The 69,438-nt window shown below is 34.8% G+C and overlaps 4 protein-coding genes and 1 pseudogene across 7 annotated transcripts; 3 read left to right on the top strand and 2 right to left on the bottom strand.

The window, feature by feature from the left end:
- The first annotated feature begins 11,806 nt into the window (after positions 1–11,806).
- Positions 11,807–43,791, top strand: Peritrophin-A (Peritrophin A). Of its 3 annotated transcripts, none has more exons than XM_075298488.1 (5): positions 11,807–11,964; positions 12,039–12,122; positions 41,094–41,309; positions 41,387–41,581; positions 43,167–43,791. In XM_075298488.1, exons 2-5 carry the CDS (start codon positions 12,074–12,076, stop codon positions 43,388–43,390), a joined length of 684 nt encoding a protein of 227 aa, XP_075154603.1. In that variant the 5' UTR covers positions 11,807–11,964; positions 12,039–12,073; the 3' UTR covers positions 43,391–43,791. The 3 variants fall into 3 exon arrangements, with proteins under 3 accessions (XP_075154603.1, XP_075154601.1, XP_075154602.1); XM_075298486.1 differs by having other exon boundaries at positions 12,028–12,122; XM_075298487.1 differs by having other exon boundaries at positions 11,808–11,964; positions 12,014–12,122.
- Positions 43,792–44,749: 958 nt separating this feature from the next.
- Positions 44,750–48,619, bottom strand: LOC142228147 (uncharacterized). Its single transcript, XM_075298485.1, has 3 exons — positions 48,010–48,619; positions 46,890–47,955; positions 44,750–45,681 (listed from the first exon to the last, which is right to left on the bottom strand). Exons 1-3 carry the CDS (start codon positions 48,466–48,468, stop codon positions 45,287–45,289), a joined length of 1,920 nt encoding a protein of 639 aa, XP_075154600.1. The 5' UTR covers positions 48,469–48,619; the 3' UTR covers positions 44,750–45,286.
- Positions 48,620–52,702: 4,083 nt separating this feature from the next.
- On the top strand, positions 52,703–53,437 carry LOC142228838 (cytochrome b5-like; annotated as a pseudogene).
- A 6,344-nt stretch (positions 53,438–59,781) lies between these two features.
- On the top strand, positions 59,782–60,479 carry HINT1 (histidine triad nucleotide binding protein 1). The gene is made up of 2 exons (XM_075299430.1): positions 59,782–59,911; positions 59,969–60,479. The coding sequence occupies exons 1-2, from the start codon at positions 59,859–59,861 to the stop codon at positions 60,375–60,377; spliced, it is 462 nt and encodes a 153-aa protein (XP_075155545.1). The 5' UTR covers positions 59,782–59,858; the 3' UTR covers positions 60,378–60,479.
- A 4-nt stretch (positions 60,480–60,483) lies between these two features.
- On the bottom strand, positions 60,484–63,337 carry LOC142228899 (rab-like protein 3). Of its 2 annotated transcripts, none has more exons than XM_075299428.1 (3): positions 63,188–63,337; positions 62,649–63,125; positions 60,484–60,810 (listed from the first exon to the last, which is right to left on the bottom strand). In XM_075299428.1, the coding sequence occupies exons 1-3, from the start codon at positions 63,234–63,236 to the stop codon at positions 60,506–60,508; spliced, it is 831 nt and encodes a 276-aa protein (XP_075155543.1). In that variant the 5' UTR covers positions 63,237–63,337; the 3' UTR covers positions 60,484–60,505. The 2 variants fall into 2 exon arrangements, with proteins under 2 accessions (XP_075155543.1, XP_075155544.1); XM_075299429.1 differs by having other exon boundaries at positions 62,655–63,125.
- Between the last annotated feature and the right edge of the window lie 6,101 nt (positions 63,338–69,438).

The following is a 69,438-nucleotide window of genomic DNA, read 5'->3' as shown; positions in this document are numbered from 1 at the left end:
ATGCTCTTGGAACCTGTTTGTGGTGATCACAAAAATACCTTCCCAGCATGTAGCACTATGTTAACTGGCGAATAAGTTTGTGGTGAAAATGTTACATGATCGTCATAAAAAAATCACATTATTTAGCCCAATATGATCGTGACAAGCATGTTTCTTCTCTGCGTGCATGAGCTTAACTCTTAAATGCACAAGATCACCGATTCCTCCGAAAAATATATAATATGCAAAATGGTAGAAAAAATAATATTTTTCAAAAAATTATGTGTTTTTTTTAGAGAATAGAGATAATTTTACACTACACAGTTTTTTACTAACATTACATTCAAATCTGCTAAATATTATTTAACTTTAAAATTATAGTTTTTTGAATGTTTGGGCAAAATTTGATTTTCAATTTTGCTTGCAGATTACTCAGAAATATTAAAAACTTTTCTGAAAACATATTTTTAACAAGTATATACAGCAGTAAGTTCGGCCTGGCCGAATCTTAAATACCCACCACCATGAACATAATAGTTTACTTTGAAAACTCTTCATCGTAGCGGGTTACTTGCTGTATATTAGCATTTTGGGGGTTTGATGGCAAATTTTTTCCCAAGCAAATCAGTTCAACCAGTACGCTTCCCGAAGAAAAAATTCAAGATTCTACCTATGAAGACCAGATCAGATTCTGGATTTATGAGAACCAATTTTGTTTGAGTTTTAGAGAAATCATAGACATATCGTGTACATGATGAAATAACGCCTTAATTTGAAATCTTAAATCTGTAGATTTTTTCCGCCATTATTTAAATGAATACGATGGGTAAAATCTGGATATTTTACTTTCAGTTTCAAGCAATTTTCATGATCAGTGCGACTGCTATATCCTGAAAGAAGTGTTTTCTTTTCTGAGGAACGAAATTTTAGACAAGCAAAGATTTCTTTTGACGCAAATTTTAGAGACTATCGTTGAATCGCTTATAAAAAATTCCAATTAGTTTGCCCTTAACGAAAATACTTTATACGAAAGGGGCATTTCGTTTGTCTAAAATTTCATTCCGGAGGAAAATATTTTTTTTTTTGGGTGTACCCTCAAGAAGTTAAATCGGTCTATATCGATGCCTTGCCAAATGGACCGGTAAAAATAAATGCGATACAGATTTTTGAGAGTTTAAAATTCCAGTATATTTACATTTTTTGCAAGTCGGATAAAAACTACGGTTTGTAGAAGCCCTAAGAGTTAAATCTGGAGATCAGTCAATGAGGAGGCTAGTTAGGTCTATAATGGGGCTATACCAAAACAGGGACCAATACTCACCACCTCTTAATGTTCCTCAAATACCTCTAGAATTCCACTTTCAGACGAATTGAGTGAAAACTACGAATTCCAGAAACCCACGAAGTAAAATCGGGAGATCAGTCTATATAGGGGTTATACCAAAACATGGACCGATACGGACCATTTTCGACACACCTCTTTATGGTCCTAAGATACGTCTATATTTCTAATTTCCGGCAAATTGGATAAAAGCTACGGATTCTGGAAGCCCAAGAAATACGGATTCTATAAGCCCAAGAAATAAAGAAACCAAAATATGGTCCAATGGGCACCATTTGCGACACACTTATTTGTGATCTTACAATACCTCTAGATTTTCAATTTCAAGCAAATCGGCTAGAAAATATAGTTTCTAGACGCCCAAGAAGTAAAATCGAGAGATCGGTCTATATGGGGGTTATACCAAAAAATGGACCGATACAACTGAATTTCGGCACGCATATTTGGGGTCCCAAAATACCTTCAGATTTCCAATTTCAGGCAAATCGAGTAATAGATACAGTTTATAGAAGCCCAAGAATAAAAATCGGGAGATCGGTCTATATGGCGACTATACCTAAACATGGACCGATACGGACTATTTTCGACACACCTCTTTATGGTCCTAAAATACCTCTAGGTTTTCAATTTCAAACAAATCGGATGGAAAATACAGTTTTTAGAAGCCCAAGAAGCAAAATCGGGAGATCGGTCTATATGGCGGCTATACCAAAGCTTGGACCGATGGGCACCATTTTCGGCACACCTTTTTATCGTCCTCAAGTACCTCTCGAGTTTTAATTTCAGGCAAATTGGATAAAAACTACGGTTTTTTGTAAGCCCAAGGCCCCAAATCGGGAAATCTGTTTATATGGGGACTATATCAAAACTTGGACCGATATAGCCCATCTTCGAACTTGACCTGCCTGCAAACAAAAAACGAATCTGTGCCAAATTTCAGGACGATAGCGCCATTATTGAAGGCTGTAGCGTGATTACAACAGACAGACAGACGGACATGCTTATATCGTCTTAGAATTTCTCCCTGATCAAGAATATATACTTTATATAGTCGGAAATCGATATTTCACACGGAATGACAAACTTATTATACCCCCATCACCATTCTATGGTGATGGATATAAAAATAACGTTATAATGTTTTTAATGCAACAAACTTGATTTTATAGATTTCGGTCAAAATTTTAAGAATTAAGAATTTTTGTTCTGGTTGTATCTTAAAAGATACAGTGTGCATTAAAGGGTTAATTCTTTACAAGATTTCCTTAAGCATCATGCACGAGTATCCCAAATCATTTCTTTCTGATTGCTTCAAACTTCACTCACGCTCACATCCCTAATTGCGATTCGATTTATTTAAAAACAATCCCAAATCTTGTACTCCAAAGTAGTGTTTGGCTTCCAAGACTCTAGAAGATGACAAAAGCACAACACATTTGATCATCCAGTTTAACCAAATTAATCGAACTTGTATCTCTTTGGTTGTGGTTTGTTTACATGCATCTCCGAAACTAGGTCTAAAACAACAACACAAGGATTGTGTTTCTTTGAAATATTAGGCAATGAACTTTATCGGGGTCATTGCATATGGGCTGCAAACTTTTACAAGCCAGTGTAAGCTATACTGTAAGACTGGAAACAATAACAACAACAAAATCAAAGCTCTAGCTTTTAAAGCCAGTTTATATGAATATCCGAAATTATGTAACTCGAACATTCAACACAATGCTACACATGTCAGTCAATCAAGCATAAAACCATTGAGTAAATGAATCAATCAGCGGTCGAATGGACCGAAGAGAAGGTAGGACCAACATGGAAGCATAGCAAAACAAAGAAGTTTGTAAAACCCTATAATGAATTGCTGTTATGGTTGAAAATGATTTGAATTACTTCATTATTTACATACTACATGCATTGGCAAATACATTAATTGTGGTGTTGCCACTTCGTGGTAAATTTAAAATCGGGGATCGATCAAAGAAAACAAATATGTATATATTAATTGATTTTATGCTTGAATAAAATAAGAGGGATCATGTTAGTTCAGCAATTCACAATTTCACAAAGTCCAAATTTTTAACATCCCGTTATTATTATTTTTCATATCAAAATACAATTTATATCAAAATATACAGGATATGTAAACCAATATGCACTGCCAATTTTTGGGCAACACAAATGTGAGCTGTTAGAGGTGCTATTGGTAACTATTTTCATTTCTGAAAAATATATTGATCTGAAGTCTTATGCAGCCTAGATTTTGGCATATATAATTTACACAATATTAAGAAGAAATTTATTTAAAATAAAGAAATTTTTACAATATTTATTCGAGCTTATTGGACAGGAAGATTAAGGGAATTGACGTTATTAAGTTACTGAAAAGAAAATGCCAGATATCCATCTTGCAAGCCTGACTATACATATATGTTTCAGTGTTGGCCACTAAACTTGACGTATTTCTTTCAATTTTGCATTTAAAAAAAAAACACCCCTCATGTGTGTGTGTATAATGTTGCTCCTATTTTGATTTTGGAATTCACTCTTCAGTTGTCAAAATGCCGTCCAAGCAAGAAGAGCAGCGTATCAAAATTTTGCTCGCGCATCGCGAAAATCCGAGCTACTTGCACGCAAAGCTGGCAAAATCGCTAAAAGTTGCCAAATCAACCGTTACAAATGTAATTAAAGTGTTTGGGGAACGTTTGTCGACAGCCAGGAAATCTGGATCGGGGGGAAATCGAAAACCGGAAGCCGCTGAGACGCCGGTAGTTTCACGCGAAACCCTAACCACTCTCTCCGAGATGCCGCAAATAAGCTGGGTGTATCGTCTACAACCGTGCATCGAGCCAAAAAACGAGCCGGACTATCGACTTACAAGAAGGTAGTGACTCCAAATCGCGATGATAAACAAAATACGACGGCCAAAGCGCGATCCCGGAGGCTGTACACGACGATGCTGACGAAGTTTGACTGCGTGGTAATGGACGACGTCAAAGCCGACTACAAGCAGCTTCCGGGACAGGAGTTTTATACGGCAAAAGGAAGGGGACAGGTAGCAGATATTTTCAAGCACATAAAACTGTCAAAGTTCGCAAAGAAATATCTGGTTTGGCAAGCCATCTGTACCTGTGGCTTGAAAAGCAGCATTTTCATAGCTTCCGGGACTGTCAACTAAGAAATTTACGTGAAAGAGTGTTTGAATAAACGTCTGCTGCCTTTCCTGAAGAAACACGGTTGTTCCGTACTGTTTTGGCCGGATTTGGCATCTTGCCATTACGGTAAAAAGGCCATGGAGTGGTACGCCGCCAACAACGTGCAGGTGGTTCCCAAGGACAAGAACCCTCCCAACACGCCAGAGCTCCACCCAATTGACAAATACTGGGCTATTGTCAAGCGGAACCTAAAGAAGACCAAAAAAACTGCTAAGGACGAGCAGCAGTTCAAGGCAAACTGGCTTTCTGCGGTGAAGAAGGTGGACAAGGTGGCTGTACAAAATCTGATGGCAGGTGTCAAGCGTGAGGCCCGGCAATTCGGAAAAGCGAAAGCCTAACTGAATATTTTTCCTGAATTTTATACTAATTGAACTTGAAAAAGAAATTTAATTTGATTTTTTAAATAAACGATTTCACCGATTTACACGCGTTTTCCCTTGACCAAATTTTGACCATATCACCCTTTACACATTTCCATAGTCTTTAGCGAGATCTGGCCGGGTGAGATGATTCAATTTGGTTCTTTTTTGTTAATTTCTTATGAAATTTACATACGAGAATTATTCTTCCAAAATTTAATCATTTTTCACCCGCACTGTGCATCATCTTTTCGTATAACTTCGTATAACCACGTAGTGGTCTGGGTATAATAAGTTTGAACGGCCAAAAAATGTGCCTACCATAAAATATATACCGATCGACTCCGAATCACCTCCTGAGTCGATCTAGCGCTTGGTGTCCGTCCGTCTGTCCATGTATCTGTTGTTCACAGGATTCCGGTCGCAATTATTAATAGATTTGGTACAGGGTGTTTTTTGGGCACATTGAATTTGGAAGAAATTGGATCAAATTTAGACAAATGGAGTCACGTTGCGCTTTTTTACAAACCGATCGTCATCAAATTTTGTACATAGTAAACCTTTACATCACCCTTTAAGTCTGCCCGATTTTCCCAAATTTGGCCATAAAAACCTTATTTATTAAGCGATCTTACTCAAACTTGGCTTACTCTAATCTTTTATGGTACTGACAATATGTGCCATACTGTATGTGCCAAATTTCATCGAAATCGATTCAAATTTAGATATAGCTCCCATATATACCCAGCAAAAACTAGGTAACCACATCTCATTACAATTTGCATTACCAGTAGTAAAAGTGTCATTACACGTTGCATTACATTGCGGTGAGTTATAATGACTAACATATAATGACAATAATAAATACTTCCGGGTAATATTTGATAATTCTCAAAATGTAATGAAGTGTTAATAACTTAATAAAATATAAAATTTATATGAAAAAGAATATGTAATGTAACGGTAATTCTGAAGATTTTTCATTTTCACTCATAAATATTTCATAATAATTGTGTTTTAAATACATAACCTTACCATATTATATATTAAATATATACTTTATTAGGTATATTATAAAGTATTTCACGAATCCAACTCCCTTAAACAACCAATTTTTATTTCCATTTTAAGCGTGAATTTAGTTCGCGTTTAATTTTACTTAGATGAATATATTACCCCATGTTCTAATATTCGGAATCGCAAGTCGAAAGAAATTACCTTTCTTATAAGAAAATAACAAGATACCCTCCGTCTTTAATCCAATTTCATTTTAAACATCTCATTAAAGACAACTATATAATTTTTTTGATTTTCTATTTCTACAATATTCGTTCCTACTCAAGTATTGTTCATCTTACCGCATTACTCGGCGTATTTTGATCCAATGTAATCGGCGAGTGAAGTCATCATTTTCGAGATTTGGTTACCAGAGTCAATAAGCGGTTATTTTACAAACTTTTGTATATCTACAAGTAAGTGATTACATATTAGGTGAACATATGCTTTAAATGCACTACTTATTTCATGGCCGAAAGTATGCTTGTGGTGAAGTACTTTCCTCGTAGGACATGCGTATGTAATCCGAAGCGATTCCAATTTATATGTGGTTATTTCTTTTTGATTGGGATTACCTACAAGATTACCGGGTAATGAGAGTTTTTGCTGGGTATGTATCGCCCCATTTTGAAAAATGTGCCCTAATAACTTTATTTTTGACCATAGGGGCCTCATTTATTAACTGATCGTACCCAAATTTTACACAAAGTGACCTTCTGTGGTATCAATCATACCTGCAAAATATTATACAAATTGGTTCAGATTTAGATATAGGTCCCATATATATGCATCGATCGATTTTGTCATATTTGGCCATAATACTCTTATTTATTAACCTATGTTATTCAAATTTCAAATTTTGAGCTGATCGCATTTAGACTTACATGTAGCTATTACATAAATCTATTGCCCTATTTGCAGAAATTTGGATTTGGACCCACAACTAATTACTCAATATTAGTGGCATACTAACTCTTTTGGTGCAAAATAAACTATAGCTCCTAATATTAGACATTTCTGCTCAGTTTGTGACAAGACATCCATAAACATGTACCCCCCTTTATGTTCTCCAAAACATATACCAATGATTCTCCAAAACCTATACCAATGATACCCCACAAATGCTTATGTTTACTAATTCACTAGGGGTGGTTAGGGTATGATATAGTCGGCCCCGCCCGACTTTCTACTTTACTCACTTGTTTTTAGATTTGGATTTGTTACTACACTAATGTACCAACAAATCGAAATCTATTTGTAAAGAGATTGCTGAATTCACCTGATTGGCGAACGATCACACAATGTCTTGTTTTTTTATTAAAAGAAATTTCATAATCTTCGATTTGAAATTTTTTCCTTAAATTTAAGAAATAATTCTTTAACATTCACCTTAATGGAGAAAACATCATTATCCCTAAACCACATAGTGATCAGGGTATAATAACTTTGATCTGCCAAAAAATGTGCCTACCACAAATATTGATTTTAGACCCCATAAAACCCCATCGACTCAGAATCACCTCCTGTGTCGATCTAGCGCTTAGTGTCCGACCATCTGTCCATGTATTTGTTGTTCACAGGATTCCGGTCGCAATTATTAACCGATTTTGATGAAATTTGGTACAGGGTGTTTCTAGGGCCCAAGGACGAACGCTATTGAATTTGGAAGAAATCGGTTCAGATTTAGATATAGCGCCCATATATATGTATCGCCCGATTTTGCCAAATTTGGCTGTAAAACCCTTATTTATCAACCGATCGTACTCAGAGATGGTCAAATGTAATCTACTATAGCACTAACTGTATGTGCAAAATTTCATCGAAATCGGTTCAGATTTAGATATAGCTCCCATATATCTATCGCCCGATTTTGAAATTTGCCCCTAATAACCTTAATTTTTACCATAGAGGCCCCACTTATTAACTGATCGTACTCAAATTTTGGACAAGGTAACCTTCTGTAGTATCAATCATATATGCAAAATATTATACAAATTGGTTCAGATTTAGATATAGCTCCCATATACATATATGCATCGCTCGATTTTCCGAAATTTGGCCATAATACTCTTATTTAGGGCCTGTTCGAAAACGAAACTTTATCACTAGCATTGGTAAAAATTTGACGTAAATCGGGGTGAGTATAAATTCACTAGCCCGGGGGGGCTAGTAAGGAATTTGGCATTTGTTGAAAATTCTTGACATTTACGACATCACTAAGCTTGGCATGTTTTGATTATATCAAAACAAACAAAAAGTAGTTTTTGTTTAAGAAATGAGTACACCAAATTAGCAATTGGTTTTCACCATTAAAAATATAAATGATCCTGAGTATGATGCCTACTTGGGTCTTCTTACTCTCATTAGTAATACTACACAATATATTTTTATAATGCATATACTCGTAATAGCATAACGGACATCTTACTCTTTAGGGGTCTAGCGGTCATATGATGACTTTAACTCCCTGTGGCCATTAGCGTAGCTAGAAAATTTTCCCAGAGGAGGCAATAGCCCCCCTAGCAAAAAATTAATAGACTTAAGTTATAGGTTCAATTAATGTTTTATTATATAAAAATAAATAAAAATTCAGACTTCAACAAAACAAGACAATTAATTTATAAAAAAGCAACTAAAAGTGGTTCACACTTTTTCCCAAAAAAAAAAATTGGGTGTTGTTCTAATGGCCCAACTTTAAAAGCACTTCTAAAAATGTCCTCACAAAGAAGGTAATTATTTTAACTTCACAGGAAGTTGTTTTAATTAAAGCCGTGGTGAAATTCTGAGTCGATCTAACTAAGCATGTCCGTCCGTCCGTCTGTTGAAATCACGTTAACTTCCGAACGAAACAAGCTATCGACTTGAAACTTGGCACAAGTAGTTGTTATTGATGTAGGTCGGATGTTATAGCAAATGGGCCATATCGGACCACTTTTACGTATAGCCCCCATATCAACCGACCCCCAGATTTGGCTTGCGGAGCCTCTAAGAGAAGCAACTTTCATCCGATCCGGCTGAAATTTAGTATGTGGTGCAAGTATATGGTCTCTAACAACTATGCGAAAATTGGTCCATATCGGTTCATAATTATATAGCCCCCATGCAAAAATTGGTCGAAATCGGTACATAATTATATATAGCCCCCATAGAAACCGATCCCCAGATTTGACATCCGGAGCCCATTGGAAGATCAAAATTCATCCGATTCGGTTGAAATTTGGTACGTGATGTCAGTATATCTCTACCAACCATGCAGGAATTGGTCCATATCGGTTCATAATTATATATAGCCCCCATATAAACCGATCCCAAGATTTGACCTCCGGTGCCTTTTGGAGAAGCAAGATTCATCCGATCTGATTGAAATTTAATACGTGTTGTTAGTACATGGTTTCTAACAACCATGCGAAAAGTGGTCCATATCGGTCCATAATTATATATAGCCCCCCCCCCCCCCCCCATATAAACCGATCCCCAGATTTGACCTCCGGAGCCCATTGGAAGAGCAAAATTCATCCGATTCGGTTGAAATTTGGTACGTGATGTTAGTATATGGGAGCCACCGTGGTGCAATGGTTAGCATGCCTGCCTTGCATACACAAGGTCGTAGGTTCGATTCCTGCTTTGACCGAACAACAAAAAGTTTTTCAGCGGTGGAGTATCCCACCTCAGTAATGCTGGGACATTTCTAAGGGTTTCAAAGCTTCTCTAAGTGGTTTCACTGCAAAGTGGAACGCCGTTCGGACTCGTCTATAAGAAGGAGGTCCCTTGTCATTGAGCTTAACATGGAATCGGGCAGCACAGTGATAAGAGAGAAGTTCACCAATGTGGTATCACAATGGACTGAATAGTCTAAGTGAGCCTGATACATCGGGCTGCCACCTAACCTAACCTAACCTAGTATGTGGTCTCTAACAATCATGCGAAAAGTGGTCCATATCGATCCATAAACATATATAGTCCCCATATAAACCGATCCCGAGGTTTGGTGTTGGAGCCTCTTGGAGGACAAATTTCATCCAAATCAGTTGAAATTTGGTACATTGTGCTAGTATATGGCCATTAACGACCATGCCTAACTAGGTCCATATCTGTATATAGTTATATATAGCCCTCAGATAAATCGATCCCCAATCACACAAAAATTTGACCATATCAAGTTCATAATTGTATATAGCCCCCATATAAGCGACCCCCATATTTCAATTCTGGCTCTCTAAGTACCGTGCAAAAGTCCATATCGATTCGTAATTATTTGTAGACTTACCTATATGTAACTTTTTTTTAAATATATACCACGTATGGACTAACTTACAATTTAGAAGACGATGTTAAGAAGTTTTAAGATACCTTACCATCGCGATGGTAAGTATTACTACAACACAAGTAATTCGATTGTGGATGACAGTCTTTCGTAGAAGTTTCTACGCAATTCATGGTGGAGGGTACATAAGATTCGGCCTGACCGAACTTACGGCCGTATATACTTGTTTTTTTCCTTTTTTCAGTCAATGAGGTCCATGAATCAATTTGTATATCCTCTACCATAAGATCGGCTATACCAAGGATGTAAAAATTGGTACAATTGTATTTTGCACATCGTCATGTCGTAACTTCTGCTATATCATGAACAACTTTTGTGTGAATATTTGTTTTTTTTTCGTCAAAATTGCAAGTATTGCGATAGTTTAAGAATCGCTTGTGTTCAAATCCCCAGTATTATTATGTGTTTCACTGAATATTTTCATACGAAAATATGATAAAGGCTTTAACAACAAACACATCGGAAGGAAACTTATATATAATTTTTACGCGTTTTGTCCCAAAACTGAATTTACTCATTTCCTACGAATATCGAGGTACAGTGGGATTTTCTCTCATGTCAAGACATATTACAGCCAAGTGAGTTGTCAGTCAGTGTGAGGTACCCTGATTGTAAAGTCCTCCAACTCAAATATTCAAAAATATTGGAAGTAAGCAATAATAAGGATAATTCTACGACTCGTTTTCGGTACAAATGGCACCTTCGTTATTTTACAAGACGATAAATAAATTTTTTCCGTTACTATATTCCAATCCATTATTTTTGTTATTTGGTACAATTTGAACCCAAAAAGTACACTTTTTTATTTTCGTTGATACAATTTAAAAATTTGATTTTTCATCCCTTGGCTATACTAACTTTGTGATTCCGCTGGCAATGCATCGAAATATTGGTAAATACATAGAAATTCGTGCAGAGCAATCGCAGAAATTTTCAAATATAGCGGCAACACTTGAAATAACTGCATGTATATTTTGCAATAGGTGTGTTGTTGTTGTTGTTGATTTGTTTTAACGGAAATGCAAATAATTTAAAGTACTTTGTCTACTGTCTAGGCTACGCATGCGCAGAAACCATTGATTCAAACCTACATTGTGCAGATATCGTTTTCATTCCATATGCAACGCCAACATGCAAATCAAACCCACAAAAGCTTTTACTTTCAATCAAACACGTTGGGTGGAAGGTGTATGAGAGCTTTGGCAAATGCTTTTCGATGAGTGGATTCCAATAAAAATCTTTGAATTTTTAAAACCAATATAAAAAACAATAGCATACACACACATAGTCACTAACTTGAGGTTTTAGGTTTTGTGGTTATTTTGATTTTGTGTAGTTTTGAATGGAGCCAAAAAAACCAAGCACCAACAGCAAAAACAAAAACAAATATCGAGAGATTTATAGTTGAATATGTCTTATGGACGGTCAGCGGATCGTTTGGCGATTGGATAGATGGATAAGGTCCGCCGTAGCTAACGTTCGCCGCGTCGACGTTTGTTGTATAAGCTTTGCAAACTTTTGTTCACGAATACGTTTAGTTAAGTTTGGAACGTGTAACCGTTAAAACGTTGTTTTGCCTTTTTCGCACGGAAGTGAAACCGAAACTCACACACTAATACCGTCAACAAACCCTCACCCTAAAAAAAAATTTGCGAGAAACGGTCCAACGGCCATACCGAATTTAAAAACGTATGCAAATTGAATTTAAATTTTCGCCATTATATTTCAATATACCAAGTACTTTGATTTAAGGATTACTACAGCTTCAAGGACTAACAACACAATCGAGAGCAGCGTTATGAAACCATTTGGCATTATTCTTGGACTGACACTTTTGGTCGGCTATGGTAAGTGTCAATTTCGGATTGATTACGTTTTTGAAGTGGCGTGTGGTGTTATGGTCAAATGCCTAAAGGCAATTTTGGTACTCGGTGGCTTACTTTCAAATATTAACCACATCACATGTGTGCCTTCGACTACTCCAAGTTATGACTTAATTTTAGCCAATAATTGGAGTATAAGCTGCAGACATTGCAGCCACTCAGCCATTGTAGAGCCCGTTGTCCATGGCTGTTTTTTTTCTTTTGTGGTTCAACATTCAATTTTTTTTTAATCAATAATAGTATTGTTCAAGTTACCTACTTTCAATTATTGCTATTACCTAGCGAATATCGCGCTCGATTGGTAATCTGGCTTTACACAGTGACCAGCAGCAGTAACAGGTGTTTAGTGTAGATTTCAAAATCACATTGGAATCTATAAGGGGAGTGTATGTCTTGCGAAATTGACTAAACACCCACGATTTATGTGAGGAACATTTTCTATTGTGTACTGGGTGGTAACTGGATTCTTAGATAATTTAGATCTTATACTCGTATTGAAATAAATTTATGGGGTAGCTGCTCTATAAACTCGTATTTGGATATAAAATTGAAAATAAAAACTGGCAAAAATGGGATGATTTCGAGTAAAAGAGCATCATTTTTGTTGATGATTAGCTTTTCTAAAGTTTATCATAATCTTATTTGATGACAAGCCATAAATGTACAACGATCTCAATATGAAGAAAATCCGATTAAATTCGACTACATAATACCCAAGCAAAAAAAGTTGTTCGAATAACATTTCTTCTTAAGCGCATCCATGGATCCTTCTATCCATTTTTATCCACTTCCAATGAAGTTCTTTTTGACATCGATTAAATATCGCAAATACAAATACAAGTTAGTAAAGTCTAAGGTCGGGCGGGGCCGACTATATTATACCCTTCACCACTATATAGACAAAAAATTTTCAAACCATCTCAATTCCTTCAAATTTGTTGCTTTACATTCCCATATACAAATATTTACATCATAATCGATTTGGAGAAACAGTTTTAAACTTCTACAAAGTCTATAGACTTTAAATTTAAATTGAAACAAAACATAATTAAGTAAAAAACAAGTTAGTCGGCGGGTCCGACTATATTATACCCTTCACCACTTTGTAGACCAAAATTTGTGTTACCATCTCAACTCCTTCATGAAGGTTTATATTCCCATATACAAATAACCGGTTTGGAGACAATTCTTTGTACTTCTACAAAATCTCTAGAACTAAAATTTAAATCGGCTTATGCCCTGGGATGAAGCACAATGTTACTAAAAAATGTGGGAAACATTTAAATCTGAACCAATTTTGAGGCAACTTCGCAAAAGCGTATTTATCATTTATCGGTCGATAGATGTGTATTAGAGTAGGAAAATTTGAGTCATTTTTACAAGTTTTCGACTTAGCAATGGCGATTTTATAAGGAAAATGTGGGAATTTTGGTAATTTTGGCCTAAATCGGGAAAAAATATATGGAAGCTATATCGAAATCTGAACCGATTTCAATAAAATTTCACATGCATAGTTACTATGTTAATTCCACTCCCTCTGGAAAATTTCACGTAAATCAGAGTAATCCTTTTGCCTCTGTGGTCATATTAGTCCAAATCGGGCGAAAGATATATATGGGAGATATCTAAGTCTGAACCGATTTCAACTAAATTTGGCACAATTAACGATCCTATTAAACGTACTCCTTATGCAAAATTTGAACCAAATCAGGACAAAACTCTGGCTTTTGAGGCCATATAAGTTCAAATCGGACGAAAGATATATATGGGAGCTATATCTAACTCGGAACTGATTTTAATCAAATTTGGCACACTTAACTATACTATTAAACTCACTTCTTGTGCAAAATTTGAAGCAAATCAGGACAAAAGTCTGGCTTTTGTGGCCATATAAGTGCAAATCGGACGAAAGATATATATGGGAGCTATATCTAAATCTGAACCGATCAGGTTGATATTTTGCATATTTTACGAGAGTCGCAAACCATTTGGCTGTACGAAATTTTAAGAAAATAAGTTGATAAATACGTCAATTATGACCAGATCGGTGATAAATATATATGGCAGCTATATCTAAATCTGAACCGATTTTTTTTTCAAAATCAATAGCGATTGTCTGTGAGCCAAATTAAAACTCTGTGCAAAATTTTAGGACGATCGGACTTAAACTGCGACCTGTACTTTGCACATAGAATTACATATACAGACAGACAGACAGACAGATGGATAGGCAGATGGACATCGCTAAATCGATTCAGAATTTAATTCTAAGACGATCGGTATACTAAACGATGGATCTCAGACTTTTCCTTCTTGGCGTTACATACAAATGCACAAACTTATGATACCCTGTACCACAGTAGTGGTGAAGAGTATAAATATGGGAAATATAAAGTTAAAGCCATTTTATTTATTGCACAAAAGCCCATTTATGATTTATTCGGTGATACACATGTATTAGAGGTATATGACAATTTGAGGAATATTTATGTTTGTTCCTTAGCAATGGTGACTTCACAAGAATATTGACTAAATTTCACTAAGATAGGTGGTCAATAGTGGGGTTTGTGGCAATATCTGGCCACATCGAGCCAAATTTACACAGGCGGAACCTTATCTACATCTTCTGTGGAATGTATAGTGCCATTTTTGTCGGAAATCGGAAGAATATTTGGCGCTTTATCCGAATCTGAAACGATTTGGATAAAATCGACACAGTTAGATAGAATGCTAAATATTGTTTCTGTGTAAAATAAAATCAATTGCAGTAAAATTCCAATTCTATTGCAGTATAAAATATCAGATTTTCTACCATATTTCCCCAAATCAGTCGTATATGGGAGCTATATCCAAATCTATACCAATTTGAACTAAACTACTCTCAGGGAAAAATTATCAATCAATTAAATCGAAATGTCCAAATCTGAACCGATTTCAACGAAAATTAGCATTGACCATTCACTGTACTCTTTGTGCAAAATTTGAAGGAAATAAAGGTAAAATTCTGGCCTCTAAGGCCAATTAAAACAATATCGGGTGAAAGATACATATTGGATTTTAACCAAATTTGGCATGTATAGCTATCATATTAATTCTACTCCTTGTGCATAGCCTCACATAAATCGCACTAACAATTTGGCCTCTATGGTCACATGAGTCTAAATCGGGCGAATGATATATATGAGAGTTACATATATCTAAATCTGAACCGACTTCAACCAAATTTAGCAAGGATTAGTATATATAGAATATCACTTCTACTCTCTGTGCAAAATTTTACGTGAAACGGTGGTAAAATTTGGCCTCTACGTTCATATCTAAATCTGAACCGATTTCAACCAAATTTAACATTCATTGCTAGTATGTCAATTCTATTCACTGCGCAAAATTTCACGTAAATCGGTGTTAAACTTTGGCCTATGTAGTCATATGAGTCTAAGTCGGCCGAAAGATATATATAGGAGCTATATCTAAATCTGAACCGATTTCAACTAAATTTGTCACAATTGACGACATTTTCAATTGTACTCCTTGTACAAAATTGTAAACAAATCGGGGAAAAACTCTGGCTTCTGCACAGGAAGTTAATTTGAGTCAATTTCTTTATAACTCGCTTTTTTCATATTTTTAATGGGAAATTTATTTTTTGTGCTTCAAATAGGTTAAAAACAGATTAAGAATTAATACAATGGTAAAAAATAATTTAAATTTAGCAGAAAAAACGCCAAATCCTTTGTAGAAAAATTTCGAATTTTTGAAAATATTTGATCAAAAAATTCCAGACAAGCGTTATAATGCATTAAAAATCTTAAAAAATTTTAAAAATTATTTATTTGTCAAAATACCACAAAATTTCTTAATTCACATCTAAAACTTTGAATTCGCCTCACACCTTAAGAAGTGATGCAAATTCAGAGCGACGGCTTTTGAAATGGTGGACATCCATCCTATGACAAGCCCATGTTAAATTCATCGCTTCTGCGTCAATTTGGCACCACTTCCGGATCCAAAAAGAACATTTTCACTACTTTTTTGGCGACGCATTTTTTGCTGGAATACTCTCAACATTTTTACCATTCCTTTTATTTTAATTCCGAGTCAAACATACGGCTTCTTTATAATAAAGACATTTTTTTAAGAAAATATCTACCATTAAACTAGGCATTACAACTAAATATGATGAAGATCTCATTTGTTGAATTTTAATTATCCTTTCAGATATATTAATAAATGTTTTCACGTACAAAAAAGGTGTAAAATCCTCAGCATACACTCAAAAAACAATGAACTAACTAGGAAGGAAAATTTTTAGAAAGGTTAATTTTAGAAAATTTTAACTACAATATATTATAAACGCAGATGTCACGCAAATTTCACAAAAATAAGTAAATATTTGTCAACAAATGCATTAAAAATTATTAGACATATTTTTTTTCACTTCTAAAAGAAAACTTCGTAGTTTGAAGGAAATAATTGGAGTTAAAATTGCATAAATAACTTCAGTACCATACGAAACGCAAGATGGGCGCATTTTTGGTTAAATTTCTAGATTTAATGAAAAAAATTAAAACAAAAGTTGTAAACTTTTCTTTAAATAAAATTTATTTTCTTTTAAAGAAATTTCTCTTAATTATTGCGTATAGTTTGTGTTCCAGAAATTAGGTCGCATTATATTTCTTATTATGCCAATATTTTTTCAGTAAGAGAACAGCAAATCAGATTACAAACAAGCCTTCTACATCATCACAAATAAAATCCAGATTGATTTATATGCTACTTTTCAAAATGATAGATTAAATATCGAAGGTTATGACGTACATATTACGACAAAAATATTTTTAAATTAGTTGCTAATGAGAGATTACATTAGTCTATTAGTTTCTGTACTTCATAAATTTGACTATGAATTTGGATTAGTGTAATGAGTAGAATACATTATGTTTCATATAAGCGCATTATATTAAAATCGCAATTATACTTCAGTAACTTGTTTATGATCTTCAGGGCAAAGAATAAGGTGAATTTGTTTGTTAAACGGAGTATGTTTGAATCTCCACATCAATTTCATCCCCCCTGGATAGAATGCACTTATGCCAACGTCGTTTCCAATCCTCCATCAGTTCCGTCTTCGATTCAGCTCTTATCTTTTTAATGGACTCGAAAAGCACTCATCGGAGTGGTCTTTTGAGTTTTGGTTATAGCCAAAACATGCGAATACGGTGGCTGCGGAACGATATTGGTAGAATTTTTGGGGTACATTCTCATGAAGAACGAGTGCAGTATAGCGTCTCATAATACACTAGTTCTTCGTGATCGAATTCGCATTGGTCCATTCCTGGTCGTTTAAGTCGATTTGTTTTGTTTCTTTTCTTATTTCTAATCAAACTTAAATTCACACGCCATGGAGTGGGGGTATACAGTAGAGGTGTGCACGTGAGTAATAGTTTACTCACGCGCACGCACACCCACGACCGAAAAATATTACTCACGCACTATATTGTGTGGAAGAACTCATGCACACTCACTCACGAAAACGTTGTGACTCACGAAAAATGTCGTGACTCACGAATAATTTTATGAGTAATTTACCTTAGCGACGTGTCTACAAAACATGAGGATTATTAAAATCGAGAGCGTTATTAAACTCTTAACATCCCAGGTGTCACTAAAATTGTAAGTGAATTTAACTCTTAAGCATTTTATGTTGGTGAGCGGCATTATTTTCGAGAGCGTAATTTGTTACTCACACACACTCACGAAGATATTATTTTCATGGCTCACGCTCACGCACGACATTTTGGTTTGTTAATTACGCTCTCGAACACTCACGCGTGAGTCACGACAATTTCGTGTCACGTGCACACCTCTAGTATACAGTGAAACCTATACAACTTGGACACTCTGAAAACCGGACACCTTCCAAACGTGAACCGTTGTCTGGAGACGTTTGTTATATTAACACATTAAAATTAACCTCTTATACCTGTACACATCTCAAATATGGACAAAATTTAGGCGACTGTGGTTGTCTAACTTTCTGAGGTTTCATTGTAATATGTTTGTCATTCCGTTTCCGATTATAGAAAGTATATGAAATCTTGATCAGAACCAAATTATAAGTCGATATTCGTCTATATGTTGTAAACACGCTACAGCCTTCAATAATGAACCTGTCGTGCTGAAATTTTTGCACAGACTCGTCTTTTGTCGGCAGGTTCGAAGTTGGGCTATATCGGTCCACGTTTTGATATAGCCCCCATATAAACCAACCTCTCGATTTGGGGTTTTGAGCATCTAGACAAAGAAATTTTTATACCATTTACGAGTACATGAAATTCAAAATCTAAAGGTATTTTAGGTCCACAAATGCCGTGCCGAATATGGTGTGTATATGTCCAAGTTTTGGTATAGCCCCCATATAGACCAAACAACGGGCTTGACTACTTGAGCTTCTAGAAATCCCAATTTTTATCATAGCTGTCCTGCTCATTCGAGTAATACGAGTAAAAATCGATAGAATTCAGATTTAAAATCATATCAAGGGCGTTCTTTCATCGGATTTTCTTGTGCGCTTGGACGACAAATTTAAGATTCGGCTAAAGCTCAAACAAAAATGGTCCTTATAAATCCCAATGGGAGCCATCGTGCATAGGGTCGAGGGTTCAACCCCAGTTTCGATCGTCCTGTCCTGCTCATTCGAGTAATACGAGTAAAAATCGATAGAATTCAGATTTCAAATCATATCAAGGGCGTTTCTTCATCGGATTTTCTTGTGCGCTTGGACGACAAATTTAAGATTCGGCTAAAGCTCAAACAAAAATTGTTCTTATAAATCCCAATGGGAGCCATCGTGCATAGGGTTCAACCACAGTTTCGATAGAAAACCAAAAAGTTTTTCAGCGGATTATCTTCAGGTGGATTATCCCTTCTCAGTAATACTGGTGAAATTTTTGAGTGTTTCAAAGTTCGTTCGGACTCGGCTATAAAAAGTGGGTCCCTTTTCATTGAGCTAAACATAGAATTGGGCAGCACTCAGTGATAAGAGAGAAGTTCATCAATGAGGTGTCACAATGGATTGAATAGCCTAAGTGAGTCTGAAACATCGGGCTGCCACTATATCTAACCTAACCTATAAATCCCAAATCTGATGAAGCCTCCATATGTGGAAACTTTAAATTTCACTTCGAGAAGCGTATTAGCCGAACCGATCAGCTTGAAAGAGTATATATCTGTCATCAAACCCCTGGCATTCTATATATGTTATTTTCAAGTAACCCGCTACGACGAAGAGTTTTGAAAGGAAAGTATTATCTTTGATTCGTGGTGGTGGGTATTTAAAATTCGGTCCGGCCAAGCTTGAAGCCTTAAAACCTTGCTATTTTGACGCTAGAGGCATTATTCTAATAGTGCAAAACTTAAGTAGTTTATCGGAAAAAATGTCAAAGATAATCCGATGATGAAAGTCAGGGCTATATGATCGATGTATCAAAACCAAGCTCTTCCGTTTTTGCCAAGCCATCAACCATCCAAAAATTCGTCCATATCGGTCTATTATTATATATTGGGTAGCTAATATGTAATGCATCAAAGTAAAACGCTATTTTTTTAGTTTCATTGTCCAAAAAAAATATGTCGGAAATAATATCAAATTTTAGAATTAGTTTAGACGGTCAACAAAGCGGTTACTTTTTTTAGGGAAGTTCTTGATTTTAGGTTAGGTTATGTGGCAGCCCGATATCAGGCTCACTTAGACTATTCAGTCCATTGTGATACCACAGTGGTGAACTTCTCTCTTATCACTGAGTGCTGCCCGATTCCATGTTAAGCTCAATGTCAAGGTACCTCCTTTTTATAGCCGAGTCCGAACGGCGTTCCACATTCCAGTGAAACCACTTAGGGAAGCTTTGAAATCCTCAGAAATGTCACCAGCATTACTAAGATGGGATAATCCACCGCTGAAAAACTTTTTGGTGTTCGGTCGTAGCTGGAATCGAACCAACGCTCTTGTGTATGCAAGGCGGGCATGCTAGCCATTGCACCACGGTGGCTCCCTCTTTCTTGATTTTAGTCTTATACAGCCCAAGTAAAAAATATATGGTTTTTAAGCGTTTTAATTTTATAATATCGTTATAGTAGTCAATGAATCCTTATTACAGATCTTGTAATGGCAGCATAAAAGAAACCAAGACGCAAGATTTTGTTTAAAATTATGTAACAAGCATTGAAAATTCCCCATTATTGCCTCAAACTATTTATGTGAATCTTGTTCTTCAATAACACTCAAAGAAACGTAACGATTAGAATGAAAGGTGACAAGAATATTAAATTGTCAAAATAATAGCATGTCTTATGATCCGGCACCTTGCTGAGACACAAACTTTGCAAAATGACCTAAGTAAATAAATAAAAACAATAAACAATTTTTGTGGGAAACGACATCAACATTAACATTCCATGCAGCACCTCTACTACTCGTATAGACAAGGGATCATAAAAAATTGAAGAAAAAACAAACAAACACTAAACTAGACAGAACGAAGTAAAGCCACAAGAAGTATAAATACCATGACTTCACTTTCGGCATTTACAAAACAAAACAGAAATGCATTGACATGTATATTTCTGATATTTGACGTATTTGTTGGATACCATATGCCATAAAAGTCCCTATGCTGTGCTAGAGAATGACACTTGGACATTTAATATACTTTTCCGCTACTAACAGAAATTTCACAATTCACTCATATGCTCATAGGCGTAGTCATGGGGGGAAAATGTTATTTGTGGATGGGGAACATGTAACATGTTTGTCGCAACCATATTATTTTCTCGGAAAATATGAACCTAATTTCGACAAGCAAGTTTATGTTTGGTGAGAATACAACCATTTTGTGAGAAACATGTTCCACGTATTAATATAACATTTTGCTATTGAAACATGTTTTGCTATAGAAACATGTTTGATTATATTCATTCTCTGCGTGTATGTCGTTTTGGAGGTGGGCATCAATATTAATGCCCTCCTCCAAAGCCTTTCTTTTGCGTTTTATTTCCCTCCATCCTTCCATTTGTAACACATCGAAATATTAATCGTAGACCCCATAAAGTATATATATTCTAGGTCGAGTTGAAATTTTGAATCGATCTAGCTATATAGTCCGTCTGGCTGTCCGTCCGTCCGTCTCTTGAAATCATGACAACTTCCGAACGAAACAAGCTATCGATTTGAAACTTATCACAATTAGTTATTATTTATTTAGGTCGGATGGTATTTCAAACGGGCCATATCGGATCATTTTTAGGTATAGCCTCCTTACATCGTTATGTCATCGAACAACCATGCAAAAATGTGTCCTCACTGGTCCCATATAAGTCCCATATAAACTGATTCCCAGATTTGGCTTACGGAGATATTTAGGGGAGTATATTTCATCCGATGCGGTTGAAATTTGTTTGCTGATGTCAATATATGCCTTTTACCAACTAATCAAAAATTGATCCATATACACCCAGAAAAAAGTGACCCCTTCTTTAAGTTAAAATGAACTCATTGTGAAGAAAGTTGAACTTCGTATAGCGCCAAAGACATTTTTATTTGTTTGAACGATGTGATTTTCGTAGAAATTAGGAATAATGTATTCCATATATTAGTTAACATTTTCCTATATTTATGTACCACTATACTACAGAATGAAAAAATTTAACTAATTTGAATTCATATATGGAATGATTTTATTGAAATTTTTTCATTCATTTGGACAAATCTTACACATTTGTGGTAAAACTTTTACTTCATAATTAGAACAGCTTACCTTCGTTTTTATATACAATTTTATTTATTTCTATAAGCAACTTTATCTTCAATAAAAGACATGTTTTATTAATATATTGAATATATTTATTAAGAATCAACAGCATCGAATCTCTTTGAAATATTAGTTTATTATTCCACTATTTCCAATTTCCGTGTGATATTATCAACTGTAAAACGCACTTTTTCTTCTTCTTGTACTTTTCACTTTTAATAAGTTGCTGCCTAACGATTTTGTCCTCCTTTTACAATTTCAATACCTACAAATATAAAAAATCATAAAACATTGTTGTTCCAAAAGGTTAGCGTCACAGAATATTACCTGATAATTGAAGATTCCAAAATTAAGACAAATGAAAGGGTTGTTATTCTGCTGGTGTTTTCTTTCTTTATATACCATCACGAACATTGATAGATTTATTTTCAAAAAACGAACATTTTTCTCACTAATTTAAAATAATAAATATTTTATATATTTTATTTGTTATTTATTATATTATTTTACCATATTATTTTTATACCCTCCACCATAGGATGGGGTTATATTAACTTTGTCATTCCGTTTGTAACACATCGAAATATTGCTCTAAGACCCCATAAAGTATATATATTCTGGGTCGTGGTGAAATTCTGAGTCGATCTAAGCATGTCCGTCCGTCCGTCCGTCTGTCCGGCTGTCCGTCCGTCTGTGGAAATCACGCTAACTTCCGAACGAAACTAGCTATCGACTTGAAACTTGGCACAAGTAGTTGTTATTGATGTAGGTCGGATGGTATTGAAAATGGGCCATATCGGCCCACGTTTACGTATAGCCCCCATATAAACCGATCCCCAAATTTGGCTTGCGGAGCCTTCCGGAGCAGCAAAATTCATCCGATCCGGTTGAAATTTGGTACGTGGTCTAAGTATACGGTCTCTAACAACCATGCAAAAATTGGTCCATATCGGTCCATAATTATATATAGCCCCCATATAAACCGATCCCCAGATTTGACCTCCGGAGCCTCTTGGAGGGGCAAAATTCATCCGATCCGGTTGAAATTTGGTACCTGATGTTAGTATACGGTATCTAACAACCATGCAAAAATTGGTCCATATCGGTCCATAAATATATATAGCTCCCATATAAACCGATCCCCAGATTTGACCTCCGGAGCCTCTTGGAGGAGCAAACTTCATCCTACCTGATTGAAATTTGGTACGTGGTATTAGTATATGGTCTCTAACAACCATGTAAAAACTGGTCCATATCGGTCCATAATTATATATAGCTCCCATATAAACCGATCCCCAGATTTGACCTCCGGAGCCTCTTGGAGGGGCAAAATTCATCCGATCCGTTTGAAATTGGGTACCTGATGTTAGTATACGGTCTCTAACAAGCATGCAAAAATTGGTCCATATCGGTCCATAATTATATATAGCTCCCATATAAACCGATCCCCAAATTTGAACTCTGGAGCCTCTTGGATGAGCAAAATTCATCCGATCCAATTGAAATTTAGTACGTGGTGTTAGTATATGGTCTCTAACAACCATGCAAAAATTGGTCCATATCGGTCCATAATTATATATAGCTCCCATATAAACCGATCCCCAGATTTGACCTCCGGACCCTCTTGGAGGAGCAAAAGTCATCCGATGCGGTTGAAATTTGGTACATTACGTTAGTATATGGCCTCTAACAGCCATGTAAAAATTGTCAAATTTTATTACTATAGAAAGTTTTGTCAAAATTTCATTTCTATAGAAAGTTTTGTAAAAAGTTTATTTCTATAGCAATGTTTGTCAACATTTTATTTCCATAGAAAATTTTGTCAAAATTTTATTTCTATAGAAAATTTTGTAAAAAATTTATTTCTGTAGAAAATTTTGTCATCATTTTAGTTCTATAGACAATTTTGTCAACATTTTATTTCTATAGAACATTTTGTCAACATTTTATTTCTATAGAAAATTTTGTCAAAATTTTATTGCTATAGAAAATTTTGTCAACATTTGACTTCCATAGAAAATTTTGTCAACATTGTATTTCTATAGAAAATTTTGTCAAGTTTTTATTTCTATAGAAAATTTTGTCAAAATTTTATTTCTATAGAAAAATTTGTCAAACTGAATTATATACGTATTTAATCGGCCTTTTTCTTGTTTAATATATACCCCTTATGGACTAACTTACAATTTAGAAGACAGTGTTAAAAAGTTTTACGATACCTTGCCATCGGCAAGTGTTCTCGCAACCCAAGTAATTCGATTGTGGATGACAGCCTTTAGTAGAAGTTCCTACGCAATCCATGGTGGAGGGTACATAAGATTCGGCCTGGCCGAACTTACGGCCGTATATACTTGTTTAACAATCTTTCCGTATATCACAACAACGCGATTCCAACTAAAAAAACAACCCACGCGCAAACATATCGATTACACCCACGCGCAAACACATCGATTACGATGACAGGTATCGATTACAGGTAGACAATAGAAATTTAGGAAAATTTCCTATATTCTAACAAGTGTGTTTCCTTAAGTTTTGAAAGGATTGCATACTTCTTAGTACGAATGAACTAAAATATTTTTCTATGTCAAGTGTTGTTCGTATGTATGAAAAACTTTCTATTATAAAGGAAGTCGCAATTATCATTTTATAAGAAATTTTACTAATTTTGAGGAAACTTGGTTTTAGTTCGGTTTTTGTTTATTTTTACGAATGCTTTGTTATCGGTGAATAAAATTTTCTTTTTCAGTAGTAAATTCTTATACCCAGCGAAGAAAATAGTATGAGTAAAATTCCATGCCTTATTCTAGTTAATGAACTATTCCTAACTGCTTACAGGTTAGGATTTTTTTAATGAAACGAGTAAATTTTATTATTTTTCACAAAAATTTACCTTGATGGAAATAAAATGGATAAACTATATTGATGAAAATTTTTTCCTTTAGTTTCGAAGGCACTCTTTTCTGGGTGTAGGTCCATAATTATGTATAGCCCCCAAAAAGCATGATTTTGGTATTGATTTCAAGCCAAAGAAGCGGATACTTGAAGTAAGGAAATTTAAGACACAATTCTCTTTTAAATTTGAGTTTTTCGTACTTGATTCTAGTAAACAAATTTTAATTTTTTTATACCCTCCACCATAGGGAATAGTATATATAGTATATTATCTTTGTCATTTCGTTTGTAACACATCGAAATATTGGTCTAAGACCCTCTAAAGTATATATATTCTGGGTCGTGGTGAAATTCTGAGTCGATCTAGCTATGTCCGCCCGTCTGTCCGGTTGTCCGTCCGTCTGTGGAAATCACGCTAACTTCCGAACGGAACAAGCTATAGAATTGAAACTTTGCAGAAGTAGTTGTTCTTTATGTAGGTCGGATGGTATTGCAAATGAGCCATATCGGATAATTTTTACGTATAGCACCCATATAAACCGACCCCAGATTTGGCTTGCGGACGCTATACGAAGAGCAAATTTCATCAGATCTGGTTGAAAGTTGGTACGTGGTGTTAGTATATGACTTTTAATATCCATGCAAAAATTGGTCCATATCGGTCTATAATAATATATAGCCCCTATATAAACCGATCTCCAGATTTGACCTCCGGAGCCTCTTGGAGGAACAAAATTCATCCGATCCGGTTGAAATTTGGTAGGTGGTGTTAGTCTATGGTCTCTAACATTCATGCTAAAATTGGCCGTATACGTCCATAATAATATTAAGCCCACATATAAACCGATCCCCTGATTTAACCTCCGGATATGAAGCCCACATATAAACCGATCCCCTGATTTAACCTCCGGAGCCTCTTGGAGGAGCAAATTTCGTCCGATTCGGTTAAAATTGTGTACGTTATACTAATATATAATCTCTAAAAAGCATGAAAAAATTGATCCATATCGGACTATAATTATATATAGGCCCCATATAAACAGATGCCCAGATTTGTCCTCGGGAGACTCTTGGAAGATCAAATTTCTTGGAGGCGCAAATTTCATCCACTTCGGCTGAAATTTGGTACGTTATGTTAGAATATGGTCATGTCAACAAACATGCCAAAAGTGGTCTATATGGGTCCATAGTTACCCTACGGGAAAAGGTTCAACCCCAGGACCGGTACAGGGGTAGTCCCTGATGTGTATGGCCAGTCACAGTTCTGGCCCAAGCATATGGAATGCACCGGTAGATTTGTCATTGGCTGGGAAAATTTACACATTAGGACACGATTGGACTCATCCCAAAGGACACGTCCTGGAACAACTTAGTAGGACTACCCCATAGACAACTGCTTATGAAACAATCTGGGACAAACTTTTAGGACCTGTTTCCATTCGTATCGCACCAGAAAGGAATATGTTGAACAATAAATAATTCTGATAGTTGTATTGTAATAAAAGTGTGGATTCAAAGGATTTTATTATCAAGTGAGTATAAAAATCAATAAATTATATGACAATTAAAAATGTTGGTAAACTGGAGCAGTAGTACCAGTCCTGTAATGGGTCCATTAGTGGCAATTTGCACTAATTTCCCGTAGGGTACATATAGCCTACAGATAAACCGATCCACAGATTTTATTTCATCATGGATAAGCAAATTTTATATGATCTTGCTAACATTTGGTACTAATCACACAAAAAGTGGACCATATAGGATCATAATTGTATATAGCCCCGTATAAACTGACTCATATATTGCATTTCTGCCTCTTTTTTACCGCGCAAAGTCCGGTCAAGATCTGAATTATATAGCTTTTTAATCAGTTTTTTTTTTTTGCCTAATATATACCCCGTACGGACTAACTTCCAATTTAGAAGACGATGTTAAGGAGTTTTAAGATACCTTGCCATCGGCAAGTATTACCACATCCCAAGTAATTCCATTATTCGATCTTTAGTAGAATTTTCTACGCAATCCATGGTGGAGGGTAAAAAATATTCGGCCCGGCCGTATATACTTGTTTCGGTTTCTTTCTTCATGTGCTATCAAAGTCCAAAAAGATTTAACGACAACTTAAATTTTCATATTCGGACTCGACTTCAAGTAGAAATTATGCTATGTTTAAAGTAAAAAACGTCTTTAAAATAAAGTGTTAAAAAACCTCCTATTTTTAAATGTTTTTTGGCTTTGTAGGCAAATTGCAAAAAGTGAACAAATTTAAATAAGGTTTCATTAATTTTTAAGATTTTTTCAAAAGTCTTAAAGACAAGTTCATATTAGGACACCCCATTTTGAGTTGAATCACTTAACTACACTGAAATATTAAAGATTACGCCACCTTAATTTTAGGATGTGAAATTTACAAAATATAAAGGACAAATTTCTTTAAAATAATGAAATTTTAATTAAAATAAAGTTTATAATCTTTGCTTCAAACATTTTTTTCATTAAATATAGGACACAAATTCTGTAAATTGGCGTCCCTCTGCTAAAGTCGCGTGTCTTTGAACATTTGTTTGTACGTGAGTACCTTTACTAATAAAACGCGAAAAGAGAATGAAAATTTGATAAATTAGATCCGTATCCTAATTTTAATTTTATTGGTCCTAGATTTAAAGCCAGATGGGTCGCAAAAAAATGTCTTTATTTTAAAGAAGCCGCATCTTTGGCTCGGAATCAATACCAAAATCCTTAAGGGAAGGTCAAAATCTTTGAATCCAAGTAAACTTTTTTTTTGAGGACAAAACGATTTCCTTACAAGTTTACCGACTTTTGGGCAAGGAAAAAACTTTATATCAGAGAAATGCGTCTTCTATGCTGAGCAAAATTCACATTCCAAATTTAAGGGCATGAAATTTTTGGCCCCACGACAATATATATTTTTTTCAGTGCATATAAACCGCTCCTCAGATTTGACTTCCAGAGCCTTTTGAAGGAGCAAATTTCACAAATATTTTTTTGCTAGAACAAATTCTGAAAATATAGTATATGCTTAAAGCAGAATATATAGCAGGAAGTATGTATGGAGAGGTGATGTTTTTGAGGGTGTCGTTAAGTTATTCGTCTGAAAATTTGGTATCTTATTCCGAGCCAAAAGATGCGGCTTCTTTAAAATAAAGACATTTTTAGCGACCTATCTAAAGACATTTTAGCGACCTATCGGGGAGCCACCGTGGTGCAATGGTTAGCATGCCCGCTTTTCATACAAAAGGTCGTGGGTTCGATTCCTGCTACGACCGAACACCAAAAAGTTTTTCAGAGGTGGATTATCCCACTTCAGTAATGCTGGTGACATTTCTAAGGGTTTCAAAGCTTCTCTAAGTGGTTTCACTGGAATGTGGAACGCCGTTCGCCGTTGTCATTGAGCTTAACATGGAATCGGGCAGCAATCAGTCATAAGAGAGAAGTTCACCACTGTGGTATCACAATGGACTCAATAGTCTAAGTGAGCCTGATACATCGGGCTGACACATAACCTAACCTAACCTAACCTAGCGACCTATCTGGCTTTAAATCTAGGATCAATAAAATTAAAATTAGTATGCAGACCCATAAGCGTAGGAAGGCCTCTGGGGAGGGGGCTTAGACCCCCCCAGAAAAATTTTAGCCCCCCCAGAATTTTAAAACCTATTTACGATTTTACATTTTTCTAAAAATTAAACAAGTATATACAACCGCACAAAGTTCCGCTAAAGACTTTCATGCACAATCGAATTAATTTAGTTGTGGTAGCAGTTGCCGATGGCAATGTTTGAAATCTGATATTTATAAAATAAATCTGTGGTTGAACTTTTGATTTAGTTGAATAACTAAAGCTCCTTTATTATTTTATTTAGTCTGGTTTAGTCAATTTAATTTAAAAAAATAGTAATTGATACTATTCTTTCATAAATTAATATCTTAATAATGCTGCAAAAAAGCATAGCCAAAAAGAAGTGAAAATCTTCTTTTTGGGTCCGGAAGTGGTGCAAAATTGGCGGAGAAGCGATAAATGTAATATGAAATTGTCATAGAACGAATGTCCACCGTTTCAACAGCCGTTGCAATGAATTTGCATCACTTCTTAAGTTGTGATCCAAATTCAGTGTTTTGAATGTGAATTAAAAAAATTTGTTATATTTTCCCAAATAATTAATTTTTATATTTTTTATGATTTTTAATGTATTCTAACGCTTGTTTGAAACGTTTTCCCTCGAATATTTTCAAAAATTCTATAAAAATGTGTATAATGAATTTAGCATTTTTGTAGCAAAATTTGAATAATTTGTACCATTTTATTTATTCTTACCTTTTTTTTAAAAGAAAACAAAAAATTACGCATTAAAATATGAAAAAATGTAGTAAAAAAACTTCCTGTGTAGTTAAAATAATTAACTTCTTTGTGAGGACATTTTTGGAAGTGCTTTTAAAGATGTGACATTAGAAAAACTCCCAACTTTTTTGCTGGGAAAAGTGTGGAACTACTTTAAGTTGCTTTATTATAATTTAATTGTCGAGTTATTTTGTTGCCTATATTGTTATTCATTTTTATGAAATAAAACATTAATTGAACCTATAAGTTCAGTCTATAAATTTTCAGCTAGGGGGGCTATAGCCCCCCCTAGGAAAATTGTCTAGCTACGCTAATGTGCAGACCTCATTTATCGAATTTTCGCAGTATATTAATAAAGCTATTCACATACAAACAAATGCCAGTTTAAAAATCCAAATTATAACAGATACTTTAAAGGAAACGCCGATTTCTTAATTCCAAAAAAACTTTAAACCAAAGATGCTAAATCCTCAAAATAAGTCGCAGCCTATATTCGAAACGTTTTTATCTTAAATTTAAAATGTGTTTCTTTACTTTAAGGACATTTTGCCTTGGTTCAAAGACATGCGAATTTAACGAAGGGACGCAAATTTACAAAAGTTGTGTCCTAAATTTAATGAAAACTAATTTTGAAGCAAAGATAATAAACTTTAATTTAATTTAAATTACATTATTTAAAAAAATTGTAAGTTGCACATCCTAAAATTTAGATTGCGTAATCTTTAATATCAGGTAAATATCTTTTTCAGTGTATTGGCTATTTTTTAGTATTTTTTAGCTATTTTTTGGGAAATCTAACGGTATTTGGTGAAGCAATTCTGGCAACGCTGCTTAAAGGCATCCTTACTTCAATTCTATGCCCCTTTGGCTCAGAATCAATACCAAAACCAGAGTGCGGGCTATAGCTCAAACTGGTGCGGTATGGCCCATTTGCAATACCATCCGACCTACATCAATAAAAACTACATGTACTAAGTTTTTTGTCAATAACTTGTTTTGTTCTGAAGTTAGCGTGATGTTAACATCACGTACAAAAATTTAAAATCAAGATTATGAACTTTCTTTCAATGACATTATTCAAAATATTTTAAAGAATTTTCTCATTAATATTGTGTAAATCTTTAGTCCGAAAATTTATGCTGCATAATCTAGATTACATCAATATTTATATCATAAAGGGTGATACGGTCAAAATTTGGTCAATATAAACATAACGTATTTCTTTCAATTTTGCATTTAAAAAACCTGAACACCCCTCATTTTGAAGGTGTGTGTGTGTGTGTAGAATGTTGCTCCTATTTTGATTTTGGAATTCACTCTTCAGTTGTCAAAATGCCGTCCAAGCAAGAAGAGCAGCGTATCAAAATTTTGCTCGCGCATCGCGATAATCCGAGCTACTCGCACGCAAAGCTGGCAAAATCGCTAAAAGTTGCCAAATCAACCGTTACAAATGTAATTAAAGTGTTTGGGGAACGTTTGTCGACAGCCAGGAAGTCTGGATCGGGGGGAAATCGAAAACCGGAAGTCGCTGAGACGACAAAGAGAGTTGCCGGTAGTTTCAAGCGAAACCCTAACCTCTCTCTCCGAGATGCCGCAAATAAGCTGGATGTATCGTCTACAACCATGCATCGAGCCAAAAAACGAACCGGCCTATCGACTTACAAGAAGGTAGTGACTCCAAATCGCGATGATAAACAAAATACGACGGCCAAAGCGCGATCCCGGAGGCTGTACACGACGATGCTGACGAAGTTTGACTGCGTGGTAATGGACGACGAAACCTACGTCAAAGCCGACTACAAGCAGCTTCCGGGACAGGAGTTTTATACGGCAAAAGGAAGGGGAAAGGTAGCAGATATTTTCAAGCACATAAAACTGTCAAAGTTCGCAAAGAAATATCTGGTTTGGCAAGCCATCTGTACCTGTGGCTTGAAAAGCAGCATTTTCATAGCTTCCGGGACTGTCAACCAAGAAATTTACGTGAAAGAGTGTTTGAATAAACGTCTGCTGCCTTTCCTGAAGAAACACGGTTGTTCCGTACTGTTTTGGCGGATTTGGCATCTTGCCATTACGGTAAAAAGGCTATGGAGTGGTACGCCGCCAACAACGTGCAGGTGGTTCCCAAGGACAAGAACCCTCCCAACACCCCAGAGCTCCGCCCAATTGAGAAATACTGGGCTATTGTCAAGCAGAACCTAAAGAAGACCAAAAAAACTGCTAAGGACGAGCAGCAGTTCAAGGCAGACTGGCTTTCTGCGGCGAAGAAGGTGGACGAGGTGGCTGTACAAAATCTGATGGCAGGTGTCAAGCGTGAGGCCCGGCAATTCGGATTTGGAAAAGCGAATGCCTAACTGAATATTTTTCCTGAATTTTATACTAATTGAACTTGAAAAAGAAATGTAATTTTATTTTTTAAATAAACGATTTCACCGATTTACACGCGTTTTCCCTTGACCAAATTTTGACCTATCGCCCTTTATGAATGTACTTTGAGACCCCAGCAAAAAAAGCGTCGCCAAAAAAGTTGTGAACATGTTCTTTTTGGATCCGGAAGTGGTGCAAAATTGGCGCAAAAGCGATGAATTTAACATGGGCATGTCATGGGACGGATGTCCACCATTTCAATAGCAATTGTACTGAATTTGCATCACTTCTTAAGGAGTGATCCGAATTCAGTGTTTTGGATGTGAATTAAAAAATTTAATGATATTTTGCCAAATAAATAATTAAAAAAAAAATTTATGGCTTTTAATGCATTCTAACGCTTGTCTGAAACGTTTGAACTAAAATATTTTCAAAAATTCCAAATTTTTCTGCAAGGGATTTAGCATTTAAAAAAAACCTATTTGAAACAAAAAAAATTAAAATTACCTATTAAAAATATGAAAACAGCAAGTTATAAAAAATTGTCATATTTCTTACTTTTTATTTAAACGAAACAAAAGCTAATGATTCACATTCATATTAAAGTGCACTGAAAAAAATATTGTCGTGAGGCCAAAGATTTCTTGTCCTTAAAATACGAGTGCAAATTTTGCTTAGCATAGAAGACGCAAAGGTCTATAATGAAGTCGTATTGTCCTTATAATTAAGTGATTTGACTTAAAAATTGGTATCATAACATGAAAGAAAAAATTTTTGGGCTAAGGTTAAGTTGACTTTAATAATTCAGAAAAATTCTTTAAAATTAATGAAATTGTCTTTAAATTTCTTGTCAAAAATAGGACATGTTTTTCAACACTTTATTTTAAAGACGGTTTTTACTTGAAACATAGCATAATTTCTATTGGAAGTCGAGTCTGAGTTTGGAAAAGTTGGAAGTTGTCGTTAGCTCGTTTTGAAAGGACTTTGATAGCATATGAAAAAAAAGCTGAAAAAACCGAAAATTAAAATTTGCTTCCTAGAAGCAAGTACACAAAACCCAAATTTAAAAGAGAATTGTGTCTTAAAAGTCTCCTTACTTGTATTATTCGCTTCTTTAGCTCGGAATCAATACCAAACTTTTAAAGTAAAGAAAAAATCTTTGGAACCGGGCATGCTTTTTTTTCAGTGTGTATATGAGCTTCGACTTGTCCTACTGGCTTTCTTCTTTGTTTGTTCTATCTGATGGTAATGCAAAAACTGGTCGAATTTAATACAATTTTAAATACTCATTTTAATGCTATTGTGTAATGGCCTACCAGGCAAGACAGTAGCTAAGATTGCCATAGATTGACAAATAGTCAGATAAGTTTAAAATGTATTTTAAAGGCTCCGAGCTTCTAGCCAAATTATAACAATCACTCCAAGGAAAGATTATGGTGTATGGATTTTGTATCGTGTTACACATTCATCTGATTTATATTCAACATTCTAATTGTATGCTATTTGCCTATCTGTTTGTAAGTCCGTCCGTCTAGCTATTACTTAGACCATACATGCACATATTGTTTTATATCCACATTGTAGTATAAAAATTCAATTTGGCCATAAAATGAAAGGAAAATTAAAGAAACCAGTCTTCTAACATTTTGAATTAAAAAACGAAACAAAACTAGATTGATTGAAAAAAAAAGAAATAAATAAATAAAAACAAAATACTAAAGCCCGATCACAATAACTTAAAGCAACGGTGCCGAGTACTGCTGCTAATATTCTGCAAAACCAATTAAAGGCCGGTTAAAATGAAACACAAAGCAAGCAACTTTTTAGTATTACTTTTCGATTTTGGTCAGAGAATGAAAAGTAGTTTGACTCTTTGTGCTAAAGAACACTGCCATGATAGACATGAAACTGGACTCTATCAATCCCCGAGTCATGCTAGCAGCATGTTTTAATAAAAGCTTTTTCTGAAGTTGGTTTTTTCATGGAACCACTCAATCCCCAATTACTTAGATATATCCCCACTGAGTTCAGATCGTCAAATGTTTTTTTTTTTTCTTATATTACAACTAGATAGCAAAGGTTGTTGACATTTTTATATGGTGACCAGTCATAGGTGGTATTGGGTAGAAAACGGCAGGAACCAAATTCTTTAAGGAAACGTTTTGATCAATACAATTTGGCGCACTATTAATTGGTAGCTTTTAGGACAAACTATATATAAAACGAAATGAATTTACACTGATTGTAAAAATTTTGAGGATTTTAAAAAAATATATATATTGTAAAGATATTTAAAAAAAGAAACTCGTATTTGCTTTAATATGCCTTAATTCAAACAAGTATATACGGCCGTAAGTTCGGCCAGGCCGAAGCTTATGTACCCTCCACCATGGATTGCGTAGAAACTTCTTCTAAACACTGCCATCCACAATCGAATTACTTGGGTTGCGGTAACGCTTGCCGATGGCAAGGTGTCTTAAACCTCCTAACACCGTCTTCTAAATTGTAAGTAAGTCCATACGTGGTATATATTAAATTAACAAAATTTTCTATAGAAATAAAATTTTAACAAAATTTTCCATAGAAATAAATTTTTAACAAAATTTTCTATAAAAATAAAGTTTTGACAAAATTTTATATAGAAATGAAATTTTAACAAAATTTTCTATAGAAATAAAATTTAAAAAAAAAATTCTATAGAAATAAAATTTTGACAAAATTTTATATAGAAATAAAATTTTGACAAAATAAAGACATTTTTTAGCGACCTATTCGCAGTATATTAATAAAGCTATTCACGTACAAACAAATGCCAGTTTGTACGTGAGCGATTCTTAATTCCAATAAAAAAAAACTTTAAACCAAAGATGCTAAATCCTCAAAATAAGTCTTAGCCTATATTCGAAGCGTTTTTATCTTAAATTTAAAGATTCAATATTTCAGTTATTTTAAGGACGATTTCTTTAAATGTGTTTCTTTACTTTAAGGAAATTTTGCCTTGGTTCAAAGACATGCGAATTTAACGGAGGGACTCAAATTTCCAAAATTTTTGTCCTAAATTTAATTAAAACAAATTTTGAGGCAAAGATAATAAACTTGTGTTTGTCTCATATCATATGTTAGCGAATAAGAAAACTTTATAAGTGCAATAGAAAATAACCTGACGAAAGATTAAATGTAAGTGTATTTCCTTTTACTAACCAGTTAATATAATAATGTAAAATTAAAAATAATAATTGTTATATTATAAAATTGCCAGATTCAATAAAAATACCATCCCTGAAGAAACTGGAATCGCCCAGCGAAACGTTGGATGACAAAAATTTAATAAATTAATCTTTTGTTCGCATTAAAATACCTGACCTTAAAAGCCCAAAAATAACAATAGATGTTTGAAATAATTAAAAAGGTCGAATCGAAAATAAAAATAATAAGCTTTAATTTAATTTAAATTGCATTATTTAAAAAAATTGTAAATTGCACATAGGTAAATATTTTTTTCAGTGTACTGGAATTATTTTTGGCTCGAGTGGCAACCATGATTATGAACCTATATGGACCAATTTTTGTATGATTGGGGATCGGCTATATATAACTATAGACCGATATGGACCAATTTTGGTATGGTTGTTAGCGGCCATATACTAACACCACGTTCCAAAATTGAACCGGATCGGATGAATTTTGCTCCTCCAAGAGGCTCTGGAGAACGGTTTATATGGGGGCTATACGGACCGATATGGACCAATTCTGTCACGGTTGTAAGAGACCATATACACAGTCTCACATAAGTTTACATACCCTTGAGGTTTTTACCTTATAACTAAACATGTTTCTTGTTGTTGTTTATAATCCAGACTAAAAACATCTTTTTGAAAATGGACAAATACTTTGTTTTTCAAATTAATTTACAAAATCTAAAGCATATATATGCATATTTTATTATATTTTAATAATTAAAGAAAATACAATTTCTTAAACCGTATGTAAACTTGTGTAAGACTGTGTACCAACACCATGTATCAAATTTCAGCCGGATCGGATGAAATGAAACAAATTCGTTAATAGAACGATTTTTTCGTTAATATAACGAATTTTCTGCAAATCAACGTAATGTTTCGTACTATTAATGAATATTATTTGAAATATCTGCATTAATTGAAATATCTGACATTTTTTGTCCTGGCATCAACCTTTGTCCTTTTTTATGTGAAATAAAATCAGGCTTTTATAGACCAGTAACATATGCCACTACCTAAAACTTTGACACGTGAGATATTGTAGTCCCACCCTATATATGGTGGATAGTATTAAAAAGTCAGCCAACATTTTGGGGGAAAGCCTCCCAAATACAAACTCCAACATTCATGATATTTACCCCAATCGACTGCCGGAATTAATATATCAGTGTGATCATTAAACATTTCCCAAACTAACCTATTGAACACACAACGAATGGAATAACGTAATTCCCATAACAGGAAGAAGCGTCTATCGGAAGTAGTCCGTAGTTTTTTTTTACAGCTGTCTGTGAAAACCACCAAACATCTTCTCAACTCATCTTTGTTTGTATTTACTTGGCATGGACCAAAACATTGCACTTCGATGGCATGTGTAACAGTTTCCTTAATAAATTTCAATGTAAAGTCATCTGCAAATAATGTGCAAATAATGTCTATAGAAAGAGAGAAAGATTGAAGATGGTTAGTGGGGTTACATTTCGAAATCTACAGTAGAGTATCATACACCCGGAAAAAAGTGACCCCTTCTTTAAGTTAAAATGAACTCCTGGTGATGAAAATTGAACTTCGTATAGCGCCAAAGACATTTTTATTTGTTTGAACGTTGTGATTTTCGTAGAAATTAGGTAGAATGCATTCCATATATTAGTTAAAATTTTCCTATATTTATGTACCACTATACTACAGAATGAAAAAAATTAACTGGATTGAATTCATACATGGAATGATTTTATTGAACTTTTTTCACTCATTTGGACAAATCTTACATATTTGTGGTAAACCTTTTACTTCAAAATTAGAACTGCTTACCTTCGTTTTTAAATACAGTTTTATTTTTTTATATGGACATTTTTTCTTCAATAAAAGACATGCTTTATTAATATGTTAAATATATTTATTAAGAATTAACAGCATCGACTGGCCTTGAAATATTAGTTTATTATTCCACTATTTCCAATGTCCATGTAAAGTTACCAACTGTAAAACGTAATGATTTTCTTCTTCTTGTTCCTTTCACTTTTAATAAGATGCTGCGTAACGAGTTTGTCCTCCTTTTAAAATTTCAATACCTACAAATATAACAAATCATAAACCATGTATTTTTCACAAAAGGTTAGCGTCACTGTATGAATGTTACCTGATAATTGAAGATTCCAAAACGAAGACGAATGGAGGGGTTGTTCTACATTGATAGACTTATTGTTTGTTATTTATGTTCAATAATTTTTCTCACTAATTTAAAATAACAAATATTTTATTTGTTATTTATTATATTATTTTACTATATTATTTTTTAACAATCTCTCCGTATACCATAACAACGCGATTCCAACTAAAAAACAACTCACGCGCAAACATATCGGTTGCATCGATGACAGGTATCGATTACAGGTAGGTAAAAGAAATATAGGAAAATTTCCTACATTCTAACAAGTGTGTTTCCTTAAGTTTTGAAAGTATTGAATACTTCTTAGTACGAATGAACTAAAATATTTTTCTATGTCAAGTGTTATTCGTATGTATGATAAGCTTTCTATAATAAAGGATGTCAGTGTTATCGTTTTATAAGAAATTTTACTAAATTTGAGGAAAGTTGGTTTTAGTTCGGGTTTTGTTTATTTTTACGAATGCTTTGTTATCAGTGAATAAAATTTTCTTCTTCAGTAGTAAATTCTTATACCCAGCGAAGAAAACAGTATTAGTAAAATTCCATGCCTTATTCTAGTTAATGAACTATTCCTAACTGCTTTCAATTTAGGATTTTTTTACTGAAACAAGTAAATTTTATTATTTCACACACAAATTTAACTTAATGGAAATAAAATGGCTAAACTAAATTGATGAACATTTTTTCCTTTAGTTTCGAAGGCACTTTTTTCTGGGTGTATCTACACCTTGCCGGTGTATTATTGCCGCTAACTGGATATGTCATATTTGGCTAACTTGGACTGCAACAAAAGTCGGATACCAAACCAGATCCACATGAAACGATGAAAAAAGCTCATCTTCAGCCAAAAAGCGTATTGTGAATTTATTTACAGTTATTTAATATACATCCACCGATTTACGGCAAACCCAGTATCGTCTGCTACAAACAAGTTTCTGCAATGACGTAACAACAACAGCTCATGATTGGATGGTGTTTGTCTGGCAAGTTGCATTGATGGAGTGAATGAAGGCAATTGCAGAGAGCCCATAGTTGCATGTGTCGTCGAACATCATCATGAATGAAATTCCCCAAATTGTGAGCAGAAGGGATAACCCAGATTCATTCACAACCCAGGTCAATGAATCATTTTATGATTCCTTGATACACACACAACAAAAAAATTGTTTTGACAACCAATTTTTTGCCAACTGAAGTATTTGATTTCAATTAATTGACGATAATATTGGTAACCAATACAATTTCATTTGTGTAAGAACAACCAAGTGTTGTCCGACGTACATACCTGATAAAAGTAAGAGCAACCAATAGTACATACCGTAGAGAATAACGGGCATTTTTCTATTGCTCGGAAAATATAAATTACATTGCCTTCGTAATAGGTACTGGTCATTCAATCGTCCGAAAACGATAGCCATTCGTCGCATTTGTGGTCTCGGAGTCAGCGACAGTAGCCAAGCCTGCTCCTTCCCAGAATTTACCAGCTGGCAATCACTAATTTGGATTCCAAGTTCACAGCGCAACAATAGCTTTGCATGCAATTACAGCATACATACACAGACGACTCAATCAACCCAGCCCAGGACGGTCCTCGCGGCTCTTGATCTATTGAAGGCATTCGATAGGTCAGCGTTACGTTCTTAATTAGCTGGCCCCAATCGTACGATAGATATAGATAGACATTCAAAGCCTCTTATGGTGAGCAGGAAGATCCTCAAGGTGTGGTTATGTCTCCAGCACTGTTCAAACACTAGTTATCTTCTATTCTAACTCATCCTGCCGGCGTTTGAAATTTGAATATATCAGCCACCAAAACCTCAGCTACACTATTCATTACATGGACAGCAGAAGTTAGAGTCGATGGCGCAACATTTCCCACAATTTGTGATAATCACCGAGTAGAAACAAGGTCTTCAAGTCGCTTACCGGCGGAACTTGAAGTGCGGGAAAAGAAACCTTGCTGATTACATAAAAGACAGTAGCAAACTATGCAGCGCCGGTGTGGATACTTCAGACAAGTAATATGCGTGGAATAACATACAGACTTGCCAGAACGCTGCCCTTAGAGCTGCTACTGGGTGTCTACGCAGTACTCGCCAGGAGCTTCCCTATGGGGAGACCAAGGCCCTTCCCGTTCGTAAACACAATTACATGTTGTGTAATAATATAATAAAAAACCGAATCGCCATGTTGTCGATAGGAATGTAAGGGTTGATCTTCACTTTCTAGAGTGCAAGATCAAGCGCTACAAAAGAAGCCTGTATATCAGGCAGATCTGATCAGGATTCATCTGCAGCTGAAACGGTGGGAAGATACAAGGTTAATCCTACTCCCGGAGTCCAAAGGAGGAATGAGACACGACAGTTTTGGCACAATTAAAATCTGGCAAGTTCAGCCACCACAATTCATATTTATCAGTGATTGATGGCACTGTCAATCCCACCATAGTCGCAGTGTTCCTCGATCTGGATACAAGCCGATGTACCAAAAGCGTAAAACAAAAATGATGGAAAAACAACAGCGCCGGAAGAAAAAAGACCTTCAACATCTTCTTACACGACGCACCAGCAGATCAGAGTCCATCGAATGCGTCTCCAAATATGTCCAAAAAATTCGCAGAACTGGTAAACGGAAGGAATCGCCAAAATCTACTGGGAAGCGAATAACTTTGACGTCACGCGAGAAAAATAAGCAAGCTAGTATTATGTCTTTCTTTCTTCAACTCCTTTCAAATAGACAAAGCGAATGCAATTAAGAACTTTTAACTGTTGGGTGAAAATTTAACCGGTTGGATGAGTTGGATAGGCAAAGATGACATGTGGAGTTTTTTCTATTGATTACAAAAGATTAATATGTTAGGTTATAGCATGCGCCAAGAAATTTTTAGACGCCTCAATGTACTTAACAGCGAAGTTGTTTGTCCTCAATTTGTTTTCTATGATTTCTTCTTAAAAAAAACAGTAAATTTGGTGAAAGAATATAAACTCGTGCACTTCCATACTTTTTTTGTCTGCAAGTTAACATAGACGATATTTTCGACAATTCTCGTTCTTGAAAAATAAATTGAATGAAACTTTTTGGGGTTTGGTCGAAACTGGGATTAAACCCTTGACTCTACGTAACCGGTCCCCTTTGCTGCACGTTGGCTCCAGTCTATGGTTATAGTGGCAGCCCATTATTTCAGGCTGATGGTTTAGATCTAGCGATCGTTGCACCACGTTGGCTCCCGTCTATGATTCCGAAACTGGGATTAAACCCTTGATTCTACGTAACCGGTCCCCTTTGCTGCACGTTGGCTCCAGTCTATGGTTATAGTGGCAGCCCATTATTTCAGGCTGATGGTTTAGATCTAGCGATCGTTGCACCACGTTGGCTCCCGTCTATGATTCCGAAACTGGGATTAAACCCTTGATTCTACGTAACCGGTCCCCTTTGCTGCACGTTGGCTCCAGTCTATGGTTATAGTGGCAGCCCATTATTTCAGGCTGATGGTTTAGATCTAGCGATCGTTGCACCACGTTGGCTCCCGTCTATGATTATAGTGGCGGCCCATTATATCAAGCTGATGGTTTAGAGCTGCCATTTAAACCCTGTTCCTAGGGAGCCACCGTGGTGCAATGGTTAGCATGCCCGCCTTGCATACACAAGGTCGTGGGTTCGTTTCCTGCTTCGACCGAACACCACCTCAGTAATGCTGGTGACATTTCTGAGGGTTTCAAAGCTTCTCTAAGTGGTTTCACTGCAATGTGGAACGCCGTTCGGACTCGGCTATAAAAAGGAGGTCCCTTGTCATTGAGCTTAACATGGAATCGGGCAGCACTCAGTGATAAGAGAGAAGTTCACCAATGTGGTATCACAATGGACTGAATAGTCTAAGTGAGCCTGATACATCGGGCTGCCACCTAACCTAACCTAACCTAACCTAACCCTGTTCCTATGAAGCGTTCTTAAGTTTTGGCTTCAAATGGGGATTGGTGTTGGCAGAAGATTGCTTTAACAAAATCGACATTATGGATAATGAATTCTCTAAATCATACATATCTTCCCTATCTATATATATATATATATTCTGATAACGATTCCTCTTCCATCTTCTTTCAGTTCACTGCGTGCCCGTGGAATCCATTGAATGTCCAGAGAAGCATGGTGTCCAGGCATATGCTCACACAGAACATTGTGATCAATTTTTCCTATGTACCAATGGTACTCTGACTTTGGAAACATGCGAAAATGGTTTGTTATTCGATGGTAAAGGAGCTGTACACAATCATTGCAATTATAATTGGGCAGTCGACTGTAAAGGCAGACAATGGGATCGTGAGTTAAAATCAGCTCATTGGTAAGATGATTGTTGAAGACAACGATACTATATATGTTTCTATTCTCTTTTGTAGCCACACCCATTTCGACTCCTGGCTGTGAATATCAATTCGGCATTTATCCCGTTTCCAAGGAATGTTCAACTACTTATATAAAATGTGCCTATGGTGAACCTATTGAACAAGAGTGTGATGCTGGTCTAGCCTATGATGAACGTATACATGGTTGCAATTGGCCGGATCAACTATTGGACACATGTAACCCTGAAGGTAATTGAGTTCACATCGAGATATTTAGATTTGGTAATAATGACAGGATTAAATTCGAGGGATTATTAAATTAAGGAGATGCATTGCATAATTAACATAGCTAAACAAAACAATTCCAGAAAAAAAATTTAACAGTTGTTTCAGCAATGTTACCTTTTTATTGCATCGTTAGATGCAATTAGCCCAGCAAAAAAGGTGTTGCTATAAAATCAACAAAAATGTTCTTTTTGGTTTCAGAACTGGTGTAAAATCGAATAAGAATCTATGAATTTCACATGGGCACATGTCCCCTGTCGGCATTTTAAAGTTCGATTTTATCCCCATCTACAGTGATGGAGAAATGTACCCAAAATATGTCTGAAAGTATTTTGCCATCAAGAAAATAACAGGTTGGCCGATAAGTCCCCGGTCTAACAAAGAAAAACACATTTTTTTTTGTCAAAATTCGTTTTTATTATTCATTTGACCAAAACAACATAGTTGTTTTTGGTCAAATGTGAGCTCGCGCGTTACCCATTTTGCACAGAGCTTCCGCATATCCAAATATTGATGAATGATATGACCAACACGTTCCTTTGATATCTTTAAGGCCTCTGCTATCTCTGGATTTTTTTGATGTTTTTGTCGGCGTCCACTGCGTTCACCGTCCTCCGTGCTCATTTCAGCACGCTTGAATTTTGCATACCAATCAATTATTGTTCATTTCCCTGGGGCAGAGTCCGGAAACTCATTATCAACCCAAATTTTTGCTTCCACCGTATTTTTCCCTTCAGAAAACAGTATTTTATCAAAACACGAAATTCCTTTTTTTCAATTTTTTCACAATAATAATAAAAAAGTTGCTTCACAAAAGGCGCTCCATCTCACAAACTAATTGACTTACAGACACGAATAAAATTTTAATTTAAAATAATATGCATTTAATACTAGCGACGCCATCTATGTGTAAGACCGGGGACTTATCAGCCAACCTGTTAAAAGTGGTTCAATAGGGTTCATTTGCAATACCATATATCCAATATCCATCAGAACTACTTGTGCCATGATTCAAGCCGATAGCTTCTTTCGTTCGGAAGTTAACGTAATTTCAACAGACGAACAGGCGGGTCGTCTCAGAATTTCACCACGACCCAGAAAAAATATATTTATAAGTCGAATCACCTAAATCTAAGGGCGTTTTCGTTTCGCAAAAAATATGTTGCTTTGGTGTTACACTACTTTTTCCCTCATTGTTTTTTCGCCCAAATGATATTGTCATTCCAAAGTTATTGTTAATTCATAATATTGTGAGGGACACCGGATCCAAAATCTAAGATAGTGTCCTTGATATTTTGCAATCAATTTCGAGAATGTTGCACCTTTTTACCCAATCGAAATCGCCATAAGAATAAAACACATTCATGAAAAAGTTTATCAACTTTTGGTTAAATAAAAATCCTTGAATCAGGGAAATGCATCTTCTATGCCACGCAAAACTGGAATTCGTTGTTTAAGGATAAGAAATACTTTTGTCAGTGGCGCGTTTGCCTTCCAACATCGGCCACCTTTATACAAAAATAAAATAAAATTTCTTTTTCTCTTTTAGCTGTTGTTGGCTTCAAATGTCCCACCAAAGTTGATGGTCCTGCTGCCCGTTTCTGGCCTTTCCCACGTTTCCCTGTATCTGGCGATTGCCACCGTTTGATCACCTGTGTTGAAGGACATCCCCGTTTGATTACTTGCGGTGAAGACAAAGTCTTTGACGAAACCACTTTAACCTGTGAAGACCCTGAAGAAGCTCATTCCAAGTGCGGTGGTTTTGGCAAATAAACAACAACTGTTTAATTAATTACTAACAACTAATATGTCGTTTACACTTTACTCGAAATCGATCGTTTTTGAGATTTAAAATCTACTTTATTTTCTACAAAAGGGAGATGATACCATCTCGAAAGGATTCATTTAGAATAAGATGTGAATGGCGTATATGTAAATGAGAACTTGTAAATCAATTTTTTGAATCACTTAATTTTTATACTTCACTATACTTTACTTCCTTTTGATTGTCTTTTGTTTTTGTAAATAATTTCTGTTGTATATCGATTTGCTTCCGTGGGAGCAGAAGATCATTTTTCAATTCTAATTGGTTTCACACTTTTTTTTTAAATATTATTGTAAATGTATAAAACTGTTGTAAACAATAAAAATAATATATTTTTATTTATTAAAAATTCTAAGTATTTTCATTATGGATGATTGTATGTGAAAAAATGTTTATGAAAATAGTTTTAGGGTTTGGCTTTATGATGGAAATACATATAAGAAAAAGTTAGTAATAGTATCTTGTTTCTTCTAAAGGATAATGCTTGACACTGACACAGGAAGTGTTACGAGTCTTCCGTGACATCCGGGTCCATGCACCATCTACAGATGTCATCATCTTTAATGCCTATTCTTACCATGTGTTGCCCAAGTGTGTTATGTCCTGTTATGATGCCAATATAAACTTGGTTTGCTCACAACCATCCGATCTCTAGGGATCGGTTTATATGGGGGGCTATATATAATGATAGAACGATATGGTCCAATTTCTGCATCCATGGATAGAGGCCATGGACTAAGACCACGTACCGAATTTAAACCGGATCGGACGAAATTTGTCTAGTTTGACCATTTGCATTTTGTAATTTTTATATTAAGGTATTAAGTTCGAGTTTAGCTGCTGAAATCGAAAATAAATCTGTAAAGCAGAATAAAATTATAAAATTTTTGGAAATTGTTTTTATAGCATGAGGGGGAATGACCCAAGGCAACAATTGAAACAGGTTATTTCTTTTAAGGCCATTTTCATATAGCTGCATTAGGCTTTAGCTTCCAGTTAACAAAAAGTAATTTGGAAATATCTTCTCTTCGGTTAACTTTAACTGAAATTTTTTAAGCAATTAAATTCCTAACTGGTATATGGAATACATAGGCAAGATGACAGATATGTCCATAGCTAACGAAGCACTAACGTAGCTTCATGAAAATGGCGTTTAACATTAATTATTAAAGAAAAGTACCCGTTAAACATGGCTATTTTAGTACGAACTTTATACCGACCTTTAAAAAAACTCGTATTTACATTAACCCAAAATAAATCATTCCAAATGTTGAATCAGAACTAAAAACATTACAAAACCATAAAAATTAGCTTAATAAATTTATTTTTAGTGTATCGTATCATCGTTATTATAAATGTAGAAATAAAAAAAATGCAAATTGATAAACATCGGATTGTTCAATAAAACAAAACACTGAGAAACTTAACAGAAATAAGATCAGGACACAAAAAATCTATAATTCATAAATAGGATTGTGAGAGTTTTGGTACCTAAAATGTTACTATACAAGAGAATTTATAGATATTGATGTTCTTTAATTGGCATAAATTTAGGAAATTCCTTGTACGACCAGAATGTCTTATGTTCTCTAATATTTGCCATTCTTTTGTATGTTAAGTAGTTCAAATAAACAACTCTTGCAATATCATACTTATGAATTATATATTTTTTTGTTACATAGTTCGAATTAATACTTAATCTAGAGGACAGATAAAATTGGAGATGCGGCAATTTTTGTTTTAAAAAAATACTTTTGTTTTCAACAAATTGTGTGCTTCTTATATTGCAATTAAAAGTCTTCGTTATTCCACTCAAGTATGCTGCCTGTAGCTAATACACCATTTCAATCGATTATATGACGAGTATATTCTTGCGGTGTGGAGAATACAATTGCCCTAATAAGACCACATCGAACAGATTCACTGGGATCACCCACATTGAATGAGAACTTTACACGATTGCATTCGACATCGAGGACTGAATTGTACATTGGATACCAACCGATTTTGTTGAAAACGACAAATACCTTATATATCTGATTGCGATATATATAGACGGGACTGTCGAAAGATATCTCCAAAAGTGAGTCATAACGCACACGAGATGTACAGTGTGTGTAACTAAGACGAGATCCTTGAATATCCTGCAAATGGGCATATAATATTTCAGCATATCGTTCTGAAAATCCTGCCGAATTCATCAATTCACCACATAGCACTTGGGTTGGTACTTGAACACCTGTAAAGAAGATAATTTAATTATTGTTTAGCTACAACTATGACTATAGAGAATATATTTTGCTGTCTATAGAAATGTTATTTATGTTCTGTTCCTGTAAATCGTACGAAATCCCATTCGAAAGTAAAGCAATCAGTCGAATTCGTATCAAATTTGATTTTTTTTTTTTTTTTTGAAAGTCTTTTAAAGTTTGTTTGAGAATACAGTGATTCTCAAAAATGAGATGTTTTATATCCTCAATTATAGGATGGGGTCATAAGTCCGATGTCCGAGAAATAAAATATTTTTCAGTCTATAGAGTTTTTACTTATGCCCTGTTCGTATAAATAGTATGAAATCCCATTGGAAAGAAAAACAATCACTCGAATTTGAATCAATTTGGGTTTTTCTATTATTGAAAGTTTTTTTTTCAAGTTTGTTTGAGAGTACAGTGATTCTCAAAAATGAGATATTTTATACCCTAATTTATAGGATGGAATCACTGTAAAATTCTGAGTCGATACAGCGATGACCGTCAATCCATCTATTTAAATCACTCTAACTTTCGAACACATTAAGCTATAGGATTGGAACTTGGCATAATTATTAATGTAGGTCGGATAATATTAGAAATGGCCATACTGAACCATTTTCAGGTACGGTCTCCATATAAACCGATCCCCAGATTTGACTTCTTGAGCCTCCATAAACAGCATTATGTATCAAATTTCCCTGTTGAAATTTGATACATAATGTTTTTATACGTCTTATAACAACCATAGAAAAAATGGTCCATATGGGTCTATAGTTATAGTTCCCGAGAAATGCTGGTGACATTTCTGAGGGTTTCAAAGCTTCTCTAAGTGGTTTCACTGCAATGTGGAACGCCGTTTGGACTCGGCTATAAAAAGGAGGTCCCTTGACATTGAGCTTAACATGGAATCGGGCAGCACTCAGTGATAAGAGAGAAGTTCACCAATGTGGTATCACAATGGACTGAATAGTCTAAGTGAGCCTGATACATCGGGATGCCACCTAACCTAACCTAGCTCCCCAGTAAACGGACCCCCAGATTGTTCATCCAATCTGGTTGAACTTTTGTGGGGGCTTTCAATGTCAGCAATTGACAAATATCGAAACTATAATCATAACATTTCTCAGCGTATCAACAACTCTCTAGAATAGTTTCCACTATATCTTCATACTATTCAACAATTCGTGAAACTTACCCGTTATCCAGATGTTGGTATCAACACGAAATGTTAATCCACAATCACTAACACTGGTATTGCGGTAATGAAATTGGGGACTTCCTGTACAAACACAATACGAACGTCGTGTATCGTTTGTGACAGAATCGCTCTCACCAACCGGTGCCACAAGAGGGATACCCGCATGTGCTCTTGGCATTAAAGGGTTAGGATTCGATACTGGGAGATTGTTGCATTGATTACGACCAGAGGCCAAAACTTGGGCAGGAATATGATCCATAGATGAATCCATGGGTGTGAAATTACAAATATTACCGCTACCTGGTGGAGGCATTGAATGCCGATATGAAGACATATCACGTTGATTGCTACGCTGTTCGTAATACTTGCGGCTGCATCGGGATCTACAGAAACCTTCTGGCATTGGGCAATCGTTTATAGAAGGACTTGAGATTTCAATGAGTATTGCCAATGCCTCGTGTTGTTTCAAAAGCTTTGAACGAGCTGGACCATCAGCAAACTGCTGAGGGGTCATAGTAAGAAACCGTATCTTTTTAACAGCTTGACGCAATATATCCTCATCAATGACTTGACGTTGTGTTTCCATAAGATAATTCAAATTTGCCCCAGCAGCTGCTGCCGCGGCAGCTGAAGTTGATGGTTGTTCGTTGTTAGCCAATGGTTGTCTTTCTCCGTCTCCCGAAACAGAAGCATCGCTATCTACAACGACAACATCTGGTGAAGGAGATTCGTGACGATTGAAGCTGCCATCATTATTTTCATCGCTAAACTCTTCATCGTGTCCTTGCATCATCGCATTGACATCTGGTTCCATTTTGATTTCTTCAACAGGAATCATGCCCCCATTTGCGCTACCATTTTGATCGCTTCGAAGGTTTGGATCTTGCAACGATTCATCTCGCAGGACACTTCTTTCATTAGCAAACCGTAACAGGGCATTAAACAAATCTAATTCAGAGTCAATGTTCAACTTATCCTGATCCAATATAGCCATTAGGGTGGAAACTTCAATATCGGTGAAGCTGGGATCTTCCAAAACTTCCCGCGTATTATCCGCAATCAACTAAAAATATTCTATTCAGTATATTACAGTACGTGAATATTTTCTTACACTCACCTCCATACTACTTTGCATTAGCCGAGGTTCGTCAAATAATTTGGCAAATTCATATGCCCGGCATGCATTTTTCGGACTCAAATCGGCCCACAGAAAATGAGTACATTGTTCCACGACATGGGGTAACATATATTTCTTGGCCACATAACACAATTCACAAGCTTTATCAAACGACGTTATATTGATGTTATCTGAGTATATATACTCCAACATTGCATCAAATGCTTCCGGCTGAACGTCTGGGATAACAATGGGATCATCTTTATCCGCCAAATGACCATAAAACATAGTCTCGAATACTGGGGAAGCCATCGCAAGAATTAACTTATGTCCAGCTATAATTTTCTGATTTGGCGGTGTCCCTACGAGGAAACGACAATCGGACCATTTTTCCGTCCTCAGTAAATGTAATCCTCGCCCTTTAATCTCATTAAATTCATGCTGCCAATCTTGACCCATTATTTGAGATTCCTTGAATAGCTAGCTTTCTCGTATAAATCCTTGTGTTATTTTGCCGCCAAAGCTTGTTCTGTATATATTTTATCTTTAAAATCTAGTTAACTCCGTCTATCCTAATTTGTTGATTTTTTACTTTCTATGTTGATTGTTGTTGTATACTGATTACCAAGTAACCATGTTTAGGTTATTGCGTAGAAACAGTTTTTTCACGTTGCCATATTGCTCATTCACGTTGTTGAGGCGATGAAAAGGTCAAGGTGTCGTTCAGCAAATAGCTACCCAATAAACACAGGATGAGCGTTTTTCAAATACAACACCTTTTCAGTTTTCATTTCGTGTTTTATTTTTACTTACCAATTATTATAAAATATTTTAAGAAATTTCAGTTGATTATTGATTATCAAAAAATTTCCACATTTTATTATTTCTTCCACGAACTTCGTTGCACAAAGTAGTATTGAAAACCATGTGGTTTTTTCGTTGCATTTCATGGTAGTGTTTTGTCAAAGTTTTCTCCAATTATCTTCAACACATTTTCAAAGTTTTCGTCAATATTTTGGCGGTTTGGAAGTGATCCGCAAACAATTTGAAAATGTATTGAAGATGACTTGTTTTAAGTCAAGTTGAATTTATGTTGAAAATGATATTTATCCTCAAACTGAAAAGGTGTTGTATTTGAAAAACGCTCATCATGTGTTTATTGGGTACCTACTTCACATTGGGAAATTTTTTTTACATGTAGTTTAAAAACCAAATTGTATATTACCGCAAACCGTTCGTTAATTTGCGAAAAAAATAAAATTTTTTGGGAACAAATCTACTTTAGCAAAAGATGTTAACAACAAGACATATTTTAACAGCCTGTTTCTGTATGTCGATCGAGCTAAATAGATCGACTGAAATGGAAACAAACAGCTGAATTTATAACCAAAAATCAGCTGTTTTTATAGATTTCAGTCGATCGATAGAGCCCTTCGACTACAGAAACAGGCTGTTAGATATATTTTTCTTTATTGAGCCTTTTTTGGTTACAACAAACAAAAATATGTTTGAGTGCAGCCGAAGGGATTTAAAAACCGAAATGTTAAGTAAAAAATTTGTCGGAAAACTAGGTTTACGAGATATCGACATCTGAAAATCGGTACTTTCTCTGCCAGCATTTCAAAGTTCCATTTCATCCTCATCGCTACCACAGACTCGTGACACTACAACAAACGCCAACTGTGATGGGGAAAACGTACAAAAAGTACGAAATGTACATGAACGTATTTTGCCATCACTATTGTTGCAAGAGCCGTTGTATATTTTGTGAAACACCAAGCGCTACTAGCTTCCCTGCCAGTATTTCAAAGTTCCATTTCATCCTCATCTCTACCACAGACTCGTAAGTGATACTGCAACAAACACCAATAGTGATGGGGGAAGCGTATGAAAAAGTATGAAATTTACATAAAAGTATTTTGCCATCATTATTAGGTCTGTTTTCTTATTGCACTGATAACCAGTGCAAAAAGAAAACGCAAAACGTCTAACCAGTTCAATTTTCGATTTTGATTGGCAACACTTGGTCGTCAAATGTCAAAATCAAAGTTATTGTTTACAAATAAAAATAGGGGGTATACATTTAATAATCAATTTATAGAAATAAGTGTACCAAAAACGAAAGAGTGATTATTAATTTTAAAGGATTTGCTGCTTGCCTTTCAAAAACAAATGACTGCTGGCAACAGCTACGTGCGTGGAAACAGATTCAGTGCGTCATGTTTATCAACCAAACGCGTGGAAATATGGGAATTTGCTCAAGTGGTGGATTTACAAGTGGCTAATACCACAAGCATGTGTGGTATAGAAATGGATATGCCAATTGCATCAAAATCACAAAAGCCTAGTTAACGTAGAATTACAGACCTCGGCCAGCATTGGCGGAGCTAGAAATTTTCTTGAAATTTCCGAAGCGATAAATTACCCCTATTGATAAAACTATACATCCTCAATTTTATTGCGGTGTTAAAGGCAATATACAGCAAAATCAATCGAAAACAAAAAAAACTCAATCACAAAAATTAGTTGTATCAATTAATTTTTTAATTGGCTTTGATGATTGATACTATCATTTTTTTTGATTGAATACATTTCAATTAAAAACAAGTAAGTAAAATCTAAAGTCGGGCGGAGCCGACTATATTATACCCTTCACCACTATGTAGACAAACATTTGTGTTACCATCTCAACTACTTAAAATTTGCTGGGAGCTATATAAAGGTTTGCATTTCCAGATACAAATACTTTTAATGGAAACAATTTTTTGTACTTCTACAAAAACTCTAGAACTAAAATTTAAATCGGCTAACGCCCTGGGATGATACACAATGTTAGTAAAAAATATGGGAAATATTAAGCGAGAGAATACATATGTATTCGAGATATAGGACAATTAGAGTAATATTTACAATTTTTGCTACTCAGCAGTGGCGATTTTACAAGGATATTGGTTAGATCTCGCCAAGATATGTGTAGGGCGACTTGGAGCCTTATTTAAAACTCATCCGTTCTGTGGAAATTTTGGCATTGCAGTGTGTAGGATATGGGGAAATCATCACAGAATTTTGTGTAAACTGTGAGAATTTTGGCCATATTTCTATTCTCTGTGGAAACTATCCAGTCAATTGGAGGAAAATCCCATTGAAAATGGGTCTAAAATATGAAACAGTCGACCATATTTCCCCAACTCTGGTGTACGTATATATGGGAGCTATATACAATCTGAACCGATTTTGAATAAATTTGACATGTATAGTTAGAATAATAATTCTGCTATCTATGCGAAATTTCACGTAAATGGGAGTATAACTTTGGCCCCCCTGGTCATATGAGTGCAAATCGGACGGGAGATATATATGGGAGCCATATCTAAATCTGAATCGATTTCAACCAAATTTGGCACAATTACCTATACTACTAAACGTACTCCTTGTGCGAAATTTGAAGCAAATCACGGCAAAACCCTGGATTTTGAGGCCATATAAGTTCAATCGGACGAAAGATATATATGGGAGCTATATCTAAATCTGAACCGATTTTAACAAAATTTGACACACTTAACGATACTATTAAACGTACCCCTTGTGCAAAATTTGAAGCAAATCACGGCAAATCTCTGGCTTTTGTGGCCATATAAGTTCAAATCGGACGAAAGATATATATGGGAGCTTTATCTAAATTTGAACCGATTTCAATCAAGTGTACCAAGCATTGGTAGAATGCCAATTCTACCCTCTGTGCAAAATTTCATGAAGATCGGTAGTAAATTTTGGGCTCTGTGGTCATATGAGTCTAAATCGGACGAAAGATATATATGGGAGCTATATCTAAATCTGAACCGATTTGGCTGATATTTTGCAAGATTTGCGAGATTCATTAAATATTTGGATGTACGGTATTTCAAGAAAATTGGTTGATAAACACGCTAACTATGACCACATCGTAGATAATTATATATGGCAGCTATATCTAAATCTGAACCGATTTTTTCCAAAACCAATAGCAATTGTCTCTGTCTCAAGAAACGGCCCTATGCCAAATTTGAGAACGATCGGACTTAAATTGCGAGCTGTACTTTGTGCACAAAATTACATATACGGACACACGGACGGACAGACAGACAGACGGACAAATATTTTATTTAAAATGTGTGTTTTAAAACAGGACTAGAAATCATAAAGCAAAACATAAACTTAATATATTCATCGTGTATAAAAAATACTAAGAATAAAAATTAAATAAAAGGCAAAAAATAAATTGAATATTATAAAACGTCTATCTTCGATTAGTTTTTAAAAATTCTCTGAGAACAGAATACAACGAAGCAACTGTCGAGAGCAGCGGTGCCAACTCTGTGGATTTTTCGTGATTTTGACGATTTTAGATGGTAAATTGGGCATGTGACGATTTATGATTTTAATCAACGTAGTTATAAATTGACTATTTTTGAAAATGTGCGTCTCAAGTTTCCTTTTAGTGTTTTTATTACGTGTTTTTAGTTGTAATGTAATATCAATACTAAAAAATATGCTTAACATACTCTCTCTGCCACAATCTTAATTGGATTAAACACATCGCAGAGCTTGAATTAAAATATAAAACAACTGTAGCTTTGATTATTCTGGGGGGGGGGGGGCTAGCCCCCCCAGCACCCCCCTAGCTACGCCAATGTCGGCCAGCCATCACAAGAGGGAGAGAATATACAGGAAATATAATTCAACTTAATACCACAAATTATTTAATTAAACACCATGTCATCGCAAAATGTAAAATAATTTACCCACGCCGAAGTTGCCAAAAATATTACAAAAGAAAAGAATTGGTTCATAATCCACAACAACGTGTATGACGTGACCCCTTTTCTCAATGAGCATCCTGGTGGTGAAGAAGTCTTGATCGAACAAGCTGGTAAAGATGCTACAGAAAATTTCGAAGAAGTTGGTCACAGTTCATATGCCCGTGAAATGATGCAACAATACAAAATCGGTTAACTAGTTGCTGAAGAGCGTACAAATGTTCCAGAAAAATCCGAACCCACATGGAATACTGAGCAAAAGAACGAGGAATCGTAATGAAGTCATGGCTGATGCCTTTTGTCTTGGGTTTAATAGCCACCTTGGTTTATAAGTTTTTCTTTGGAACGAAATACCAATAATTGTAGGCAGAGAAAAACATCACCACCACCAGCCACAAACAAATATCGCAAGTTTATTTGTATATTTAGTTGAGAAAGGGATTTCTTGCTGTTTTAGACCATAAAACAAGTCATACAAAAAACAAAAACAAAACATATACAGTGACTCACAAAAATATTCTTTTTTATATCTTGAAATCGCAAACCGCTTAACATTTATATGAAAAAGTTTTATTAAAATGTTTCCATGGATATACATAACAGCAAAACGTAAACAAAAATCGTGAAATTAATTTTATTGTATTATTTTTCATCATTAAATCAAAAAACTACAAAAAAAGCTCACAAAAGTATTCGTCGTATCAGTAATCACATTGTATGAGACATTATTTTGGTCCACTTAGTATTTGGAATAGTACCCTTTGTTAGCGCAAATGGCTTCCAGTCGTCTTGGCATCGACACGTTTCTTGAGAGATTTTGCCCCATTCTTCTTGTAACACTTTTTTTAAGGGCTGTCCAAGATGAAATTTGGTTTTGTCCGATCCACGGTTCCAAATGAGATCCTAGTTTTCAATGGGGTTGCTACCTGGGCTTTGTGGTTGCGTTTTGAGATATTTAGTGTTGTGAAGGAGCCATATTTTCACATCCCAGGCCGTGTGTTTGGGGTGTTTGCTTGTTGGAACAAGGAGTCTTTATCACGAAATCCCATTTTAGAGGCGCTGGAGTGAAGATTTTCTTTCAAAATTTTTAAATATGTTAAAAAACATTTAGGCGTTCATGGTTCCATCAATAAAAACTAAGTTTCATTACACTTGTTTTTACATTTTTTATTTTCAAGGTTTCCCTAAGCTTTCGCCGTGAAAATAAAAAATGTCGAAAAGTGTAAGACAAAAGTTTTTATTATTTTAAAATGTATTAAGAAAATGTAACCATTAAAAAAATTAGGTTTATTTTAGTTATCGGAATTATTATTTCTTCAGCAAATTAACTTAACTTTATTCATTTTTGGATTATGTTTGTATAATTAACCCTCTAATGCCCCAATTTTTTGGCCATCTGAATAAATATTTAATGTTAACGACACAACAGCAAGAAAACTAAACAAGAAAATTTTATAGGTAAAATTCAGTATATGCTGCAAAGCCTCTTAAACAGTTCCAACTGTTTTCTTTTTATTTTACCCATTTTTATTGTGTTAAGGTGTGTTTTACTAAAAGCTTCCTTATTTATTGAAGCCCGCCTAAAGGCGGGATTGGGCATTAGAGGGTTAACTAAAGAATAGAAAAATTATACACAAATGAAGCGTAAATATCTAAAAAATTCATGAAAATTTTAAATTTTACCGCAAAATCCAAACCAAAATCATACTGTCTTGGTGAATATTTTCTAAATAATGATGAAGAAGGCAATTTTATTATTATATACTATTCCAAATGCTATTTTTATACCCTCCACCATAAGATGGTGGTTTTTTAAGTTTGTCATTCCGTTTGTAACAGATCGAAAAATTGCTCTAAGACCCCATAAAGAATAGGGTGGTTAAATTTTCAAGGGCCGATGTTGATTTTGAATAAAACACAAACTATTTAGGACATTATTGTAATTTTATTTTATTATGATATATTCGTATTACTCAATTATGTATGGAACAAACTATAGGCCAAATAGACGCCGCGACCTCGGTGGCACACCTCCATCCGATGGTCCAAATTTTCGATGACGCTGGGGCATAATTGAGGTTCTATGCCGTTAATGTGCCGAATTATCTCGTCCTTTAGCTATTGAATTGTTGCTGGCTTATCGACGTACACCTTTTCTTTCAAATAACCACAAAGAAAAAAGTCCAACGGTGTCAAATCACATGATCTTGGCGGTCAATTGACATTGCCATTACGTGAGATAACACGGACATTAAATTTGTTGCGCAAAAGAGCCATTGTTTCGTTAGCTGTGGGGCAAATTCGGGCCATACAAAGTTCGTTATCATCTTACGATAGCGAACACCATTCACAGTAACTGCCTGACCGGCCTCATTTTGGAAAAAATACGACCCGATGATGGTCGGTCCGTCTGTTGAAATCACGCCAACTTCCGTTCGAAACAAGCTATCGACTTGAAACTTGGCACAAGAAGTTGTTATTGATATAGGTCGTATCTTATTGGAAAAGGGCCATATCGCATTACTTTACGTATAGCCCCCATATAAACCGATCCCCAGATTTGACCTTCGGAGACTCTTGGAGGGGCAAAATTCATCCGATCCGGTTGAAATTTGGTACGTGGTGTTAGTATGTGGTTTCTAACAACCATACAAAAATTGGTCCATATCGGTATTGGGCGGGGCCGACTATATCATACCCTAAACCACCCCATGCGAATTAGTAAACATAAGCAAGGGTATCATTGGTATAGGTTTGGGAGATGAACCGAATTTCCTTATTTATGAAAATTAAGCAGTATACACTCAAAAAAAGGCATGTCCTGTTACAAAGATTTTGTCTTTACTTTAAAAATTTACTTTTTCCCTTTCCTTTTTTTCCTCTTTTTTTAAATCCGAGCCAAATGAGCGGAGAATACTAGTAAGGATATTTTTAAGACACATTTTTTTTTTTAAATTTCGGTTTTGTGTACTTCTTTCTAGGAAGCGAATTTTAAGTTTTCATTTTTTCAGCTTTTGTTCTCCATATGCTATTAAAATCCTTTAAAACGAGTTAACAACTTTATTTTCCAAATTCAAACTCGACTTCCAGTATACTCATAGAAAAAGTCTGCTAAAAACAGCAGTAGATGTCTGCTGTTATATTTTTGTACTTCACGGCCTAATGAACAACAATTTATAAAATTTTTATACCCTGCGCCACACTGTTGAACAGGGTATTATAAGTTAGTGCATATGTTTGCAACACCCAGAAGGAGACGAGATAGACACATGGTGTCTTTGGCAAAAATGCTTAGGGTGGGCTCCTGAGTCGATATAGCCATGTCCGTCTGTCCGTGAACACATTTTTGTAATCAAAGTCTAGGTCGCAATTTAAGTCCAATCGACTTCGAATTTGGCACAAGTATGTGTTTTGGGTCAGAATAGAACCCTATTGATTTTGGAAGAAATCGGTTCAGATTTAGATATAGCTCCCATATATATCTTTCGTCCACTTATACGGTCCTAGAAGCCAGATTTTAACCCAAATTTGGTAGAAATTTTGCACTAGGAGTACAATTGGTAGTATAGTCAAATGTGCCAAATTTTATTGAAATCGGTTCAGATTTAGATATAGCTTCCATATATATCTTTCGTACGATATGCACTTATATGGATTCAGCCTGAGTTTTACCCTGATTTGGTTGAAATTTTGCTCAAACATAACGCTTGGCCATATAGTCACGAGTGCAAAATTTGATTGAAATCGGTTCAAATTTAGATATAGCACCCATATATATCTTTCGTCCGATTTAGACTCATATGACAACAGAGGCCAAAGTTTACTACCGATTTTCGTGAAGTTTTGCACAGAGAGTAGAATTAACATTCTAGCAATGCTTGGTAAATTTGATTGAAATCGATTCAGATTTAGGTGTCGTTATGTGTATTAAATTTTGTTAAAATCTTTAATATTTTAGATATTTAAGTGTGTAAAGTTTGATCTGATTTGGTTCAGATTTAGATAAAACCCCCATATATTCGTGTTTCCAGTTATTACAAATATGACGAAAATTCCCACACTTTAGACAAAACTCTGTGATGATTTCCTCATATCTTAGTCATATCCTGTAGTGCCAGAATTTCCACAGAACAGTTGATTTTTAAATAAGGCTCCAAGTCGCTCGACTTGACCAAATAATATGTTACAACCCACACTTGACCACATATCTTGGCGAGATCTACCAATATTCTTTTAAAATCGCCACTGGTGAGTAGCAAAAATTGCAAATATTACTAAAATTTTCCTATATTTGGTATACATATGTATCGCCTGATAAATCATAAATGTCCTTTTGTACACTTGCATTAAAATTTCTCTCGCTTCATATTTCCCATATTTTTTACTAACATTGTGTTTCATCCCATGGTGATAGCCGATTTTAATTCTAGTGTTTTTGTACAAATATTCTCTTCATTATAAGTATTTGTATCTGGAAATGCAAACCTTTGCATAGCTCCCAGCAAATTTGAAGTAGTTAAGGTGGTAACACAAATGTTGGTATACATAGTGGTGAAGAGTATAATATAGTCGGCCCAGCCCGACTTTAGACTTTACTTACTTGTTTTTTACTAACATTGTGTTCCACCCCAGGGCATTAGCCGACATAAATTTTAAGTCAATAGAATTTTGGTCTTAAATATATTGTCGGTTCAGATTTAAATGCATGTATATGGGAACATAAATCTTTATATATACCACTCAAAAAATTTGAAGGAATTCAGATGGTGTCGAAAATGTAGATCACAAAGTGGTGCAGGGTATAATATAGTCGGCCCTGTCCGACTATAGACTTTCCTTACTTGTTTTTCTATAGAAAAATTTGTCAAAATTTTATTTCTATAGAAAATTTTCTCAAAATTTAGCATATTTATTGAAAATGTATTTCTATAGTAAATTTTCATATAATGTTATTTCGTGCTGATTGGTCACTGATTCTTAAAAAACCTCTAATATAAATCTTTCGACCGATTATAAATTCAATTTTGCGAAATTGCCTAAAAATGTATACCCTGCGTCGCACTCTTTATAGAAGTATTACAATATACATTGTCCAAATCGAGTGAGGTAAATAGCAACATGGATCTAAATACAAAGTTGTGTATATTATAGTCTGCCCCGCCAGACTTCAGATTTTCCTATTATTATTATTATTTTTTTTTTGACTAAAATTATGTTTCGTCCCATAAAGTTAGATTCAAATATTAAGTACATAGATTTTGTTGAAGTGTATACAATTTTGTCTAAATCGGTGCAGATTCAAATTCATGCATATGGGAATATCAACCTTTATATAGCTCGCAACAAACTTGAGATGGTATCAATGAATTTGGTCCACAATGAAGTGTATAATACATTATTTTTTTATTAAACATAGGAACGACATTGGCCTGAATGTGTGAATAAGTTGTTTTAGCACACTATACGAGTGCTGGAGATCATGATCGCACTGAATAATCCATGTAGACGGTATTTCCCGTGATTGTTATGGTAATATTACATGGGACAAACTGTTTTTGAAGATTTCCAAAAGCATAGTGTCCTCTATACTCTATAAATCGGAGCCATAACATGTCCAAAAAACGACCCCCAGACCATAATATTACCCCCACCATTATTGAAGGAACTGTTTTTATTTCTTGGATTAAGACTTTTCTTTGGACCTTCGTACTAAACTTCCACCACCCGAGCCATGCAATTTAAACTTTGATTTGTAGGAAAATAAAACACATTTCACTGATTCTCATGCCATTTAAGGTGTTTTTGTAAAAATTTAAGGCGCGGTTAAATTTTTTCGAACTCCATAATTATTGTGAGTCTCACGAAATACAGAGAAGGCCTTTGACGAAATGTCCAAATGAAATCGTCACTTCCGTGAGAGTTCCTTTATTGGAAGTTGTTAGAGACGCTACATTTAAAGTTGGGCCACTAGATATTTCTACATAATTCGATACATATTCCTGTTTTTGTTGCAGTGAAACAAAACTTAAACAAATACTTCTGTTTTGTTTATTTACATTTGCTTTTGTTTCTTCTTCTTTTCAGTATGTGACATTCACTTGAGATGTGTTCCTCCCCAGTATTTTAGTTAGTTGCCAATTCATATTTTGACAACTACAAAATTCGCATATAATGGTGACTCTGGTGCGACTTGCACTGATAGTTGCACTGGATAGGACACCAGTGCAACGATTGCCATACAAAAGTTCTATCTAGTGCAAAAAGAAAACAGCCCTATTGTTACAAGAGAAATTTCATATTTTGTGAAACACCATGCGCAACAAGCTTCCCTGCCAGCATTTCAAAGTTCCATTTCATCCTCATCTCTACCACAGACTGGTATAAATGTTATATTTATAAGAATTTATAAATGTATAATCAAATTAATAAACATCTAAACAATCGTATTTTACTTGACCACAATGATTCTTTTACAACTACCCTGCCAACATTTTTTGAATTTGGGGGCGCTTCTGAGAATCCCCACTACGTCGAAAACAGTCGTATACGATATCCAAAACTCCTCGGCCGTCACTATTGAGAAGTTGTACCACGCCAAGTTACTACAAAAAGGTATCGCATGAGTGCAATTATTAGGTGCCCTTCTGGATACATATAGAAGGACGCCAATTAGAGCCCCTTGAAACAATCGGACAAAGTGCATTTTAAGATAGTTGTAAAAGAATCATTGTGGTCAAATAAAACACGATTGTTTACATGTTTATTAATTTGATTAAACATTTATAAATTCTTATAAATATAACATTTATACCACTATCACAACACATTTAACATAATTTTTTGCATTAATAATAGAATGATGTTGAGTTACATGTTGCAGCGTCTATCAGCCAGTGTTTTTATTTTCGATGGAGGCATCAAAGAAAAGCGGCAAAAGTTTTTCGCCTACCGCCTATCGCTATGATTATGTTTAGAAACATTGATTGTGTAAAATCCATAATTGTACAATGTGTACCATCCCTGGTACTCGTTAAATCGAGAACATTTTGACAGATGACCTTGTTGAATTTATTTTCACGGAGCCGGTTGATTTTGAGGAGTAATTGGTAAGGATAAGCTTTGCAACTCCGCAAAAACTAAATTTTGTCAATATTTCCTTGTAGCCTTAAAACAACAACACCTTTTAGGATTATGTCGAGCGAAGTGGAAAAAGCTCAAACGGCAGCGCCGTCTGAGGATACCATCTTTGGAAAGATACTGCGCAAGGAAATTCCATGCAACTTCATTTATGAAGATGACAAATGCGTGGCTTTCCATGATGTAAATGCCCAAGCCCCCACTCACTTTTTGGTGATCCCTCGCAAACCAATTGCTATGTTGTCCCATGCCACTGAAGAGGATGAAGCTCTTTTGGGCCATTTAATGGTAGTAGGCAGCAAAGTTGCCAAAGACTTGGGTTTGGAACAAGGATACCGCGTGGTTATTAACAATGGAAAGGATGGTGCTCAATCGGTTTACCATTTGCATTTACATTTCTTGGGTGGTCGCCAAATGAAATGGCCACCAGGTTAATAAGAGTCGACGGAATGATGTATCCAATTTGTATTTAAAAATTTATAAAATGTTGCAACAACAATAAAGATTATGTGGAATACAAATCAATTAAAAAGGCAATATGTACATATATATGAAAGTATTTATTATAAAACATTTGGTTCCATTAGAATATTACCTATTTGATTCTGTTGTGGGCTACTTGGTGTTCTCATATTGTTCGGAATACTGCCGGCATTATTTGTGTTATGTGGACCTGACGTTACTGTATTGTATCGACGCCTGTCTGTTGATGCGCCGCTTCCATAAAATCCGGTATCACGTGTTTCTTGTTTCTTTTCGATGACTCGGTCAAAAAATCTCGACAACTTTACAGCATCGGTTGTTCCTGCAGCAATACTCCTTGCGTCATCACAGTTTAACCAAATTTCCTCAGCGCCACATTGCTCAGCTGTAATGAAAAATGGGCATTTAGTAAGGGAGCAGCATTTAAAATGGTTCTTCAGATATTGAATTATGGCGATAAATATTGGGCACATAGTTATAACTCCTCATAACTCAGCAATGGTGTGAGCAAGTAAAATTGTCATTTAAATCCTTGATATCGATCACGTCCTAGATCAAATAAGATTTTTTAATACTATCTAAGCATCACAACTCTCAGTACATGCTAAGTGGAAAGCTCCAGGTAAAAATGGAATTACGTTGCATACAGAAATGAAAATCTGTCATCTGGTCTATATATTCCGTATGGCAGTTAGAACTTAACTGCTGTTTCTCTCAGTTAAAATTAACGGGAGAAAATATTTGCAATTTATTATCTGTTAACTGGCAGTTAAAACCTAAAGGAGCTGCACGAAAATTGACGTAAAAAGGAAAAGCCTTCATTAGAAGTTTTGAGCAGCAGTAAATAAATTTATGTATGAGGTGACACGCTTTTGGGAAAGGTTCAGAATATAGTCAGATCTAAATTAACATCAGAATTAGCCCAATTCTGAATATTCCCTGGGGAATGGGTTCCCTGGGAATTCATTTCCCCCGGGAATAAAATCCTCCTTTCTAAACAGTAGGGGAAGGGAATAACAAGAGAGAAGTAATTTAGAGTATTCGAAGTCAGCTGTTTTACTTCAACTGTTTTATTTTAATACAAATTTTGAATTGATGTAAAAGTTGTCATTGTGATACAATATTATAGGGTAAATAAGCCTGTCTTCAAATACTTGTTGGACGTGATAGCAGCCCACTTTGCACCTGAACGCAAGTCGTTCGGTGCTACGCTTCTTTGCCGAATGTGGCTACCAAAAAGGGCGTAGGAAAAGATTGAGACGTATCTGGTGCCCTGTGTATCCTGAACAAAGTTATTAAAGTCATAAATATATTTGAAGAACACCTATGCCCAAATTGGATATATTTCATCAAAAAGGAAGAAGACAAATATAAAATTTCATTAGCTTTTTACCCCACGCTGGACACATGTCCGCATTATAGCCCGTTTAAGTAATAAGCATCTATATATAGGAAGGGGTACTATAGTTTAAATGTAAAGTTTTTTTTTCTAAATATAAAAGAATTTTTAAAATATGTAAAGGTCTGTGACCATGAGATGAGGATTCGGTAGTTGGATGCATCCCTTCCTGGTGCAAGGCAATACTCTTTTATTGTTTGCTTTTAATTTGTGGTTTTTGACCTGAAATTACAGAGAAACGATGCATTTTTGTTACACCTCCCTTGATTTTTTGGGGGAATTTTTCCCAAAAATTGTCTTCATTTTTCCCTTTTTGTTGTCATTTTTTTTTCGAAAATTCGAATTTGGTTGGTTGAATAAGGGAAAAAGAAAAATTCCCCGGGGATATTACGTTTAGAATAGGGAAAATATTCCCAGGGAGTTGTTATTCAGAATGGGGCTAAATATGAACTTATTGGTCTATGGAACATCAGCCTCCTATTTTAACTTTTTTAGATTCGGGAGCAATCGTGGTGCATTGGTTAGCATGCCCTCCTTGCATACACAAGGTCATGAGTTCAAACCAAGTTTCGACTAAAAACTAAAAGTTTTTCAGGGGTGGATTATCTCCTCTTTGTGATGCTTGTGAAATTTCTGAGTGTTTCAAAGCTTCTCTTAGACGTTTCGCTAAAAATCGATTGCTCGATCCAACAGTTATATTGGAAAAGTACAAGTTCTTTCGCCAAAGGCATAAGTTTGCTTAATAGGAAATATTTATAAACGGTATTAAACTGAAAGGCTTCGTTGTTTTTCTGTCAACAAATATTAGTTACAATTTCATTTACTTTTACCTATGCCGCCTGCCTTTTGTACGGTTTTGGGTTGGCGTCTTTCATCGACCAAATCGAGTTTAGTGCCCATAACGAGTATCGGCATTTGAGCTGCTCCGACAAATTCCTCTGGATCAAAGGCATTTTGATCTTCGGTACGGTATGCTGTATTATTTCCTGGCTTATATGTGTCTTTGCCCTCCTTACTGAGGATTTCAAAAAGCCATTCACGTAAATTGCTATGGCTTTTGCGATTGGTCAAATCGTGAACTAAAATAATTCCATCCGCAGATGTATAGAAAACACCACGAGAGTTCTTGTGATTTAAAGAGCCTCCTACATCGAAGAGCTCTATGAAATATGGTTTCTGTTGTGGCGTTCCTTCTTTATATTCGTGCAGTTTAACTTCGATATTGCAGCCAACTGTCCAACCAGGCCGACTGAGACTTTCGCCGTTTGCTATCAGATGAGTGAGACAAGTTTTACCAACTCCTGTTAAAAAAATAAGGACACATATGAAATTGAAATACAACGCTATTAAACGCGGTAGGTACCGGAGTCTCCCACCAAGATTATTCGAACTTTATCAATAGTATTAGTCATTACATATATAAAATTTTAGCAAATTAACCAATAACAAATAAAAATAAAAACACAATTCTTCTTCTTATAAACTTCAGTCGACATTCAAATTAAATGGAGACTTTATATGTGGTGAAATGGTTGATATAACGTATCGTAACGTATAGAAAATGCCGTTAGGAATATTTCAATTTTAAATGTGAACGTTAGGAATAGATAAAAAATAGCATATTCAATATCAGAAAATTATATAAACGCACTCAGCTTTTGGTAAGAAAATAATTGAATTTCAGTTTCCATAAGCAATATAAACTTATATATTATTTGGCATATACATGGGAAATATTTAAAGCTAAAGGTGGGTATTAAGTTCGAATTTAGCCGCTAAAATCGTCATTTTTACATGATTACTTTTCTTTAATAATTCATTTTAAGGAATACAAACTTTGGAAATGTTGCTTTGGGCTTTTCGCCATCAAGTTATAAAAAAATTTGAAACAAATATGTATAATTTTATGCCTTTTTCTTACTGATTTAGTTTTCACTTTAGCGATTTTAGCGGCTAAACTACCCACCTTTAATATTTAATATTTTATATTTTTATATTTTAAATATTTAAAGCTAAAATCAAAAATAAATCAGCGAAGAAAATATAAAATTATACCTCTTGCAAATTTTATTATAATTTAATTTTATTATAATTTGATGATTCTAGCGACTAAACTTAAAGTCGTAAATTTGAGGCGTTTTGAACATTTTTGTGTTTTTTGTAGCAATTACACAAATTGGAGCCCTACCTTAATCTCAACCGTTCTGTGGAAAGTCTGGCATTTGTGTTTAGTATAGAGGACTCATCACCGAATTTTATGTAAAATGTGGGTATTTTGCCCATATTTGCATAAAGCGGAAGAACATATATATGGAGTCTTTATCTAAATCTGAATCGATCAAATTTGACATTTGACTATTCCCTGTATAAAATATTGAGTCAATTGGTGTAAACTCTCATTCAAAATGTGAGCAAAATATAAAATTTTCTACCATATTTTTCCTAAATAAAGGTGAGTACTATGTTCGGATTTTTTAACCAAAACACTAAATTAAAAGTACAAATATATTTATGAAGCCGATTATATTTTGATCGAGTCTTGCCAAATAATGGATGGAAAAGATCCAAGGAATTGATGGCAAATAATTTTATATTTAATTAAGAAAAGTAGCTGTGAAAACAAGCTGGTTTTCAGCTTGAAAACTGAACATAGTACTAAGCTTAAGGCGTACATTTATATGGGAGCTATATCTATATCTTAACCGATTTGAAACAAATTTGGCACATATTGCTAAACTGTTACTTCTACTCTTAATGCAAAATTTCAAGTAAATCGTAATAAAGCTTTTACCTCCTATGGTAACATGAATCTAAACTGGGCGAAAGATGCATATGGAAGCTATATCTAAATCTGAACCGATTTCAAAGAAATTTGACGATTTTGATGATACTATAGTTGTAATCTTTCTGTAAAAATTGAAGCAAATGAAGGTGAAACTCCGGCCTCTAAAACCACATCGGGCACAATATATATAAGGGAGCTACATATAAATCTAAACCGATTTGCTCAAAATTTGCATGTCTTACGAGACTCATTTACACTGTTGCCATTCGTGCCAAATGATAATCTACCAAACTTTGAAGAACATTTTACCACAAATCTACCAAATTGAAAAAAAATGTTTTTGATCAAATTCTTCAATTAGGTTCTTAAAATTTTATTTTTATAGAAAATTTTCTCAATATTTTATTTCTATACAAATATTTCTTAAAATTTTATTTTTAAATACAATTTTCTAAAAATTTTATTCCTATACAACATTTGGTCAACTTTTTATTTATATAGAACAAGTAAGTAAAGTCTAAAGTCGGGCGGGCCGGCTATATTATACCCTTCACCCCTATGTAGGCCAAAATTTGTGTTACCATCTCAACTACTTCACATTTGCTGGAAGCTATATAAAGGAGACAATTGTTTTACTTCTACAAAATCTTTAGAATTAAAATTTAAATCGGTTAATGCTATCCAGTTAATTGTAGGAAACTTCCATTGAAAATGGGTCTAAAATGTGTAACAGTCTACCATATTTCCCCAACTCTGGTGTACGTATATATGGGAGCTATATATAATCTGAACCGATTTTGATTAAATTTGACATATATAGTTAGAATAATAATTCTTCTATGTATGCGAAATTTCACGTAAATGGGAGTATAACTTCGGCCCCCTGGTCATATGAGTGCAAATCGGACAGAAGATATATATGGGAGCCATATCTAAATCTGAACCGATTTCAACCAAATTTGGCACAATTACCGATACTACTAAACGTACTACTTGTGCGAAATTTGAAGCAAATCACGGCAAAACCCTGGATTTTGAGGCCATATAAGTTCAAATCAGACGAAAGATATATATGGGAGCTATATCTAAATCTGAATCGATTTTGACCATATTTGGCACATACAATAGTATCGTTAAAAGTACCGCTTGTGCAAAATTTGAAGTAAGTCAGGGCAAAACTATGGCTTTTGAGACCATATAAGTCCAAATCGGGCGAAAGATATATATGTGAGCTATATCTAAATCTGAACCGATTTTAACAAAATTTGACACACTTAACGATACTATTAAACGTACCCCTTGTGCAAAATTTGAAGCAAATCACGGCAAAACTCTGGCTTTTGTGGCCATATAAGGTCAAATCGGACGAAAGATATATATGGGAGCTATATCTAAATTTGAACCGATTTCAATCAAATTTACCAAGCATTGGTAGAATGTCAATTCTACCCTCTGTGCAAAATTTCACGAAGTTCGGTAGAAAACTTTGGCCTCTGTGGTCATATGAGTCTAAATCGGACGAAAGATATATATGGGAGCTATATCTAAAACTGAACCGATTTGGCTGATATTTTGCAAGATTTTCAAGATTCATAAAATATTTGGATGTACGGTATTTCAAGAAAATCGGTTGATAAACACGCTAACTATGACCAAATCGGGGATAAATATATATGGCAGCTATATCTAAATCTGAACCGATTTTTTCCAAAACCAATAGCGATTGTCTCTATCCCAACAAACGGCCCTATGCCAAATTTGAGAACGATCGGACTTAAATTGCGAGCTGTACTTTGTGCACAAAATTACATATACAGACAGACGGACAGACAGACATACAGACAGACAGACAGACGGACATCGCTAAATCGACTCAGAATTTAATTCTAAGCCGATCGGTATACTAAAAGATGGGTCTATGACCACTATTTCCTGGCGTTACATACAAATGCACAAACTTATTATACCCTGTACCACAATAGTGGTGAAGGGTATAAAAATGAAGTAACTCTTTGTTGGGGAGGAATGTTGTGCAAAATTTACCAAAACATCACACTGAAAAAAAAGCATACTCGGTTCCAAAGATTTTGTCTTTACTTTAAAAAATTTGGTATTGATTCCGAGCCAAAGAAGCGGAGAATATAAGTAAGGATACTTTTAAGACACAATTCTCTTTTAAATTTAGGTTTTGTGTACTTGCTTCTAGGAAGCAAATTTTAATTTTTCGCTTTCTCAGCTTTTTTTCTTCATATGCTATCAAAGTCCTTTAAAAACGAGTTAACGGCAACTTTATTTTCCAAATTAGGACTCGACTTCCAGTAGAAATTATGCTATGTTTGAAGTAAAAAACTTCTTTAAAATAAAGTTTTGAAAAACATGTCCTATATTTGAACGATTTTTTGCTTTGTAGTCAAGATGCAAAAAGACAACAAATTTAAAGACAATTTCATTAAATTTAAAGAATTTTTCTGAATTATTAAAGTCAAGTTGACCTTAGCCTATAAATTTTTTCTTTCATGTTAAGATACCCATTTTTAAGTCAAATCACTTAATTATAAGGACAATACGAAAAGTTTATAGACTTTTGGACAAGGAAAATAACTTTATTTTAGAGAAATGCGTCTTCTATGCTAAGCAAAATTTGTATTCGTATTTTAATGACATGAAATCTTTGACCTCACGACAATATTTTTTTCAGTGCATGAATTCTTCCAATCTACCAAACAGTAAAAAATCTACCATGTTAGGTGATCGGTGATTAATATTTGTGGCAGCTATACGAGTATATAAATCTGTACCGGTTTTTTCCTAAATCAATAGAAATTGTCTTTGAGCCAAAGTAAGACCCTATGCTATATTTGTAGACGATCGGATTATTACGAGCTGTACTTTATCCACAAAATTAAATCTAAGAGCGAATTCGTATCGCAAAAAATATGTTATCGTGGTGTTACACTACATTTTGCCTCATTATATATTTGCCAAATAAATAGTGTCATCCCAAAGTTATTGTTAATTCATACACTGAAAAAAATATTGTCGTGAGGTCAAAGATTTCATGTCTTTAAAATACGAATGCAAATTTTGCTTAGCACGGAAGATGCAATTCTCTACCATAAAGTTTTTTTCCTTGTCCAAAAGTCGATAAACTTTTCAATGAAGTCGTATTATCCTTATAATTAAGTGATTTCATTTAAAAATGGGTATCATAACATGAAAGAAAAAATGTTTGGGCTAAGGTCAACTTGACTTTAATAATTCAGAAAAATTCTTTAAATTTAATGAAATTGTCTTTAAATTTGTTGCCTTTTTGCATCTTGACTACAAAGCAAAAAATCTTTCAAATATAGGACATATTTTTCAGCACTTCATTTTAAAGACGTTTATTACTTGAAACATATCGTAATTTCTACAAGTCTTAATTTGGAAAATAAAGTTATCGTTAATTCGTATTTAAAGGACTTTGATAGCATATGAAGAGAAAAAGCTGAAAAAGCGAAAAATTAAAATTTGCTTCCTAGTAGCAAGTACACAAACCCCAAATTTAAAAGAGAATTGTGTCTTAAAAGTACCCTTACTTCAATTCTCCGCTTCTTTGGCTCGGAATCAATACCAAAATTTTTAAAGTAAAGACAAAATCTTTGGAACCGGGCATGCTTTTTTTTCAGTGTAATATTGTGCGGGATACATGACCCCAAAGTTACGACAGTGTCTTTCATATTTTGCAATCAATTTCGAGAATGTTGCACCTTTTATTCCAAACGAAATCGCCATAAGACGATCGGTATACTAACATATTGATCTCTGATTGGGTCTTCTTGGCATTACACACACTCAAAAAAAAGTTAACTTGTATCCAAAGATTTTGACCTTCCTTTTGGTATTGATTCCGAGCCAAAGATGCGGCTTCTTAACAATAAAGAATTTTTTTAGTGACCTATTTGGCTTTCAATATAGAATCAATAAAATTTAAATTAGGATACATATCTCATTTATCGCCGTATATTAATAAAGCTACTCACGTAAAAACAAATGCCAATTTAAAAATTCAAATTATAACCGCTATTTCAAAGTAAAAAAGTTTTCTTAATTAAAAACAAGTAAATACGGCCGTAAGTTCGGCCAGGCCGAATCTTATGTACCCTCCACCATGGATTGCGTAGGAACTTCTACTAAAGGCTGTCATCCACAATCGAATTACTTGGGTTGCGATAACACTTGCCGATGGCAAGGTATCGTAAAACTTTTTAACACTGTCTTCTAAATTGTAAGTTAGCCCATACGGGGTATATATTAAACAAAAAAAGGCCGATTAAATACGTATATAATCTAGTTTGACAAAATTTTCTATAGAAATAAAATTTTGACAAAATTTTCTATAGAAATAAAAACTTGACAAAATTTTCTATAGAAATAAAATGTTGACAAAATTTTCTATGGAAGTAAAATGTTGACAAAATTTTCTATAGCAATAAAATTTTGACAAAATTTTCTATAGAAATAAAATGTTGACAAAATTTTCTATAGAAATAAAATGTTGACAAAATGTTCTATAGAAATAAAATGTTGACAAAATTGTCTATAGAAATAAAATGTTGACAAAATTTTCTACAGAAATAAATTTTTTACAAAATTTTCTATAGAAATAAAATTTTGACAAAATTTTCTACGGAAATAAAATGTTGACAAACATTGCTATAGAAATAAACTTTTTACAAAACTTTCTATAGAAATGAAATTTTGACAAAACTTTCTATAGTAATAAAATTTGACAATTTTTACATGGCTGTTAGAGGCCATATACTAACGAAATGTACCAAATTTCAACC

The sequence above is a fragment of the Haematobia irritans genome, chromosome 3 (assembly GCF_050003625.1).
Source record: "Haematobia irritans isolate KBUSLIRL chromosome 3, ASM5000362v1, whole genome shotgun sequence".
Lineage (NCBI taxonomy): Eukaryota > Metazoa > Arthropoda > Insecta > Diptera > Muscidae > Haematobia > Haematobia irritans.
Note: the sequence above shows the minus strand (reverse complement) of the source record. Positions and strands in the feature narration are given on the sequence as shown.

What these genes read in the sequence shown, in the direction of transcription:
- HINT1 (XM_075299430.1), top strand. Translation starts at nt 59,859, where the DNA reads ATGACCTTGTTGAATTTATTTTCACGGAGCCGGTTGATTTTGAGGAGT. An exon ending in TTGATTTTGAGGAGTAATTG is followed by an intron (nt 59,912 to 59,968) that starts GTAAGGATAAGC and finishes ATTTCCTTGTAG; the next exon opens with CCTTAAAACAACAACACCTT.
- LOC142228899 (XM_075299428.1), bottom strand. Translation starts at nt 63,236, where the DNA reads ATGACTAATACTATTGATAAAGTTCGAATAATCTTGGTGGGAGACTCC. An exon ending in AATCTTGGTGGGAGACTCCG is followed by an intron (nt 63,126 to 63,187) that starts GTACCTACCGCG and finishes TTTTTTTAACAG; the next exon opens with GAGTTGGTAAAACTTGTCTC. An exon ending in GGCAGGCGGCATAGGTAAAA is followed by an intron (nt 60,811 to 62,648) that starts GTAAATGAAATT and finishes TTTTCATTACAG; the next exon opens with CTGAGCAATGTGGCGCTGAG.
- LOC142228147 (XM_075298485.1), bottom strand. Translation starts at nt 48,468, where the DNA reads ATGGGTCAAGATTGGCAGCATGAATTTAATGAGATTAAAGGGCGAGGA. An exon ending in TAATGCAAAGTAGTATGGAG is followed by an intron (nt 47,956 to 48,009) that starts GTGAGTGTAAGA and finishes GAATATTTTTAG; the next exon opens with TTGATTGCGGATAATACGCG. An exon ending in TACCAACATCTGGATAACGG is followed by an intron (nt 45,682 to 46,889) that starts GTAAGTTTCACG and finishes TCTTCTTTACAG; the next exon opens with GTGTTCAAGTACCAACCCAA.
- Peritrophin-A (XM_075298488.1), top strand. Translation starts at nt 12,074, where the DNA reads ATGAAACCATTTGGCATTATTCTTGGACTGACACTTTTGGTCGGCTAT. An exon ending in TAAAGGCAGACAATGGGATC is followed by an intron (nt 41,310 to 41,386) that starts GTGAGTTAAAAT and finishes TCTCTTTTGTAG; the next exon opens with CCACACCCATTTCGACTCCT. An exon ending in GGACACATGTAACCCTGAAG is followed by an intron (nt 41,582 to 43,166) that starts GTAATTGAGTTC and finishes TTTCTCTTTTAG; the next exon opens with CTGTTGTTGGCTTCAAATGT.